This window comes from Pseudonaja textilis, chromosome 3, assembly GCF_049901715.1.
Source record: "Pseudonaja textilis isolate UNSWEBS1 chromosome 3, rPseTex1.2, whole genome shotgun sequence".
Taxonomy (NCBI): domain Eukaryota; kingdom Metazoa; phylum Chordata; class Lepidosauria; order Squamata; family Elapidae; genus Pseudonaja; species Pseudonaja textilis.
Window position 1 is genome coordinate 35,299,154 of NC_141992.1, and position 72,089 is coordinate 35,371,242.

The following is a 72,089-nucleotide window of genomic DNA, read 5'->3' on the forward strand; positions in this document are numbered from 1 at the left end:
ATGTCGCCAAAATACTTCCAATTTTACGCGGGAGAAAACCCGAATAACCGAAGATCCACATTCATAATTTACTAACTACAATGGCTGGATTGACAGGACATACAAATAAAAATCACATTATGGCTTAGCATACTACATGAATCCTCCCATACTTTTTCTGGGGATATCCTTCTAAAGATTTGTGTTTTACTTATTTAGAGAAACATGGAGTGTTAATGCTAATGTTGTTAGCATTAACAACATTAATTAATGTTAATTAACATGGAGTGTTAATGGAGTGGAATTTGGTATTGGGCTTCCCAATCTTTAATCAGTTCCATTGGTTGATTGTTCTCACTGTCAGAAAGTTTCTCCTTATTTCCAGGTTAAATCAGTTTCCATCCATTATTCCTTGTCTGGCATTCAGCTACTTTAGAAAATAGCTTGACCCCCTCCTCCTCTCTGTGGCAGCCCCTCAAATATTGGAACACTGCTATCATGTTTCCCCTGGTCCTTCTCTTCACTAGACTAGCCACTCTTCACTAGATTAGACTAGTCGAGGACTCCCTGTATTGTGGATGCTGTCACAAAGTGATTGCCAGAGGTTGCAAATAGTTAAAAGATTATCAGACACTCTTCTGCTTCTACACCATTGCAGGCTGTTTCCTATCAGCCTTTTCTTTTAACCTATTTTGAGATATTTTAACCTATTTGGAGGGAGGAATGCAACCACACATCATTTTTATGTTCTGAGAATGTTTATGGGAGTCCAGAGGAATCTAAAGGCACTATCAGAAATGAAGATGACATTTCCTTACTATTTATGAGTTGACATATCCAGTATAACTTGCAGCCTCTGGACCTTCATGGCAATCTATTATCCTTCTCTCATTTTCTCTCTTTTATATACTGCCAGAATCCAAGGACTCCTGGCAGTTTGCAACCATAAAAACATAAAGCAGTAGAAATAAGAGCAAAATAAAAATATAATAGGATTCTTTCTTTCGTTACTGATATATAGAATTCTTTATTCTTTATTGGCCAAGTGTGATTGGACACACAAGGAATTTTGTCTTGGTGCATATGTTCCCAGTGTACATAAAAGAAGAGATGCATTCATCACGAGTCAAGATACAAAATCAATTCAAGTTATTACAAGTTCTGACCCCATTTAGCTTTCCAAGGTCAGCTTACTTCAATTTGGCTAGACTGGAAAGAAGAAACAAAGTCCCAGAAGAAACAACATCCTGGAAGACAATGATAATCCACTTCCATGCTATTGCCGGGGGGAGAGGAGGAACCCTATATGGACACGAAATCACCTAGAGTCGCGACTTTGGGGCAGATAACAACAATTGTCAAGTTATTTCCAGGCATAATAGCAGCTTTCAGTGCTCTATTGGAGACCTAGTTGCATAAAGCCCATGAAGTATTCCTGTATAACTGCTTTCAGTACTAATTTGTATATTCTTAAGAGGAAATTCTAGCTATTAATTTAGGCAGTAGCTGGTCCTGTTATCTAACTCTAGACTACACTCAACAACCCATTGCGCCTGTACTTTGTTTGTTTTGAAATGTGGCAGCAACCTATACTTAGTCTGGCTTTGTCCTCTTCTCTATGTTTTTTGGCCAACTGAATATGGCCACCTTATGACACAATCATAAATCATCCTATTTATGCATGTACATGTGTGTGCAACTATATGCATGATGCAAATATATAAAAACATGTTAGAATGAAAGACTGCATGATTTTAAAGTTTGTAGGTAAGAAAAAAACCTAGTATGTGATGGGGCCATGCATTTTGCTAAGTTAATACTTTGCTATGCTAAAGTTGCACAATATGCTAAGCTCTAAACCATAGTTTGAAACCACTTTTGCAATGTTAACTCACCATAGTAAGATATCATGAAACTGGTTTTGGCTTAGCACTTTCCATATGCAAGTAAAGATACCTTTGTCTATTTCCTTGCCCAATTCCAACTCTTCGTTTTCAGATTAAAATTCATTTCTTTAGCATTTCTGACTTTCTTTCACTTCGGTTGATGGATGTTTTAAATGTATACACCGCAATATTAATATCAAATTTTAAATTATGCTAAATAAAAATACATTTGGTCAGGTACTAAGGCTAGTAGTAAGACCTTGTGCCATTGTGTAGCTTAGATTCAATGCGGTGTAACTGGTACAAGTGTTGAATTAAAATTGGGGAGAGCCAAATTAAAGTCCACCTACAGACATGAGCCAGACACTTTGTCACCTTAAATCCACCTCATCATTTTTTTTTTTTTTGTGAGAGTAAACTGAAAATAATTCCCTATTTCATTAATTGTTCTCAATGGTGTAGCTTGCCTTCTGGGGTTGTGGGTGCTTCATCACTGGAAGTTTTCAAAAGATAGACTAGACAACCATTTGACTGGGATAAATCCTGCCTTGAGCAGGGGGTTAAATTAGAAGACCTCTAAGGTCCCGGGTTTTGGTCCCGTGATTCTATAACTTGCCTTGAGTTCCTATAGAACACCATCGGGTAAAACTATATAAATTTGTTGTACCTGTCAAGAGTATATTCATGAACTGGAATAGAGCTTGGTAACAAGGTCAGCCAATGAATAGGCATGTCAACTAAAACAGCCAATGAAGACTGTTTTGGAAACTGAAACTAGAATTAGCCTGGGCTGGAAACTGAAATTAAAAGTAGCCTAGGCGTGGCTCTATGTTAAGCTCTGCAGCTATGTTGAGCTTTGAGTCTGTCTATTGAACTTGCTTGCTTGCTGAAGACTGGAGCTCTACTCTGAACTTGCAACATGTTTTATGTTTGAGTTTTCTCCATGTTGGAGAAATCTACAACTGGTTTGTAAAATCTACTTATGTTTATAAAGATGTTACATGAAGCATCAGCCATTTGTGTTTATTTTCTGGCACTGAATTATCGCTGCAAAACTCTCAATATGGTTTTTTAAAAAATGTATTGCTGCTGTTCTGGAAGGGGTATGGTTTTTATATTGTGGATTTTTAAAGTTGTAAACACCTGTGTGAGAGTTGGGCAGCCGTATAAATTTATCTCATCAATAAATATAACTAGCAAATAATCAATTTTCTTTATTCTACTATAAGAATGACGGATTCGGGAAGGGTCACAAAATGTCTATATCCCAATCTGACGATTTCCCTTTATAACAAAAAGCAACGAGGCAATGTATTCACTAGACTGGCAATATTGGTTGGCAAATTTATTACAAATCATTTACCTGTGTGTCTGTGGCTTGCCTTAAGAAGCAAACAGGTCAGGGATTCCCAATTTTATTTAGCTCCATCGGCCATGCCAGACTCTTGGCAAAGAGCACAAGAGCCAAGCCATTGAGAATGCTAGCAATATTCCAGGTTGCAAGGCTAGGTTGGGAGCTGCAAATATAGGCTGGAGAGAGGGAAAGGCTGAACGTTGCCTAACTCCTTTAGGAGGAATTCTATCTCCCATTTCCTGCCAACACCCCCCCACAACCCCCGGCTCAGATTGCTTGTGCCTTTCCCAGTGTAGACTTCAATTGCTTCTTGTCTTTTCTTCCCTTCTCTTTAATTGTGATGCTCCTGGGAGCCAGACATTATCTGGGGCCTTTGTTACTTGCTTAGAGCAAACTTCCTAGCTTTGATCTCCATTTCAGGGCCTCTTTTTCTTAAGGCCATTCTCCAGGAATGAAACCCAGCAAAGCCAGAAATCTAAGACTCACTCTGAGCAGCGAGTCTTCCGCCCACCTGCTCTGTCTGCAAAGCTTCCCCAGAAGCTAAGGTGTGTGTCTGGTGGCGGTAGCAGGGAAGCATGGCGCATATTCTTGATAGATGTGCCCCCGTGGTACATTCTTGATCATAAATTGCAAGGTGCCTTCGCCAAAACGAGTTTTGTGGCCTAAAGGTGTCACTAAGACAAATTGGGCTTTTCATAGGAACTTTCCAAGGAGTTGGTTGACTGACTGGGTTCTCACACTGCATAAAAGCCTTAATATAGTTTGCTTGTTTGGGCTTAATTGTGATAATTGGGCTTAATTGTGATTTAATTAACAGAAACAAATTGTAAATCTTAAAAAAAAATCATGGCATAGCTCAATATATACACCCCAGTATTCTCTCAAAGTCAAATGCAGCACTAAGATTTGAGATATGGGAAGTTGGACAATAAAAGACTTATACAAAATAGTATTTAAAAATAAAGAAAATAAACCACATAAACAAATGCTAGATAATTAATTTTTCCCCATCAGCTGGCTCATCTGTCTTGCATTTCAGTTGTTCAGGTTTTCAATATTTTCATTCTGATGACTACATTGTACCATGTTTGAAAATATGCTAGCCAGACAATATATAAATAAATGTGGTGTGTAATCAGGTAGCAGACTGATTTAGAAGACGCATAAGAAATTTACAGGTTACAGAATTTTACATAAAACTTTCTGCTATTTTCAGTTTCATTTCCAAAATGAATTTACATGACTAGATTAGGTGGTTTAGAATTTCTCAGAATTGTTATCAGAGAGTCAATCTTTAAAACTCTCATTTTTTTATACTTTTCCTACTTTCCATCCAATTCTACTATTTGCCTACTCTTAAATCTCTTATGCTTCTCAGAATGCTAATGTGACCTTTCTCCAAATTTTTCTCAAAACTTTTTCCAGGCAGTCAACAGAAATTTACCCTCTAGTCAAAATACCACCTTGTACTCTTCTATAATGTGTTCCCTCAATATTTGCTGATTATGACCAAACTTGAGGAGAAAACAAATTAGACAGTGGTTTTTTTTACTCAGGCTTAACTTCCATGTTGTTTTCTTGGCAACAGTTAGTAGTTTGCTGTTCCTTTTATCTGAGATATTTTCTTAATTTCCCATTAATTGAAGTTATATACAGATATAACTCAGTTTACCTTTTGAGCACAGCAGGATCAGTTACGTGCTTCCACCTCTTGAGACAATAAATTATAATCCAATTTACCTTGAATTCTGGGGGTTTATCGATGTGGTTGCTAACAATCAACATTAACTTGGTGGCACATAATCAATCAGTCAGTTAATCAATATTTCAAGTGCAACAGGTTTGGAAAGACTACTTACAATAGTTGACTTATAACAGTAATGAAGCCTGCCTGTTAGGTTGTAAGTCATGACAGAAAAACAAAGTTGGAAGGGACATTGGAGGTCTAGTCCAACCCCTTGCTCAGGCAGGAAACCCTATAGCATTTCAGATAAATGGTTGTCCAATCTCTTCTTTAAAACTTCCAGTATTGGAGCACCCACAAGTACTGGGGGCAAATTGTTCCATTGATTAGTTGTTTTGTCAGGAAAATTCTAGGTTGGTTCTCTTCTTGACGAGTTTTCCATCCATTGCTTCTTGTCCTGCATTCAGGTGCTTTGGAGAATAGCTTGACTCCCTCTTATTTGGAGCAATCCCTTATATATCATGTCATCCTTAGTTCTTCTTTTCATTAACCTAGACATACCCAATTCAGCAACTGTTCTGTTCTAGTTTTAGCCTCCAGTCCCCTAATCATCTTTGTTGCTCTTCTCTGCACACTTTCTAGAGCACTGATGTCTAACTCGCTGTCATGTGATGTTTTGCAATGTTTTTTTCCCCTTCGTGGAGCTGGGGTGGACATGGCCTGCACATGACACATCCGTCCTGTGGGCTGCCATTTTGACACTCTGTTCTAGAGTCTCAACATCTTTTTTTATATTGATGCAAACAAACTGGATGAAATATTTCAAGTATGGTCTTACTAAAAGGTGACATTAATACTTCAAGTGCTTTTTTAGCAGCTGCAGCACACTGCTGCCTCAGGGATTATCCACCAGGACTCTGAGATCCCTCTCACAGGTATTGAGCCAGGTACCATCTATTCTATCTATTCTGCACATTGTTTTTTGTTGCCTAAATACAGGTCACCATGACTAACCAATTTTACCATATTTTTTTGCAGCAGTGGTAAAGTAAACCAATTGTTCATCATAGGCCAGTTTTGCCAAAAATCAGAAGTAAATGCTGTTTTGGGGGGAGAAAACTGATATAAAATACTATCATGTGACCATAGGGATGGGGGTTTATTGTCAGAACTTTGGAACTGGGTTCCAGTGGAGATCCATGTTAACTTCAAATAGTCACTGAGTGACCAATCATAAGTCAAAGACTACCAGTATTTGATCTAAGCTGAATTACATATAGCTGAAAGAATATTGCTGTTCACCCCACCTCCATCTATTTCTCTCCTATTGTTTTACTATGTCTATTTTTAAGGTTGTAAACTCAAGGCATCCTTTTCCATGTTGACAGTCCCAGAAGTATTTGAGTACTCAAGAATCCACAGCTTGCACTGGAAAAAGTTGCTCTAGAAAGTATGGCCCACCAAAGCTATGATCTACAATACACTATCAATTTAACTATCTGCTGAACCATTCAAGCCATAAAATAGTGATTACTGGTTTGTGCTAGCCTACATTTCCTAGATTTATTAATGCATAGTTTATAAAACTCACTGTCTTTTCTTTGCCCTTTGGAAGAAGACTACTAATGATAAATTTGACCACAACTTTGTCATCCAGTGAAACACCATGCACATTTCAAAGTATAATAATTTCTTTTTCTTAGCATAAATGTAAGTGAAGAAAGTAGACAAAACTGAATGCAAAACATTTCATTTTTCATAGAATAATTTATTATTATAAAAACATTTTCCCCAGGAAATTGGGGTAACTCATACCTATCTGTAAAAATGCACTTCTCCCAATGGATAGTTCAATCCCATTTCAAAATTAAAGTTACAACTTTAAAAAATGGAATTAGGGGGGGTAAGTCAAAAAAGAAAAAAGCAAAAAGCAAAACTGGATTTCATGAAACTCAAAAAAAAAAAAAATTCTCAAGCAATGCTTTAGGATAAGAAAAGCCTATCATGGAATCCTGTGAATATTAATTTGAATAATTAAATTCAGTTTAATACGAGTTACTTTTGTGTAAATGAGCATAAGATCGCAAATCAGAACTCGCAAGAAGAAAAGCCCAACTTTCAGTTGTGTCTCCAAAACTTATTATTGCAGTTGTTTTCACCTTGTCTTTGCTATACACTTCGAGATGGAACCAAGTAAGATTCAAGAATCCAGAGTTAAGGTGAAGAATGGAACTCAAGAGAAACAGAGGAAGCTATAAATTTGCAATATGAGTGGGGTTTTTTTAGAGACTGTATATTTTCTAGCTGCTTCTGCATATGGAATATGGATTAAGGGACTTAGGAAAACTTGCCCTATCTGCAACAATAGCTAGGCACAAGTTTTGGAAAAATTCAAAATAAGGCAAAATGGTGTTTGTGTAGTTGGGTATCATCTTTTCCAGACCATTCCATAATTTTAATCTCTCAAAGAACCTATTCTGCATTTAATAAGAACTTATGCAAACACTGTGGAAAATCTCTTTCATACCAAATTATTCATATTCTCTATAAGGACATTCTTTTTGATAATTTCTTTACTAAAATTCATCTGGTAAATTTTTAATCCATTCTTTTCTTTACCTCTAATTTTACATTACTAGATTGGATCTAATAACACATCTCTTTAGAATATTTTTCTCTTTGTAAGAAAGCCAGATTTAGGTTTGGTTTTAAAAAAATATGAGTAATTTTATATATGGAAAATTAACTTTCTGAATAATTTGGCTGTGAATGTGAAAAGAAAATGCACCACTGATTTGGGATTATCCTACTGTTAACATGCCAGTTAACAATAAAGTATTTTTCACAGCCTATTTGTATTGGAAAATGTCAAAACAGGAGGGGAAAAAATGCTGGTATCCAGACCATGCCATTCCGTATGATGGACTTAACTGCCATAATTGGGTAGCTCTGTTGTTATAAGGATCCAACATGCAACATCAGAAATGTAACAGAGAGGGAGAATCACTGGAACTTTATTCCATTCCCTTCTTGCAATTTCTCCAGCTTTGTTTTTGTCACAAAGCGATTATTATCTGAAATTTACTTGCTGTAAATTTGTACAATGATGTCATGAGACATCTTGAACCTACCAACTCTATCCATATTCAACAACATGTTTCGTTGTATTTTAAGGACTGAACAAAACCTGGGAAGGCTCAGGAGGTGGTTTTTCTATCCCACCCCAACAGCAAATGTATCTGTATCCAGAATGAAGAATGAGTTGTTATGGCATGCACAACCCTGTCTTGAGGAACAGAATTCTGCTGTCAGCAGAAATTATCTTCCTGCAACTGGAAGAGTGGAACATCACAGCCAGCATTTTTACAGACTCATTATTTCACCTTCCACACAGATCAAGGTCAGAGCCCCTGGGGTACCTGCACATCTCAGCGCAGGAAAGCACCAGTTCAGTCTATGTCCACAATTCTGCTGCACTCTGAAGTTCTATCCATCATCTAATCAGGAGCAGAGACCAGAGCCTAAACTTGTTTCTGGGTGATGACATCACGAATGCATTCATATAGATAAATATATTTATCCTAGAGGAATGGAAGTGGGGGGAGAGAGGGAGAGAGACACATAATACATGAGATGATGCAGATAAGCATGATTTAAAAAGAAGATTGTACTGATACCATAAAAAGAGAGGGAGGGGAGGGGTAGGAAACATATTACTGAAGGCCATCACACCACACTAGGAAGTACAGGTTCAGGCTAGAACTGCTAATGTAGCATGAAGAGCTTCATATATTAACAGCATGAGCCCTAGCATCTGCTACTGTTTTATGGTTGCAGGGAAAAAAAACCCCAAATAAACCACAGACTGACCACTTTGCTACATATGTGAAAGTTTCCAAGGCTAAACATCTTGGTCATTTCTGCCCTTATCTCTCCATGTTGTATTCTACAAGGCAGAACCAGGGAGTTCTTTGAATAAATAAACTTGCATAAGCGTCACAGAGCTAAGTATAAAATCTATACAGTACATTTTTCACATCAGTATTTTAATTTTCAGTCTGGGAACAGGCTGTATGCAATGCCCTCTGGTGGCACACTGTTGTTTTTCAGCTCCCTGAAAAATTTACTCTTGTAGAAGAAGGCTGAAGGTAGAGCATAAATATAATGAACTGATTTATTTTAATAATACATGACTGAAAGTGTTTACAACATATCATTCAATAAAATAAATATGCATTTGTCCTGTCTTCACAATAAAAAGCCTGTGTTTTATTCACAGTATGGTCCATATATTTTCCTAGTTCTAACTGCAATATTTTGATTTGAGAAGCTGCAATTCTTCTCCAGATTGTATATTTCCTTTTGCATTGAATGTGGAATGGACATGAACTACCAATGGCTGGAGGGTAGTCCAATATATCTGCAAGGTATCAATTGGATAAGGCTGACCTAGAACAATGATCTGTTCCTGCCATGGTGATGAACGAGCCAAAAATGCATCTCAAATGTTCCCGATAAGACTGTTCTGGAGCAGGGGTCTCCAACCTTGGCAATTTTAAGATTTGTGGACTTCAATTCCTTTGCTGGCTGAGGAATTCTGGGAGTTGAAGTCCACAAGTCTTAAAGTTGCCAAGGTTGGAGACCTCTGTTCCGGAGCATATGTAATACATTTTTGTTTCCTTTAGCTTTAATTAAAAACAAGCATATTTGATCATCAGAAAAGATATCCGCACAGTTAAGTGACAGCCTTTACGAACATAGCAATCATGATGAGTCCAGAGGTTGGAACCTTCTAAATCTGATACAGCTCTCGGCTTTACTTACCAATGATGGAGTCATGAGGCAACAGCTCCTCACCAGTCTCAAAACAACACCATACACATCCACATTTTTCTCTCCTTTCAGCTGCTGCAGCAGAGTATCTAAGGCAATGAGTATCCCCATCTGGCCTACGCCTCCCGAACTGGGAAAGAAGTAAGAATTAGTATAGTGCCATATAATAGCTGTATACTGTCATCCCATCCAGACAACAGGGAGTATTTAGTATTTACCAATCCAAGGCTGATATCCAAGAAAAATACCCTTGACCCAGGAAAGGATTTGGGTTCTTACCTGCAATGCAGAACTAAAGGGTTGGTCCTCTTCCGGTATGGCACTAGCTGTCTGACAACAGTGAGAAAGCCCACCAGAACCTCAGGATCTGGCAACTCTTCTCCTTCCCCCAAAGGAAATCGGAATTGTTGCAACAGTCTTTCCTTTGCCTTTTTCTCCTGACAAAACAATGAAGACATCATCAGTGCAAGCACAATACACGGATTAAAAATTCAGTGTAGCTTAGATACATTGCTATAAGCACACTGCGAGTTCAAAAGCAAAGAAATAGAGATAGTGCATGTTCATCCTCTACTATAAAGAGAATCAGGAACAGCAAACAGAAGTTGGACTAACTTAGCAGGATTCCATTTACTTTCACTTTCACTTCACATGAACACAACTGCTCCTGGGGCTTTTACTTCCTTACCTCCAACCAGCATTAAATCAGAACTTAGCTTCGTCTGTTGTATATATATATATATGTGTGTGTGTGTGTGTGTGTGTGCATGTGTGCTTATGCAGTTGCTGGGTGGGCGTGGCCTACCGGTACTACCAGGAGGGCTGTTTTTTGCCTTCCCAAGGGTCTGGAGGCTTCCCTTGGGCCTCTGGGAGGGCAAAAATGGCCTTCCCTGGGCTCTGGAGGCCCTCCAGAAGACAGAAACAGGCCCGTTTTTGGACTTCCGGAAGGCCTGTTTTTCCCCTCCCAGAGCTCCGCACAGACCCAGCACTGACTTGCACTGAAAATGGGCCACATTGGAGACTCTTGGGAGGGAAGGAGAAGGCGGGGCCAGCTGGTTGGTTCAAATACCGGTTTGGTGAACCAGATGTAAATTTAACATCTGGTTCACCCAAACTGGTAGAATCCCACCCCTGCGCATATGCATACATATTCATAAGATAACTGTATAAAAATCACATACAATAAAACCAAATTTCAAGAATATAAGCATGTAAACGCAATAAAAAGAACCCCAAATATAGAATGTAATTGGATCTCGGAGAAGGGGTGTTCTTCATTTAAAACATAGTAATTAGTTTCTTAGCATGAGCAGATCCATTTAATTCCTCTAAGAAAACAAAAACAAAAACCGCTTGAGTTCCTCTAAAGAAAATGTAAATCTCCCACATTATCTTCCTGGTTTGGCTTTGACTGGCAATTCCATATACAATAAAATGCTATCTGAAGAATAAAAAAAAGGTCCATCCACCACCATGAGCCACAAACTGAAAAGAGGGAAGTTGACATCTTCAGCCTCTGAAATTTAGTTAGTTCACAAGCATCTCTAGTCAAGCTCATTTAAACATCCACATGCTGTGCCAGAGAAACATCTCTGTGCATTGATGTTCATGTTTCCACAACAGTTCACTTTCTTCTCCTGACCAACTCACGTACAAATTTTAGTCTGAGCTGAACACAAGGCCACCCTGAAACAATTTTTTCAGGCCCTTGCTGTATGGTGAGCGTCTCTGTGCAGACAGGTTCACCCTCCAATGGCCAGCATGACTTATCTGGAGCCTATGCAAAAAAAAAAGAAGGCATTGCAGTTACAAATCTGTGTTTCCAGCAGGACTAATAGCATAGTTATTGCTGGTTATTCATAGTCTTTGAGCCAATAAAAGATCCATATTATCAACTTCCTATTCCCCACATAAAATTAATAACACCAGAGTACACAGCCAAATCACTGTAGTTGGTATTACTGAAGTAATGCTTCTCACATGAATATTTTGGCAGAGCTCATTCAAAACCCATCCCCTTTCATTAAACAAAGCAAGTGTCCTTCTGTTATCACAGTGATGCTAATAAACAAGGCAGTCTTCAACATACTGCAGTCCTACAGAAGGACTCATAAACATGGCAGCTGGGATAATTATTTAATTCCATAATTTGCATGTTGCCAATTTGAGGCAGCTAATATTAAAAAAAAAGGAAAAAAATGTTCTTAAAGAAAAATAAATGAACCCTTTCATAAAATAAATAGAACATCAACATCATACAAAAAAGAGGAAATATTGAAAATCATGCATCTGCCAAGTTCAAGTCTTGAATCACCATTTGGAACAGTCAGGCCTTAAATGCTTTCCTGGAACCCAGAAGGAAAGGAACAGAATTCCAGTTTGGGAGTGGAACTGGAAATGCCTACTTCTGAGATTACATCTGGTGGTATTCTCATATAGAAAAGATTTATAGAGGGAGTTGGCACTATTCAATTGGCAGATAAATAATGGAGATGCTTGCACAAATAACCAAAACCATATATGGCCTTGAAGGTGACAACTGAATTATATCCAAAGTTATCTCACAGCCACTGCAGTTCCCAGAGCAGTGAGATATACCATCACAATCCAGGCCACTGCATTTTAAAATAGCTGTAGCTTCCAGTGTTTTTCAAGGGCAGCTTTGATGTTACTTAGGCAGGAGATGTCTAAGTCATGAGTGACTGTGAACAGGAGTTTTTCTCATGAGACATCACTAAGAAGGATGGTGTTGCCTATACAGGAATGTCTCAAACATCACAATTCCCAATTTCACAGAAGAACAACTCCTTTGCAGCTAGGACAGTGTATCTTAGTGACAATTTCCACCAATCTTAAGTATAAACTTCTCGTATTACTCTTCATTGCTGAGTCATTTAATACCAAAGGCCTCTCTTTGGGATTCTGTGAAATTATATGATGACTATCTTACCGGACTATTCATCTGCCTAGGTAGCAAAGTGATGATAGTGTGGACACCACGTTCCCAGATTAGTCCCCAGAACTCCTCCAAGGCCAGCTTGTCAGGTCCTTCTATAGCAATATAGTCCTTGGCTGAATTGCAGCCCTATCATATTAAAAAGACATAAGCTAATTAACAACACAAGTATTTTATTTACATAATTTGCTTGTAGAAAAACTGCAGAAAATTATGGAAGCAAATGACACTAGGCAGGTTTAGTCTAACATTGGGATAACCAGGTAAACCTCGTCTAAGTCTGATCTAAGTTTTAGCATGCCATTATAAAACTGCAAGTGAGTTACTCAAATAAGTTGTAAACATACAATATCTGTATCTGCCTCTTTTCCCATGCAACATAACAGAGGCTTGGGGATGGGGTGCCAGGAGTTGATGAAACTAATACTAGAACCAAAATCTTCTGCCTCCAGTATAAGTAGCCTTATGGTTAGGCAGGATGTGTTGGCAAGTGGGAATACAGAAGGATAAGGCTCTACGTATGTGGCATTTAGTTTTCCCCACTTAATCCATAAATTATGGTACAGTACTATTCCGCAGACAAATGAAAGAACTTATATCAGTGATGACATAAGATTTAGTTTCCACACTGAAATATAAATTGTAAGGGAGAAGGGCATCATTTTATCCTTTTGTCAATGGTAGCAAAAAAATATCACGGAAAATTAGAAGAAAAATAGCTTTTTCCACACCAAACATAACTTTATAAACTTTTATCATACCCCCTTTGCTTGATTTTACCTAAAGTATACATATGCACAAATAGTAACTGTCCTCAGATGTTGACTGAATTATGGATTCTTTTGGTGGCCTTTCTGGAATGCTGAAAATTCTTTGCTTTGAGTACATTTCTACCAATGCAACTAAAGTGGCATTTAACACTCTGGCAAAAATAGTATCTTGTTGGACATACAATATTCTTATCTTTTACTTTAATTTAGTTTATAAATTAATATATTTTTACACATGTTTTGCCTCAAGTCTCTAGATCCAACCTGACACCCTTACTCTAGATTATCAAGACACTTTGGATTTCTAAATATGCCTTCAAAAGCTATTCCTGATTTATGTTAATTTGAACGCTTTAATATTGAATTTTCATCAATATACTTGTTTTTAATGGACATATTGAGCTAAGATTTTCTGCATAACCCATTATCTGTTCCCATCTTGACAAGAACTATATTGTGTAATAATAATTGCAAAAGGCACCTTTGCTTGGAACAGCTTACATTCTGTGACAATATCGTTATACTGTGTGTGTGTGTTGTGTGTGTGTGTACAGACAGACAGAGAGTAAGGCCAAGTGGTCCTAGCAGTGGTAAGAACACTCATGACTGTGGCTCCTAAGCTGGAAGAGGGGCTCCAATGGATCTCACGTACAACATCGGAGCTCTCTGTCCAGAAAAGGAACAAGTGCACAGAACCTTCAAACTCCCAGGCCTCAGGTAGAGGATCCAAGATTGGGGAAGACACATGCCAGTCATAGGGGTGAGAATGGGATTTTTAAAGTATATATTAATAGAAGCAATATAGAAAAAAGATCTACCTGAATGTGAATTATTCCTTTTATAAACAAAACAAGGAGCAAAGAAATACTTTTGCAATAACAGAAAGCAGAAAGAAGAAAATATTAAGTATGGTGGACTCACAGGGATAAACCAGACATGTGCAAGATCTGAGAATGGATCTCGATCCAGTGGTAAAAACTTCACTTTAGAGCGATCGTCTGCAAAACAGATTTAGTGTGAAGGACAATGGTTGGAAGACATAGGAATGTTCAGTTGAGTACATACAGCACCGTACCTATCATCACATCTCTTTTATCTCAGCCTAGTTAATTTAGCTCTATTGTTATAGTTCTTGCTATGGACTCTACAAGTGTCAGAGCAATTAGTCTTTTTATATCAAGGATTTTGCTGTGCCCAGCCTAAGCTGAGGAAGCCTGACCGCAGGGAGAGCCACAACTAAAGCAATGACTTCTTACAAATTGCTGGACTATCATAGAATTGACCACAGTATCCTACTCTGTGAGTTGGTGAATGGAGGCATCATTTTACAATGCTTCTCCTTCTTTCTTCCCTTGGTTCTAATTATTTGGAGATCCCTGGGGCCCCCTCTCCCTTTGTGAGGTGCTACACAGTTCTACTCTCCACCCCCTCTTTTTCAATATTTATAGAAAACCACTGACTAACGTTATCAACAGGTTTGGGATTTGGTATTACTAGTATGCTGATGATACCCCATTATATTTTTTGCTCTTGGAATGGCCAAGAGCTCCAGTACATGGAGGCTGGGCAAGTTAGATGGGGAGAAACTGTCTGACTCAATCCTACCAAGTCTGAATAGCTTGGGTGTTTGGGCTACCCTGATCTGGGGATATTTCAGATGAATACTTTAACTTGACACAGGGTTCAGTAAATGGATTTCTCAAACTTCACCTTTCCAACTTGCCTTATCAAATAACCAATCTCAGCTGCACAAATCCAGACAATGGATATATTGTAATTAAGAAAGACAAAGTGTTTAATAGTTGCTAGATTGATGGGGCAAAAGTCCTTTTGAGGAACAAATAATAGAACAAAAAGAGTGATTGGAAATTCCAGACCTTATAAGCACCCCATCATACACACTTATAAAATTAATGGCAAACTTCAATCAAAGAAAAGTTTATATTACTGTCCTTACAGTGTCGTAGGGAAAGGATATAGGGAAGCAGCTCAGCATGATCCCAATTTGGATGTACATGAGAGGCATGCTGTGGGGACAGCACAATTTATGCTGATATGATTACCTCCATATGATTACCTTGGACTCTGGCTTCATAGGAAATCACAGCCAAGTGGCTATGTGGATGAGCCCTTTGTTCTCCTTAAGTACAAATCTAAGATATGTTTTTACGGGCTACAAAACTCTATCACTCACATGGTATCTTGCTGGAGCTGAGGTTGATTTGCTGATTGACAGAAGGTGGTATGGCAGAATTTATTTCCTCTTTTGCAACTTCCAAGAGCATCTGCTGAAGACAAACACAGTAGAAAAGGAAAACCTAAGACTGGAAAATTGTTAGTTCTGTCTTAACTGACATACTTTTCATTCACAAAGAGCTTGGCAAAATCCTGTCCCTGTGGGTGTGGGAAGGATCAACACAGTATCTGTGCTCCTCAGTCTTTCCAAACATTCAGCCAAATGGGTAAAGTCTGTAAGTCACTGGGAGTTGGGCAGCCTATAATTTATAACAAACAACAACAATAACAAAGGCCATATTGATTGGAATGTGCAGCCTACGTGCATTCCTTATGTTTTAAATTAACGTATTGAGGGAGACAAACTCTACTTGAATAACTACATGGAACAACATAGAAAAGTAAATATAGAAAACTGCATTATATACTGAGGTTTCATTTAACCCAGTACTTTAGATACTGATTAACTGGAGTTCTAAGGACTTCAGAAAGGATACTTCTCAGTCCTATCTACTCATGTTGTTACTGAACTTGGGCCCCTGGTGTGGATTTATAGACAGGAAAATGTTTCCTAAACTCAACATCCTTATGCCAAAATCTTACCTCATATTCCTTTAGGAAGCCAGCATTGGACTGAGAACAGTTTTTTGCATGGTGCTGAACAAAACTTTTGAGAGAGACTGGATGGGAGCTTGAAAAGACAATAAATGAATTTATTTAGCTGCCGATTGCAGTAATTTAACATCAGCTGACAATTTTACATAGAAAAACCAGCACCCATAAAGACCTGGTACTATTGGTTGATATTACTGCATAGGTAAGAAGAACAGACATCAGTATGCTGGGCAAAGTACTAATGAAGATTAAGAATAAAACTAGATAATTCTATAATTGTACTAAAAAGGAAGTTGATGTTATTGTAACACAGGGAAAGACAATGTTTACTGTAAGTGTGTTGCATGGACATCTGATTTCCAAAGGTCCTTCTCAATGTGAAATAAAAGTCCCTAGATTTGTTCCCTTAGCCTTTTATTTGCACAAGCTCTGATTGGTTACAATAGATGCTGATCTGCTTGAAGGTAAGACATAGAAAAGTTTCCATGGTTGATAACTTTTGTAGGGCAAGCACTATTAGGCTAAGAATGATAGATAGGATGGGGAACCTAACAAGGATTGCATGTGTGGAAAGAAACTTACATCTCTGACAGGCCAATGAGTGGATCTTCAGAAATCTTCTCTAGGATACAGCTATGCAGGAAAATGTATTGCCCCTGGGAAGCAGAACATGTAGTTTATCTATACAGCACATTTTGAAATAGAAATGCTACATCTGAGGTGCAAAAGTGAACGATTTTTAAAATCCCCTACAGAAAAGTTTAATCCTGGGGATTTAAGTAGGAGACAAGAATAAGCAGGACAAGTTTGAAAGACTGTAATCCAGTTGGTGATACTGTGAATGATATCTAGATTTAATAGATTCTCCCACATCATATCTTCTCACATTTTCTATGTAGCACAATTTCCTACTGAGCCTTCACTTTGTAATACCTGCTTCTTATAACCTCTGGAACATGTCTCTGATCTCTAACATTAGTTTCCTCCTGAAAATTGGTGGGACAGAGTTTTGCAACAGATCTTTAGCACCATCTTAGGAGCTGCAAACAGCCATACAAAAAGGACAGGAAATTTTATGTGGGTCATAGTCTACTCATTTCAGTGTAATAATTCTTTCATCTATTTTAGCTTGGTAATCATCAGTTCTCATTACTGAGGTTTTAAGTTCCTCTTCATAATGAAGGTTTCCTTTCCACTATAATTTCACTACCTCCATTGGTGACCAATATTTCATGGGAAGGAAAAAAAACTTTCTCATATCCTTAAATAATTGGATAGCTACAGATTGAGAGAGAGGTCTAGATTTTCTCACCAGAGTCTCTATCATACAATGCCGATTCATTCGAAGACTGTAAACGGTATTGAAGATATCAACCAGCTTCTCATGCTTTAACTGCTGTAGGAGCCGATCAAGGGCAATGAAGGTGCCTGTGCGGCCCACTCCTGCACTGCAATAGAAGGGAAACCAGGGATTCTCTCAGTGAAAAGTTTCACCGTTTTCTTCATTTTACTCATTTTCACTTCCATTCTTTCAAAATCCAGCATACAAGAGAATTGGACAAGAAGTAACTCCTGATGCTTCAGAAGATGAGTAATTTAGACTTTCTTGTCATCATAGTTAAAAAGCATTCCTTTATTTTTTTAGCAAGGGCAGTATTTTCATAGCCAAGAGTTATACTTAACATTTCTGGGGCTTGGGGATCAATAAGTAAAGTGACGCATCTCTTTATTGAACAAGAATGACTTTGAGGGAGATTTTGGAAATTTATTTCTTGTTTTTAACTGAAATAAATCTTTTTAAAATGGGCATTCATGTGGGTTGATTGCAACTTACCTACCATGTACCAGGATAGGTCCACATTCATTTACACTCTGCATATGTGCTCGTACCAGCTCTATGAAAGTAATCATGGAGATGGTAGACTCAGGAATACCATGATTAGGCCATGCTGTGTAGTGTAAGTGACTCAATCTTCGCTCCAAATTTAGTCCTTTCTGTAATAGGAAAGAATCATGTTAATGTCTATGACAAGAGGCCAGGTAACGGGATCTGGGCCAATAAATGGAATAACAGTCTGGCATTATCAAACAACTGTGTTATCACATGTTATATCACAGACCTGTACCTACTGTTAAAACCGCAGTTGATAGAGCCTTGCCCTGATACTATGTGAGATAATTTTGGTAGATTTCAGCTATTGTAATGAAGAAAACTGATCCAGGAAGAGGCCCTATTACTAAGAATCAATATCACAGCACAATGATTAACAGAACCTATTTGCTGTTTTGATCTGGGAAGATTTGGGAGTACTTTGCCGGGCTTCCACTTACATGCTGCAGTTTAAATTCCCGTGTTGTCCACTCATCAGCAAAATTCTGAGCAAGCAGATGAATGCTAATTTCTCCAGAAGAGACATGAGAGATGTCTGTTGGCCAGTAGTATTCACATAATACCTATAAAAATAGGAGGATTGTTTGGCACATTTTCAAAGGTTTAGAAGAAAGAGTAATTTAAACAATGTTCGTAGAAAATAGCCATGGCAATGCTAAAGCATACTGTTGGTAGCTGTTCTTGCTCAAGATGCTTTGTGTAATATATATACCACACAGTAGGGATAGGATGATTATTCCACCAATTAAAAACAGGTGGAAAACAGGGTATGAGAGATCAGAGTCAGCTACCTGTTGCACCTTATGAACCACACTGCAATTGACACAAATCTACACCTGAGACATTATTAATAGATCAATTATATTCATATTTTACTTGTCAGAATTACAGAGGGTGAAAATGAAACAACAATATAAGACCACAAATAAATAACCGGGCAATGAATACTCCAGATCATCTACCACATATTGCCCAGAAATCTACCTATAAATCCCAATTTCCTTTGTGACCGGCTGCAGTATGTAACACCAATATACGGTAATTCAAACAAATGCTTTTTCTACAACAAATGTTCTCACTAACTTTCTCACTAACTAACTTAGTTAAGCACTAACTCAATATCATAATTTCACAAAGCTACAATCCATCATTTTAAACAAAAATCTTAGGAATATGTTAAGTATCTACATACAAGGTCTAGTCTAACCTTCCTCTAGATCTAAAAAAGCAGAGTTCTAACAATATTCATGAAAATAAGTCTCTCTCCGTCATATTTATTCAGGACCGCTCATTTTAAAGAAGTGTTGATGTGTCAGAGTGAGGAATAATATTTCCTCTGTAGACCTACCCGTCCATTCTCCATGCCCACTGTCAACATCACAATAGTACAGATGTTCTGCTCCCATACCAGTCTCCAAAAATCATCCAGAGTTTTTTTCAAAGGCCCCTGGGTAGCAATGAACTCCTGTGGGGAGTTATAACCCTGCAAAAACAGAAAGACATTTCAATAATAAAACAGTATTTTTATTGGAGATGGAAACATTAGAAAGCAATCCTCCTCCTCCTCATATATAAGAAGACTTTCTTTCTCTCCCATTGTAACTTTAAATCTTAATATAAATATGGATATGAACTAGCGAATATTTGATAAATCTCATTCTCTAATAATTTTGTGTGCATTCTGCGTAGGAAGTCTTTAAAATTTTTATGTAGAATGTTGATGTAATCTGCCCCCTTCAAATGATCTTCTAACCGAGGTTTTATAATTGACGTCCTAATTCTTTAAAATCCTAGTCCTAAAGAATCAACTTTCCAATTAGTCAACAATTACTGAACATTCTTTTAAAATATTTAACAATCAAGTAGCAGCATAACTAAAATGCTCAAAATCCATTATTCCTTCATACTCTATGGAAATGATTTAATGTGCAGTATAGCAAGTAGAGAGATACTAAGAAAGGGAAAATGATCCTTTCTAATAATCATTCCCATGATGAAAGAATGATTGGCTGGCAAGATAAACTGAATGGAAGAAATCCAATGTTATTTGGAGAAGAGGAAGTTCCATATTTATCTATTAGTTGATTTCTTGTAACTTCTATCACTGGAGTTTCTCAGAACTACAGGATGCTTTAGTTGAAGGAATTCTGAACCTATAATAGAAGAGAGTATAATAGGTTCAATCTTTAGTAGAACTTATCTACCAAAAGTCTGCTAAAGGATTTTTTTTCTGTCCAAACTAGACAGGAATCTAGTACATGTGTCCCTAGATATGTATGCATAAGTGCATGGAGCTGGATCATCCTTAGGCAGGAGGCAGACTTGGACTAGATTTCACATTGCTTCCAGCAAGTGGGGACAGCATAGTCCTTCCTGCACAATATGTCAGCTTCACAGTAGACTCTTAATCTAGACATTTCCTCTTTTCCCTTCTTATTTTGCTGTTATTTCCCCGAAGATCAAGATCAAACACAAGATGCCAACAGTTACATAGGCTGTTCACTGGGATTATACTGGAGGACCTCTCAAATGACTTGAGTTGATTACCCCAGGATACTTCAGCCAACGCCATAGCTTATTTATTAAACACTGTCTTCCCCCATTCTATACCCCTCTTTCATCTGGAGACCTTAGCCCCAAAGTTTTGTGCCCAGGCCATCAGAATAAAGGAGAAACACTTGGTAACTACTTTGTATTGCATGTTAATCAGTTACTTTCCTCCAGGACATTGGATGAGGAGGAAGGGAGTTGTTCCTGATTGGGAAGGAGACCAATAACATTTTGCTAAATCCATCAATTTCTTTCAAAAAACAAAGCATTCCTACTATTTTGAAAACTATGCAATACCCTCCATCCTAACCGGGTGGATTTCTTCATGGAACTGCCAGAGACAAAGCTGAAAATCTCCACTCTCCAAATATTACATTATACAGGAGCTAGTATAACTAATTTGTGGAAAAAAGCTCATGAACTTCGTTAGATTTTTTTTATGTATGAAGCCACATTGTACACAGGAATCAACCCTAATATTCTTGACTATGGTTTAAGTTTAAATTCCCCTTTTGCAAATCAGTGGATTGGCTGTTCTCTTGCTGGCTTTGAGAAGCGTTTGATCTATCTTGAGTAAAGGTTTTCCCTAACATTAAAACTGTGAATTCCTGCCCTGGCAGTTTCATTTCTTTCTCTGGGAGAGGTATTCTCAGTAGCCAACATCACATCTTTTCCATTTCACATGATATTTCATAAAATCCTTAAGAACAATAGAGGCTCTAGGGTGGCATTCTCCATAGGCCTTCTAGACCTTCTTAAGACCCCTTCAGTAATTTCTATGACAGCTCTGGATTTGGGGCAGACAATAAAGATATGGAGCACATCTCCAACCCCCTGGGGAACAGCACAAGGGATTTTTGTCTTAGTGACAATGCATAAGACTTTGGCCTTAGCCTAAGAGCCTCCATGTTGCATCCATCTTTGCTAGGGGTCAAAGAACTGTGTCAACTCATCCCACAGAGCAAAGATAGGTCAGGCAGGGTCAAATAAACTAGCCACACCTTCATTTTTATGGTAGTTGCTAATCTGAATAATATTCCATTCTCACCCAGAGTGACTACTGTATGACTAACAGTCTACTAAGAGATATTGACAAAGTTCAAAAATCCCAGAAATTCTGTTAAATCTCAATGAAAAGCTGTCAAGTGGTGCTTCAAGCTCTAGAAGTAATGAAGTATCTTGGCATAAAATTCTGGACACCTATGCCACTTAGGAGGTATCAGAAGGCAGAACCATCCTGCCCACATGGCTGGAAGGTTCTGCAAAAAATAGTCTCTAGCAAGAAGTAGATATATAGTTAATCTCTAGATGTATGATCCCTCCTGCAGGGATACCTAGTATGAGCTACTAGAATGCTCTGCCACCACTGTAGACTTACAATGTTCATTTTCTGTAGCAGAGACTACAGACCCCCTATTTCAGCTTATTGTTTATAGTTTTTGTTTCTCTTTCATATTTCTTACCTTCTCAAAGGTAGGAGATCAAGCCAAACCCTCCCACAGAACAAGCATCCAATCTAATCATAGTCCTGCCTTAGTCCAGAAAAGAGAAGTTAAGAGCCATGGTGGTATAGTTGGTTGGAATGCAGGCTAACTCACTGCTCACTGCCAGGAGTTTGATTCTCATGGGCTCAAAGTTGACACAGCCTTCCATCCTTCTGAGGTCAGTAAAATGAGAACCCAGATTGTTCAGGGTAATATTCTGACTCTGTAAACTGCTTAGAGCGGGCTGTAAAGCATTATGAAGCAGTATATAAGTCTAAGCGCTACTGCTATATGCACTATGTGATGCTTTGTGTCCGCTGTAGAAAATTGTTAAGTCAATGTATTCTCGTCTCACACTCCTAACCAAACTCCCCTGTTGTCCCATGGCTGTTTTCAGGGAACGAAAACCATCATGCCACTAATTCATCTCTCTGCGGTCCCAGATCTCATTATTCTATCTGCTTTGTACATTACATTAAAACTAAGAAAATGCAACCACACATTCAAATAGAAATACAATTGCATAATCTGATTTGTTAGTCTTCCATTCCTCTCCATCTCATCTCATCTCATCTCTAGTTGTGCTGAATAATTTTTTGTTTAATTTTAACAACTTTTAAGATGCATGGACTTCAACTCCCAGAATTCCCCAGAAGGAGCTGAAGTCCATATATCTTAAAGTTGCTGAGGTGGAGAAAAGCTGGTCTAAAGCCTAGTGGCCAGGAATGTAAAATTGCACTGACAATAATGGGGGGGTATTATTTCTACCATGCCTCCCACTTCCTAGAAGAGTCAAGCATAACAATTGTTTGGGTGGACAGAGAAGACCAAGGATCTGTAGGAGATGACAGGACCATGTTCATCTCATAGCTTCCGTCCAGCAGTGGCTAGCCGATTGCTTTAAGCCAATGCAGAATGTAAAGGAGATACAGCTTTACTTCTGCTAAAGAAATTTGATCCTACATGAGAAAGGTAATGTGCAAGTTAAGCACAGTTATTCTAACACAGGCATGCAAACATGACTGCTGTGCAAAGAAATACACTGTCCATGTATAACTAGACAGGCATGTGCATGCAAATATAAATTACTGCATGCACACACATAAATGTGGGGCACGGGGAGGGAAGCCTTTACCTGGATAGATCACCAGAGAGGCATGAGGATACATCCAAGCTTTTTAACATACAGCTGTAATTAGCAAGAAAAAGAGAAGAGAGAAGTAACATGTTTAGAGCAACAGGGCTGCTCCAGGAGAGCCCTTGCTGCATTAAATCCAAACACACCTATTCTTCTCCGGGATTAACCTCTGGTGGAAAAATCCAATTACTGCATGTTTAAGGAAAAAAAAAACGATTTTACGTGACTCTTATTGTCCGAGTGCTGTGATGCTACACACCCCATCCCTCTTACAACCAAAGCTTTACACTTTTAAATTTAAAAAAAGTTAAGAAAAATGTAGGCATTCATTTGCTACTTGAAAGCTCAAACATGAGAATCTTTCTTTGTTACAAAGCCAGTAATATTTGAGGTTGTATTTAACCTTCAAACTTTTTTTTTTAACCTAAGGACTAATTAAAGAGAAAAATCTATCCAGGAAAGAATGTTTATATCTGGAGCTGCCTTCTCAGCAAATTATAAACAGAACATCTGGCACACAAAACTTTATCTTCCTTTTTTTAGCCTCCCTTTCTTTTATTTTACCTTGTTGGGCTTGTGGTATAATCTTTCTATTTATCTCACTGAAGAGAAATACTGGATCTTCTATAACTACATAACAGATAAAGATACTTAACAACAGGGATGTAATTAGAATTAGAAAAAAACTAGATAGTGAACTATGTGATAAATATGTCCTTTAATTTTAAATCCCTTCTTTTAGGTATGCTTTGATTATTGCCATTATTATATACTATTGACATTATATGGACATGGGCACCACAGATGTTGTAATGTATTGTGTATGATTTTTGTCTCCCAATTTTATACTGTCTGCCCTACTACTGCTTGTCAGCCTCATCTCTCTCAATTTATTTTTGTAAATTCAATCTTCTCAGTTCTAATGCAATTACTAGTAGTATATCCTACTCCCTGGAGCTTTCTATCACATAGCCAATTCTACTAAATGGTTACATTCATTTATAAAATTTCACATGAAGTTCTTATTACAGGGACACTAAGAAGCAGCCTTTGAAACAGCCCTCTTTTCTTGTTTTTTTAACTGCAGCTGTGCCTCGTTCGGCAGCTGAAGTTGAAAAATCAGGAAATAAAGATCAGGTAAGAGCCCAGGTGGGCGGGTGGGCAAAAACACCGGTTCTATGTCTGCTGATCTTCAGAGCTACCGGTTCTACAGAGGTGGACAGAACCGGTAGAAACCCACCCCTGATGCTAACATAATGTTCTTAATATAAAATGAGAGATAATGTACAGGAACTCACTGGCACAAAGTTGGCATTGATATAATCAGAATGGGGTTGTCCATCCAGCAGGCTCAGCTTCACTCGAGAATAGTCATCTATAATAAAAACAGAGTTAAGAGTTGTTTTAGAAGAACTACACAATGTACAACATAGATAGCTGCAGTTAATATACTGTAGCTCTTTTCAGGTTTATGTGCACAACTGTAAATATATAAGAACCAACATAGTCAAGTTATTAAAACAATGAAACCCAAGTTCAAAATCTGGAAATGCCATATGTATGCATGCATGCTATATTCTTTTCCTAGGAGCCTAAAGCAATATACAAAGCCCTCTCTTCCAAACTTCCACAGTAACAACCTTGTGAAGTGGGTTGGCTGAGAGACACTGACTGACCATGAGCCTCCCATCCAGGCAGCCTCTATGGCTGAAAATGGACTTAAACCTGGATGTCTTCAATCCTAGTTCAATACCTTAATATACTAATTAATCTATTTTCTACTGTATGATCTTGTGCCTCTTTAAAAAAAACCAGATTTTCACTGAAGAGTAGCATCAAAATACAGGTAGTCCTCAATTTATAGTCACAATTGAGCCTAACATTACTATTGTTAAGTGAAACATTTATTAAGTGAGTTTTCCCCCTTTTATGACATTTCTTGCCACGGATGTTAAGTGAATTTCTGAAATTGTTAAGTTAGCAATACAGTTGTTAAGTAAATCTGGCTTCTTCCCTGACTTCGCTTGTCAGAAGGTCACAGAAGGTGATCACGTGACAGCAGGGCATGCAACCATCATAAATATGAACCCGTTGCCAAGCATCTGAATGATACCATCAAGGTTTTTTTGTCTTGATTAGAAATTTTCTTATATTATTTAATATTTACTATATAGGTGATATGCTCAGATATTTCATAATATTTTTTTCTTTTTTCCTTGTTTTGTGTGTGATGTTCTTTTGTCACCCTTATTCAGAGTTTGTTTATAGTTATTTGGCTTTCTGTTTTTGTACTTGTAATTTTAAAAACTTGTAACGAAACAAAAACAAATGTTAAAAATATGATTGTGTTGCGATCTTACATGGTAGGACATGAGGATATCGATTCTTGATGGCGTTGGCTGGAACTTCAGCTTCTGTCTTTGGCTGTTCCTTTCCAACTTCTTTCAGCTCCTGTACAATGCAAAAGGAGAAAACATCCTTCGTAGTATAGTCAAATATTCTCACGATCCTTTTCCCAGTTTGTTTTGAGCCAAGCTTCAGTCTGAAAAAGGCATCATTTAGATATCTTACAATTCCCATAAGCTAGCACAGCCAATATCCATGCTTCTTGGGATAATGGGAATTGCATTCCAAGGGATCTAAAGATGTGGAATGAATTTGGAAAGGTATGCATTCAACCTTTTCCACAATCTCTGCTAAATGTCTAAAGGTGTATGTTGTAGAACTGGAAAATGAGTTTAAATTTAAAGTCTCTCTGCTATTTGATACTGTATCATAGAACATTTTCCTCATAATTCTTACCACCTACAGAGAAGTAATTTACAGTACTCATTTAGAACAAAACTTGTTTGTGAAGGAATATTCTTGGTGAGCTGGTCTATAAAAAATGAAGACTCCATCAGAGACAAACAAGCATCCATCCTCCATAGCTTTTATCTTATAAATCTCAAACTGCTAAAATTCTTAAATAGTTACTCTTCTGGAGTCAACGATACATCAACTGTATTACAATCCTTCATCCCTGTATACTGTTTATAACAGAGAATACATTAATGATTATAGGCTCCATGAAATACAGTGTTCTTTAGGGTGCAATTAATAGATTGTGGCAGAGTTAGTGACTATCAAAGAAAGGCCGTTCCTTACAGATTAAATTACCAGCTATGAGTAGCAAGAAGAAAGGAGACAGTGTACATAGTTTAATATATGCAGTAGCTTGTATTAATTATTTGGCTTGCCTGTGATAGACCAGCCTTCTCCAATCTACTATTTTTTAGACATGTTGGAACTTCAATTTTTAGAATTCCTTGCTTGTAAGGCCAACTGGCCCATGGCCTGATGTAATAAGCATTTTTTAATGTGCTTTTTTTTATAAAGCTAACAGGGAAGGATTCTTTAGAAAAAAAAATAGTCCAGAGAACATCAAATTGAAGAAGAGGCAGTTTGGTTAACTCTTTCCTCCATTCTAGCATTATATATGCTAGAAAGAATAAAGCTGTTTAATTATGGTCATAGTTAAGCCTGGATAGAATTTTACCTAGAATCATTACCTCAAAATCCTGAAAGAACCCATTATTTGAGTTTGCTGTCCTTGTTTCATAATATTGTCTAAAACTTTGCAGAGGGATTGGCCGATGGGTATTCCTGCAAGGAATTAAAAAATGCTCAGAGAGCAATGAAACAGGAGATGTGCTATGCAGACATCTTAGATGTCACAAGACTGACATAACCAACATATACAATAAGCTAGATAGAATTCATGTTTCTTTTAGTTAAGTCCTAAGCTAGCAATATACACTACTTGTTTTGCAGTAGAAGCAAAATCAACTGGATTTTATTGCAATGCCAGAGAGTTTAGTTCCCTAGATGCTCACAACTTACTTATACGTGGAATTTACTACAGCAATGGACTTCAATATCCAGTTATATTTTTTATGATACTATTTGTTATTATCTCAAAGCTTTAGCTAGGCTAGAAAAGAATGGTTAGGTATTGACTGCTTATTCCTGTTTTAAGCAGATAGTTTAAAAATCCTCTTGTAGGATTTTCCTTTCTTTCAAGAATCCTCTTGAAAGAAAATCAAATGTTGCTTCTAACTTCCTGAGGTTGACATGCAGATATTTTTTATAGAAAATAAAATCTATGCCATAATTGTTTCTTTCATACAAACATTGGAGTATCCATCCTATCACATTTAATACCTGTCTTAAGTGAATAGAAAGATGAGCATTGCTTCACCTACCTGAGACTGTAGACGGTCATTTCTTGAGGTATATTACCCTTTTCTATTCTGAAATCAAAACATGGACATTGCTATTGTTTTGGTGAGGAGGTATGCCTTTTCCAAATGTACTTCAACTCTCTCTCTCCCTCCCTCCCCCTCTCTCTGCAACAGTTCATAACTGCATTTTGATAGTCTCTTGTTGAGCCATTTTTCTTACCTTATGGTACCATTCAACTAACTCATATATCATGGATCAGAACATGCACATTTAGAAACTGTAAATCAGCTATCTAAAAAAAATCTAAGCTAGGACCATTTATATACTAATTCCATTCACTCCCCATGCCTAGCTCCAAAACAGACAGTCCTATGTTTTGTTTTGTTTTGTTTTGTTTTATTGTTTTATTTTATTTTATTACCTTCTTGTTCTTAAATGTTTCCAATAAACCCATATAGAAATGGCTGTGACTGTCACAAGGAATCCCATAATGATTCCAGCCACAACCGGGGGAGGCAGAGTTGCAGAATCTGCAGAAGCAGCTGCTGCTAGATATCAAAACAAGAAAAAATGCATTTGTATAAGGTAACTTTCTCTCAGGCCCACAAAAAAATATTGTCAAAATAATTTGTAGCATAATTTAATTAGAAAGTACTAATATAGCATTATCATTACAGTACTGTTGTATAAGAAAAGACAAATGATTGGACATAAGAACAATTCTATAACCCATATGGTAGAATAGAATAACAGTAGTATTCAGATATCAATCAATCAGTCAACTATTATTATGATCAAAGACCAACATGGTGTAGTCTGATGTAGTTTGATTGGATGGGGTGCTGGAAGATACTGTGAGAACTGAAGAATGTGTACTTGGTACAGGATGGGTACAGAGAAGGAGTGGTGGGTTGTACATGTACATATGCAGTCTGGAATGTCACTGAGTGAACTGTGTGGTCACAGAGCAAAAGGATTTCACAGCAATATTGTTCTTACAAGGCCTGTTCAGAAGAGATACCTACAACAACATTCAAGACAAGTAAGAGCCCCATATGGGGATTGTATCAGGGCTGCAAAACATAGTTATTTCTCCAGTCTTATCACACCCATAGATAGCCACCTCGCAGCCTTCCAGCAAGAATAAATATATTATTCTGTGTTGGAGGGATGATCCACACAATTATCTGGACAGCTACTGTGAGGAATATTTTAGGCATCTGGCAGATAAAGTCACCTGGCACTTAGAGTTTGGACTCGAACTGGGCAAGTCATGTTGAAGTGATGGAAGCAAGCCTTATTTGGTTAATAGTAGCTCCACTGTACATCCCTTCTATATTAGGAGATTAGGCTGGAGCCTGAGGGCGGAGTCAAATGCATAATCATTTTGGAGTTGTTGTGTTCCCACAAGAGACCCAAGTCCAGCCCCCATGAATTCTGTTCACCCCTATCTAGCACTAATTTGGTTTGACCATTAGTAGATGAAATTCTTGTGTATAGGTAGCATATAATAAACTTTTAGTGCTTTGAACTCAATTCCTGTTCCTAGTTACTTGCACCTGATACTATATGTCCTACATGGCAGTATGATGGAAACTTATTTTTGGATAGACATGCAAAAGATTGGACAATTGGTAACTTAATGAGATAATTTAATATATTCCTTTGAATATTTGGGACAAGCAGAAGAAATCTTAATGAAATTAAATAGAAACTAGACATCTATTTAATCTGGAATCTAAACAAAAAATACAACTTACCTGAGAATGCTGTGAAGGACACTTTTGGAGTCTGTCGGCTGTATCTAGTAAATGCAGCAATGCTGAATCTATAGGAAGAATGAAATAAAACTTGTGATGATTCTATTTACTGACTTACGCTTTCAGTAATTTGTTGCATTTATATCCTCCCAGCTCTCCAAAGAGTTCAGCTATTGGACATGCTTCTCTCATATCCATTCTTTTACTCTCAAAAATTCTAGGAGATGGATGGGACTAGTATGATTGTTAAATACTTTTAGTAAGGAAATACTAGGTGCTAGTTGCAAACTCCCTCAAAGTTCCTAGGTAATAACCAATGAAAATCAAATGAACGGTAGTATTTTACAGCAGGATTTTTCTTACATTCCTACCTGTACTGTGTATTTGTTTTCAGCTTTCCATTGCAAATTGTTCGGGAGTAGCTGCAATCTTCTGCACCCACAGACACTGGCCAAGCCTTGAGGCTGGTGCTGTCATTAAAATGAAATGGGTTTGGCAGCAGCATAGCCAAATATGAGTCTTCCTGCCCATAATAGTGGTCATACCATGTGTGGGAAATGATTTCTTGAGTAGGCCTTAGCACTGGAAAGATAGGAACAAGCACTGCAATGTTAAGATCCCAGGTAAATTAGGAAAGCTTTCCTACTAAGCAAAGCACACAGAGAGCTAAATACTTACAAGACTCATTGGTGGTGGCAACAATTCCATAATACTCTATGAGACCATTTTCTTCACTGAACATATCTGGAGAAATAATGATTCTGGAACTGGCATCAAACTGTGGGAGGTCCATTCTCACAGGAGGTGGAAGAACTGCAGCAGAAAATAAGAAATGTTGCTTGAAACTGATATGTGCAGCACGAAGTCTAACTCTTGGTACAATCAATGGTGAGATTAGAATCAATACCTTCCACAGATGTGTTGCACACTATTGTCACAGGTGGGCCCTTTATGTCATTCCTGCCAACAGCATTAACTTGGATTTGATAGGAGGTATTTGTAGTCAGCTCTACCAGAGTAACGTTAGTTTGGGACACAACCAAAGCTAGTATAGGTTGTTGGAGGATTCTCTTTGGAAATTTATTCACAATCAGCTCATAAGATTTAATGTCATTCTCAATGATGGTCCAGTTTAGAAACATACTGGTGGTATCAGGTAAACACTGCAGGTTCTTCACATGACTGGGTTCTAGAGAGACAGGACACAATTCACTGAGCAAGTCAAACTTATCTGTCTCTATGACAGTTAATAAATATCTATAAGGCAGGAAAAAAATGGGATAGAACAAATTCTGCCTAATTCACACTATTTTATTCACAACTTTAGTGGAAATAGAAAGGCATTGAAATCACAGGTGCTTTGTACCACATATGTATGAAAATCTGATTATGATAATTGGAATTTGGAATATATGCAGGCTTGCTTCTGAAAATTCTTATGCTGATCCATCTGGGCAAGATGCTTGCACAATTTGATGGATATGGATTCTTATATCCATATGAATGCCAGAGCCACGTTCTTCATTCTATTTCAAAGCATAGAATAATTTGTCTCTTGAATTCATTTGGGTTTGAATTTTATCACTTAGCATACTGTGCTTGACAATTTGACCTAAAGTTCTCTTTCTGCTTCTTGACCGTCAACCGATTTTATGATGTCTTACCAGTAATCAGAATAATCCAACTGAAAGGATAAGTCTGGGGATGAAGATGGAAATATGAATGTCCTGGAAAGAACACATACCCACCTATTGGCATTACTATCATTTCAGAACTGTTCTTATATGGTCCAGCAACACAGATGAGGGATATGGAATAATTTCTCCCTGGAACTAGTCCCTGAAAAATATGACGGACTTGCCACTGAGTCAAGGTGTGATGCTGTAACAAGGTGCTATTTTCTGGATGCCGCAGCTGCAGCTGGCAGCGCTCAGGTTTGCTGACAGGTTTTGCCCAGGCCACAGACAACACAGGATTTCCCTTCTCAGCCTTTACAGAGAGTTTCCTGGGAACCAATGGGTCTGGTATGTACAAAAGAAAAACGGAATACAGAGTGAACAAGCTGCAAAAATGATAATGCTGATGTAACATTCTACAATGAAGCCATGAACAATCAATAATCTCCTACTTGTTTGTAACAGAGATTGGTCTGGCTGTCTTGATGCACATTCATTCATCTGTAATTATGCACACAACTCAACTGAACTGCATCATCTGCAAACTCATAACGGGAACACTGCCCAAGAATACTTTGTTCACAAAAGACTGTTCAGAAACTATTCAGTCCAATAGGTTAAAGGAAGAAGCGTGGTGGCGCAGTGGTTAGAATGCAAAATTGCAGGCTAACTCACAGCTCACTGTCAGGAGTTTGGTTCTGACCGGCTCTAGATTGATTCTGACCAGCTCTAGATTGACTCAGCTTCCATCTTTCTTGAGTAAGAAAAATGAGGACCCAGGTTGTTGGGGGCAAGATCCTGACTCCGTAAACCACTTAGAGAGGGCAGTAAAGTACTATGAAGTGGTATAAAGGGTAAATGCTATTGTTATTGCTATTACTATTTTTTTAAAAAAGGTTTTACTACAACCATTTTTATGGTATCAGGCTTTAAAGAGGTTCACACCATCTTTAAAGAAAGATTTAAGTCAGTTCTTTTGACTTAATTTAATGAGAATTTCATGAAAAACAATGGGATATGTTGCTGTTTTACACAATATTACATTCTGCAAAAGTCTCTTTGACTAAACCTATTTTTACAAATCTATTGGTAGTTATTCTTTAAAAATGTTATTCAGTTAAAATTTCTCTTTGCAGAAATGATTAGGGCTGTTCTTTCAAAAAGACCCCCACACACATCTTGTGCAGAAGCCAGAAAAAAAACGACTCAGATACTCATTGCCTGCAAAAATTCTTCCAAATCATTTTGGATTCATTGATATCAATCCTATAAACTACTAGAGCTGAATCTAACTTCAGCTGATAATCAACCATCATTACAGCATAGATGGACAATTATTTTAGCTTTGAGGATCATAGATGTTGGCATGTTGTGAGTTAGGGGCTCATACATCTCCATCATTCATATATTCATGTCTATCTCTTTTGTCTTATTCTATCCTGATCTCTCAAGCAATTTTGAACCAAATTTCTAATTGAAATGGGTAAAAGAAAATTTAAAAAAAACCCTCCTTTGTCCTAATCACTCACTACTAAATACCAATCTTCTGTGAGGGAGCTAATGACTTTGTCAATAGGAAAACTAGACTAAATTTAGAACCAATGTAAATTGCCAAGAAGAGTAAAGACACTTCTATCATATTAGGGTTTCCATTCCTCATTCTTCAAAAGCACTTTAGGGCTGATTGTCTTCTTTCTTCCACCTTCAAAATGGAGTACAGATGACAACAAGGGAGGAATTGCAGGGAAGGAAGGTGAAAGAATCTGGGTTGCCTATAAATTATAGAGACATAATGCTTGGGGGGAGGGGAGAGCCCTGCTTTGCTAAAATTTGAAATATTCCACAGCAAAGCCAGTAATAAATTGACGGAGCTTCAGCTACAACTAACATTGGGAGGTTCAGGACCTCTGAAGTGGATTTTGAATTGGTTTAAAGTTCCTATCTGGAAATGTCCAAATGTGGACAATGAAGAAACTCAGACTCACATGTCCAGTCACTGGTGTTCCCTGATGATATCCGATACGGCCCTGCTATGGAAGCAACTTCCAGCAAGTATTTACTTCCTGGGATGAGGCTTCCAAAGGTGAAATTAGTAATGTCCTTTTCTACAGATACCTTGGCTACCACAATGCCCAATGCAGCATTATAGAGTGTAAGTACATAGCCACTTTGATCTCCTGCAGGATGGTCCCAGGTAGCACTCAGCTTGTCAGTGTGTCCTTTATTTGACAAAAGCACCATGCGAGGAGGTAGAGGACCTAGGCGGAAGAGAAATGGAAGTTATGTGTATCAATAGGAGATACTAATTTAACAAACAAATTGTTATTAATTTATATCTTTTACATGATGGATATTGCCAGCAAAGAATTACTGACACTATTATGTAAGTGTTAAATCCTCCTTCTAGTATAATGTTAGCAGCAGATCAGATCTGAGATGTAGACTCTGACACGGTATTCTTTTCGACAAGTCAAATGTATTTGCTAGTGAACTAATGGATCCTAAACACCTGTTCTTAGATACAGTTCTTAATTATTGATTGTATTGTAAAGTGCTATGATTATTGGTGTAATAGATTTACATTTCATTGGGAAAGACCCTATTGGGTAAGACTGAAGGCAAAAGAAGGGGACAGCAGAGGATGAGATGGATAGTGTCATCAACACAATGACATGATTTTAGGCAAACTGGGAGACAGTGGAGGACAGGGGAAGGGAGTTGGCATTCTATAGTCCATGAAGAGTAAGACACAACTTAGTGACTGAACAAGAAGATTATGGTATATAATACTTCCCTTGTGCCTAGTTCAGCCATTATTTGAAGTGACTGTGTCCCACTAAGAGCTTATTTCGGGATCAGATCCCGCATTGCCAAAAGAACAGGATCAGATGTTTTCTAGTTGAAATCAAGAAGAATTTCAAGGCTCCATTTCTAAATCGACCAATTTAGTCAATTGACCCTGGACTACTTTGGGAGCAGAAGCTAATCTTCTGTATTAATATTGTTACTGGGTTTATGAAATCTTGGATATACTTGGCTCCTTGATTCTAATATTTACTGATGGAAAGAGTTTCCCATGAAACAAGCAATAGAGTTCAATATTATTCCTGATTTGACCTGAGTGAGGGAAGTGTCATCCATTTCAAGTGAAATTCAGGACATACTGTGTTGCTTGGAATGAAACTGCAAATAAAACTTGTTTATTAAATTAACAAGTTTTTGGCCATACAGTATGTACAGTTTTTGGCCTATGTTTAAATCAATTTCTAGATCCTATGTTTGTTCTGGATCACAAGACCAAGAGTAGTAAGGGGGTTTATCATTTTCAAAATTACAAGTCCAATGAAAGAATCAGGAACTCACTTGTGCTGGTTTCTTTTATTCATGACAATTCTACTCTGGAATGCATTGCTAAGACATAGTTTGATTACTGTGGTTTAACTATTTCTTCTCTGATGAAGGAATTTTCTAACATTATTTGTCTAATAATCCATTATCGTAGAGGAAGAAATGTATTTTGGGGAGGGAGTCTACCGAAATGGAAGGGGATTCTCAAAAGACCAGCTTTGGAAGAAAAATATGTAGTTGGATATTTCTAAAGAGTGTAGAGATTATCAAACCCTCAAGAATGAAGTAAGAGAAAATATTAGGATAACTTATTTTCTCATTAAGATGAAGACCGTGGTAGTCCAAGTTATTTGTCTAACTTATCTGTTTTATCCTTTAAATTTATTTTATTTTCATGTAAGAGTATAAATTGCTTTGGGCAAAACCCTATTGTCTACAATGAAATTACACATATGAGAAGCCAATCATTATAACAAGGGGCAGCATTTTAGAATCACTTATGGTAGTAATAGAGGAGCACAATCTTATCATCATTTACTCACTTGTCCAAGCACTAAAATTCCCTGCTGAAGTTCTATGAGGTCCCGCCTTTGAGAGAATCTCAGATAAATAATTGATTCCAGGTGTCAGACCCAAGTAAGTAAAATTAGTGGCATCCTTTCCAAGATGTGCTTGTGTTGCTAAAGTGCTGGATCCTGTGTAGTACAGTTTCAGTTCATAGCCGTCCAGTCTTCCTGAAGCTGGTGCCCAAGCCACATGCAGCCTGTTTGGGTGCCCTCCATTCCAGATTTGCACAGAGGAAGCTGGTAGAGGAGCTGTAAAGTAATTAAGAATTTGTCTGATTAAGTGAGTAACAGTAATTGACATAAATGGCAGCACATGGTAGCTACAGGGCATGGGAAGATGGTAACTATACAATGGATTCTATAGGGTATATAGTACTATTATGTTTCTCTGTATGTATATAAATACAAATATTTATTAGATGTATAAGTTGTACTTCACATAAAAAGGAACAGTTTACAAAACAAGATCAAAAACACAAAATTATAAAGATTTAAATCAGCAGACAAGAACAATATCTTAAATCTATCAAATAACAAACATAACTAGCCCTCTTATCCCGAGCAAACAGGAGAGCCTTGGACAATGGGCAGAACTACAAAGTTGAGAAGGATAGGTGTATATCCTGCTTACGGTACTCAACTATCAATAAACCAAACAAATTAATAGAAAATATAATAAAGACTGATCAAAGTCAGCATCAGAAAGTTGATCTACACTAAATCAAACCACTGAACCTTCCCATTCACTATTTTACTGTCAGCAACTCTCTAGCTTTAACCTGAATCAGGTAGACTTAATCTTGAATGCATACTGTAGATACATTTATTAAGCTTTATCCATTCTTCTTAAGAGCTCATTTTCCTTTTTCCCACAGGAAAATCACCCTACTTTTCTCAAAATAGTATCTCCCAGATATGTTAAACGTCAACACTTATATTTACTAACCATGCTGTCTGAAGGTTATAGGAGTGGAAGTCCAATACAAGGCACCAAGCTGAGAAAGTGAAAGTGAAATTAACCTAATGATTGGAAGAAGTAAGAACCTGCTGTAGGTATCATTCTATGTGAATAAATCACCATCTTATTTCCATCACTGCAAACAGCTGAAAGGGTGTTGGCCAAATCAATACATTAATATGTAAACTTGCCTATCTTGTCTCTGACATAATACACATGAGGATTTAATGTATATCAACGTTGATAGGATTTTTGAATCTAACTGAGCATTTACAGATTAGTACTTCCTGTTATTAAGACCTACACTTCCCTTCCTCTAATTACATACAGAAGAGAGGCCAAATCAGTTGTGAATAATACAAACTTTGTCAACTTATCCAATTGTTTGATTTAGTAGACTTCAGGAAAGGAAATGTGATCTAATGATCAGTAGTCAAGCATGTGGAAAAACAGTGAGGAAAAGTTGAATATAGAAAATGGAAAAACAGTGAGGAAAAGTTGAATATAGAAAATGGAAAAACACTGAGGAAAAGTTGGATAAAGAAAATGGAAAATGGAAAAAACACTGAGGAAGAGATGGATAAAGAAAATAATATTGAGAATAGAGTTGTTCAAATAATGTTACAATCTTATATCTATGGGTAACAGTACAGCCTAGACTGTCAGACTCACATGTCCACTCAGCAGCAATGGTGGAGGAGGCCTCAGCGTGTCCTTTTACTGAAATAACCTGCACAGCAAAATGGCTTCCTGCTGGCAAATCTGTCCAAAGGAAATCCTGGACACCTGGGCCAATGACACGAACTCTTTTCATGCCTGGAGGATCCAGGCTATACAGGATCATCCTGTAGTGGTCCCGTCCTCCTGGAGGCTCAGTCCAAGATGTGTATAGCACAGATGAATTGCCCATATTGTTCAGAGTCAGGTTCACAGGAGCAGCAGGAGCTGCAGTCAGAAAGAAGTTTCAGTCAGAAATTCTCTTCATGGTATAATAATATACATGGTGACACTATAAAATTTAAGTGTTATCTTCCAATGTGAACAAGACTGAAGAGTAAGCAAGTCCATGCAATCTAGGGTCCGTCAATATGAGAAACGTAAGAAATCTTTTTGCATCAGAATTCATTCACTGCACCATATTAACAGATTCAGAGACCAAGATACTGCACTTACCTGTGCAAGCTGAGCTGTTCCGGGAAGCAGAACTGTAGGGTCCAGCCAGTGACCACACTGCAATCAGATAGCAGGTCCCAGGGGCTAGACCCACAATTGTAACATTGGTGTTGGTTTTCCCCACAAACATGTGATTACTGGTATCTGTAGATCCCTCTTTCGATACAGAAACCATATAACTGTCTCTCTGCCCAGCTGGGGGCTTCCATTGCACAGATAACACTGAAGAACTGTGACTGGTCACCTTCAGAGAGAGTGGCAACAGGGGCACTAGAAGAAGTAGCACAGGTGGTATCAGAAAATGTTTGCTGAACCAAAATAATCAGACAAGTGCAAAGTCTCATTGATGTCCCTTTAAAATAATTAAGTAAGATATAATTATAGTGTAAGAAAAAGGAAGTATTAAATAATAATGAATACAATATGGAATATGAACATTAACACTAGAAAAGACAAAAATCTCATTTATTGACAGAGTGGAACTAAACGCCAATTCCACTTCAAGTATTGTCTCTTATAATGACTCTGGGTCATTGTACAGTGCTCTGAGTGTTTATATAATCAAGAAGAAGAAGTTGTAAATTTAATAATAAATAATAAACACATAATGTATCCCAAAAGTGCTTTTTTTCAAGAGGCAACTGGACTTTCTGGTTTTTTTCTTAGACGCCTCTTTTAAACCAGTGACTCCTCTCTGTCCAAGATATGGACTTTGATAAGTGCACATTTCAATCCCAAAAATACACTAAGGCAGAAACTTGTCCACCCCAAGGATTAAACAGAAACTGAGCAACCTGGTATATGCAGTACAATGCAGTGAACCTTGTGCATTGGGGAAATGAAACAACCGCTTCATAAATGCATGGCACAACATAGGAAGACAAACACATCATGACTAGATTCAGCAGTCCATCTGCATTTAAAAGGCATAGGCTACTCTTCGGAAGACAACAAAGTCCATATCTTGGACAGAGAGGATTGCTGGTTTGAAAGAGGGGTTGAAGAAGCCACCTATGTAAAAATTGAACAGCCCTCTCTCAACAGAGGTGGAGAGAAACAACTACAACACAGACCTTTCAACAGTTCCAAGAAGACTCCACACCAATTTGCACCACTCAGGTGACCCTGATGACACAGATAAAGCTCCAGATGACTTTAACGATCTGTTAAAAGAATACAAATGACCAGCTGTCTGCAAGGAGTAGAAATCCATCCATTCCCCACCATCCAGTCAGAGCTAAAGAAGCTTCTTGGATGAGAAGTGAAACGTCTTCAAAAAAAACCCCAGAAAGTCCAGTTGCCCCTTGAAAAAAAAAGCACCTTGGGACAAATAAATAAATTATATAAATAAATAAATCAACAAATAAATGCTCTGTCTTACATATTGGCAAAAAAACCCCAAACAGAAAATAAAAACAGATTGAATAGTCAAGACCTTGTTGATGATCCAAACTCTGTCAAGGATCTTGGAGTACTCATCTCAAATGACCTAAGTGCTAGAGCCCACTGTAACTACATAGTCAAAAAGGCGTTAAGAGTTGTTAACCTAATCTTACGTAGCTTTTTCTCTGGTAATGTTACACTAATAACCAGAGCAACCAAAACATTTGCTAGACCAATACTCAAATACAGCTCATCAGTCTGGAACCCACATTACGTATCTGATATCAACACAGTTGAGAAAGTCCAGAAATATTTCACAAGAAGAGTTCTCCACTCCTCTACTCGTTGCAGAATACCTTATGCCCCAGACTAGAAATTCCAGTCCTAGAAAACCTAGAACTATGCCGCCTTTGGTCTGATCTAAGTATAGTATATAAAATCATACATTGCTATGTCCTACCTGTCAATGAATACTTCAGCGTCAACCATAACAACACAAGAGCAAACAATAGATACAAACTCAAGGTTAATCGCACCAAACTTGATTGCAGGAAATACGACTTCAGCAACAGAGTGGTCAATGTCTGGAATACTCTACCTGACTCTATGATTTTTTCCCCAAACCCCAAAAACTTTAACCTTAGACTGTCTACTATTGACCTCACCCCTTTCCTAAGAGGGGGCATGCATAAGCGCACCAACGTGCCTACCGTCCCTGTCCTATTGTTTCTTTTATATATATTTTTCATTTTTCTTATATGTATCCATGTATTCATAACTATGTTTTACTTATACCTATTATCTTGTAAGCAATTGACAAATAAAAAAATAAAATAAATAAGATAATAAAAAATAAAATAAAATAAAAAATAAAGTAAAATAAAATAAACAAACCATGAACTGGATGACTGAGAATCTCCATAGACACATTATAATATAGCATTCTAACAATGCTACAAAAAGTAAGTACAGGTAGTCCTCAACTTACGACCACAATTGCACCCAGAATTTATGTTGCTAAGTGAGAAATTGGTTAAGTGAGTTTTCTCCCATTTTATGACTTTTCTTGCCACAGCTGTTAAGTGAATCACTGCAGTTGTTAAATGAATAACAATTGTTAGGTGAATCTAGTTTCCCAATTAACTTTGCTTGCCAAAAGGTCACAAAAGACATGACCAGGGACATTGCAACTGTCATAAATATGAACCAATTGTCAAGGATCTTGAGTGTAAATCATATGACCATGGGGATGCTGCAAGGGTCTAAGTGTGAAAAATGGTCATAAGTCATTTTTTTCAGTGCCGTTGTAACTTTGACTAGTCACTAAACCAAGGGTCTTCAAACTTGGCAAGTTTAAGACTTGTGGACTTCAACTCCTAGAGGTCCTGAACTAACATGACTGGAGGAGGAATTCTGGGAGTTGAAGTCCACAAGTCTTAAAGCTGTCAAGTTTGAAGACCCCTGAGTTTAGCTCTTCATATCTTACTCATAACCATAACCCACCAATATGTGGTACTGCAAGAAACCATAGCAGCTGTACTCCTTCTGTCAAACCCAACAGTGGGAGATAGACCTCTTTAAAAATTTGTAGTCCCAAACTATTTCCTTAATTTACAAGAGTTCATTTAGTAATTGCTTGAAGTTATAACAGTGTGATGACCCAGAGTGTAACAGAAATGTAACAAAATCCAAAACTTAAGTAAATGTCCTTCAATGCCTCCAATTTGGCCCCACTGTTCAATAATTCTTAATTGGAGATAAAACGTACTCAAAAATAGTATTCAAAAGAAAGCAATACAGTCCGAACTTGATGAGCAGATAAAGGTGAAATAAAAAACCAAACAAACTACAATGATGAAATTTCCACAACGGAGCAGGATAAGTAATTACCAAATTCAAGGAGATAACAAGGCACAGTCTGTTGGAAGGACGCCAACCAAGATAACTTCAGCCCAAAATAAAACATGCTTTGCTTCTGGAAATGCTGTGTTGTAATCATCTCTCTTATATAATCTCCCCAGCTGCAACCACTGAGAAGGATCATGGCTGCTTCCTCTCGCATAAATCAAGCTGTTGCCTTCTCCGTTCCTCCCTGCGTGTCATAGGATGCAGAGGGGATGGGCCTGGTTCTTCCTCTGACTGCCCAGCCAGCCTCTGCCCTTCCCCAGCCTCCTCCAGAGGCATACCTCCACTCCTCTGGAGTCACACCTCCACTCCCTGTCAGCTGTTCCTCCTCCCTCTCAGAGTCCGACTCTACAAACAACATTAAAAAGTCCGACTCTACAAACAGCATTAAAAAGTGACATGACTATTTTTCGCTTATGACCTCCACAGAATCACCCTGGGACATGGGATTTACATTCAGATGCTTGACAACTGACTTTCATTTATGATGGGTTGCAGTGTCCCAGGGTATATGATTCCCTTTTGCAACCTTCTGACAAGCAAGGTCAATGGGAAAGCAAGACTGACTTAACAACTGTGTTACTAATTTAACAACTGCAGTGATTCACTTAACAAGTGTGGCCAGAATAGTAGTAAAATGGAGCAAAACTCACTTAATAAATGTCTCATTTAACAACATAAATTCTGGGCTCCGTTGTGGTCGTAAATCGATTACCACCTGTCAACAGAATGGGGGGAAAAAGGAAGGAGGAGCCCTACATTATACCTGTGTAGCCAATGGCTGTTTGGGAAGAAATGTAGTGAGGCCCAGCTCTGGAGACAATTTCGACACGATACCGAGTCCCTGGCACCAGATTATCCAAAGTCACCTGTGTGGTTCCATGTGGTACAGACACATTCTGTATAATGGACAGGGATTCCTCTGAATAGAGCTGTACCCAATACCCTCGTCCTCTTCCCGATTCAATCCAGCTCACAATCAGTTGCTGGGGATTCTGACTGCCTTTCACACTGACATTTGCCAGAGATAGAGGATCTATAGTGATAAAAAGGTTCGCACAACAGAGTCAGATTTTAGAAAAAGGCAGGCATAATGCATTAACCTCACAACAGCTGATTCACAGAACACTTTGGAACCTTGATATTCACCAGCTCTGGGGGCAATTAGTTTAGGGGGGAGGATGCTGCCTGAAAATGACCAGACCTTAATCAGTTTTACACTAAAGAATTTTGTTATCAAAGGCAGGAAATTTGGTTGCAAATGAACATGAATTTTTTACAATTATATCGGTCATATTTGTGAATGGTTGTTAAATGAGGTTTTGGCACTTCTGGTTTCGGCACTTCCAGTATTTCCAGAAGGCCCATTTTTCAGCCTCCAAAGGCTGCAGAGGTTTCCTTCAAGCCCCCGGCGGCTGGGGGTGAAAAAGGCCTCAAATGGGCTGAAAATTAGCTGGGAGGCACGCGCATGCGTAGTGCAGGTAAATCGGGCTGGGGTTCACGTGCCCGCGCAAATGGCTCTGCGTGCCACCTGTGGCACGTGTGCCATAGGTTCGCCGTCATGGCACTATACATTCTTAACCTTACTGAGATGTTAATCTGCAATAAAAACTGTGTGTTCAGGAAAGCCTCAGCCACAGGGTCTCATTATACACATTGAATACTCACATGTCCATGCAGAAACCACCTGAGATGAAGCTCGGTAAGGTCCTGCCATTGCTGTAACCTCCAGTAAGTACTGACTGCCAGGTTGAAGACCTTCAAATGTAAAATTTAGCATGCTTGGCCCAATTGTGATGTTCCTATGCAAAGGATGTTCCAGACTGTAGAACTGCAGGAAGAACTGATCTCTGTCACCTAGAGGCTGGTCCCAAGAGGCAAAAAGGCTGCTGGCCCAACTGCTACTGGCCAGCATCACTCCTGATGGTGCCAAAGGATCTGAATGAAACAAAAAGGTTTATCTATTACCAAGCTGTGCCATTTCAGGATGAAGAATTCAGGCAATGAACAGATGTTTATTTGGAAGGAAAGATTTCTAAGTAAAAAAAAATGACTTATCTTGTAACACTCAATAGAAGTAGTAAAGGTCCCATCTACAAAAGTCATTTAATCAATATATTGTTTCTGGGCTATAAACATCCAGATACCACTAGATAACAGCAAAGAGATACAAAAACTCATCCAGATACAGGAACCTTAGATTTATTCTTGCCTTGTAAATGTCTACAAAGATTCTCAATCATCCAAGTCATGGTTGTCCCAAAGGTGCTTTTTTCAAGAGGCAACTGGACTTTCAGGTTTTCTTTGAAGACACTTCACTTTTCATTCAATAAGCATCTTCAGCTCTGACTGGATGGTATAAACCCTTCCATTTCCCACCATCCAGAAAGTCAGTTGCCTCTTGAAAAAACATCTTTGGGACTTGCCTGGTAAACTATTAATTGTAAACTACTGATGTGAATTAGAATACAATTAACCTATTAATATGAATTATGGTGATACAATTACTTTTTGAACAAATTGCAAAAACAAAACTCAAAGGTAATATCTGAAATCTTGGGCAATCTGTTGAATTTGGATAAAATACTGTTACCTTTCTAAATCACATCAAGCCCTTACCAGGCTGGGTCCTTACAAAATTCAAACTCACAAATATTCTCTCATTTCTACCTCTGCTTTTCCTCTTCCTGTCTTTATTTGCAATGAGATATTTATGTTTGCTAATACCTTTTCTACTTGTGGGTATATAACTCACTGAAAGTCAAACAAGGAGAAATCCTCTGCTGCAACTTTTCATCAGTGCAATAATTTGATGTGTGGCACTGCAACCTCCCAGAATGGTAAATGGGGGGATTGGGATCAGTGGTGGTATTCTACTGATTTGGCCCGGTTCTGACAAGCGGGTAGCACTGATGAGCAGTGGAGTTCAAACCGGTTCTCTCCGCCACTCTCCTGTTGGGCCTGGCCACCTGCCCAGGCTTCCATGCTCACCTTTATTCCCTGCTTTTGAAGCGCAGCTGCTTTCTGCGGCACGGCACAGTGCTGTGTGGCAGCTGCTGAAATGACCGGGAGAGTGCAGGCTTGCAGGAGGTGAGTTGGAATGCCTCTGTGCCTGCGCAAAGTGCACATTTGCTGCACGCATTCATGCAAAGTGTATGCACGTGTGCAAAGTGCACCCACCAAGCCACGCCCACCGAACCGGTAAAAATCTTTGAATCCCACCACTGGTTGGGGTGATGGGATTGTAGTTGAGCACACTGAAAAGGGTCACATTGGAGAAGGATGCTTGTTTTACATACTACTGAGAATGATGGCATACTCACATGTCCAGTCACTAACTATTTGAACATGAGACTGAAATGGTCCAGCCACTCTTGCCAGCTTCAGAGTGTACTGACGTCCTGGGACTAGCATTTCAAAGGTGATATTAGGCTCTGCCAGGGTCAAATTTTTTATCACTAATTGGGATTTGGTTTCCAGAAGAGCTCCTACATAGGAGCCTCCGCTTTTGAAGGGATTCTGCCAAGAAGCAGTGAGTGACTTCATTCTATGACCATCATTGCTGAGTTTCAGGTGCTCTGGAGATAAAGGATCTGAAGGTAGGAGAAAGGAACCAATAACAGACATATTATATACTATAAGCAAATACTTACAATTGACCAAAGTTATTTCTTGGACAGTTGTCTAGAAATTTCCTAGCCAGTTGCCTAATAACATCTGTCCTAAAGGAAACATGGAATCCTAAATCAAGACTGGATGATTCTCAGGCAAGTCTTGATCACAAAGCTCTGAACAACTGGATCTTACTTGTCACTGGAGCAGATTGCACATGAAAACAACCTGCTAATGGTTGCATGTTCTCCCTATAGCTGCGTTATCTATCTAACCTAAAATTAACAGAATAAAACCTTGGTGGTTTTCTAGTCCAAGCAGGAAACCTTATGGCTTTCCAGATGGCTATCCAGTCTCTTCTTAAAAGCCTCCAAAGATGGAGTACCCACAACTTCTGAAGTAATCCATGCCTAAAGTAGGCATAATAATTATGGAATTATATGCAATTTTCTTCATCCTCTACAGCATGGGTCGAAGCGTCACGTTGCCATCATGTGATGTTTCACATTTTTCCCTTCATAGAGCTGGGGTGGGTGTGGCCTGCATGTGACACATCTGGCCCACGGGCCGCCAGTTTGACATCCCTGCTCTACGGTATAATATGAAATCGTGTACAGCAAGGAATGCTAAAGCCAGATCCTATGTGGGCTCCTGTGCTCATTAGAATTTTAAAAAAATCAAATCAGCTTTTAGTTTAGTTTACTTTACTTGTCATTGCACCTCATACAACGAAATCAAACATAGTGCACATCATGATCATGAAAATAAACACAAACACACATCCTTCACACTCCACACATTGAACCGAAACCCCCCGACACCGCACCAACACTGCACTATATAGTAGACTTCAACAGAGCTATTCCCCTGGGATAGAAGCTTTTTGTGTGTGTGCTGCAATATTAGCAATATCATTATTGCTAGAACAAAAATGCACAATTCTTTCAGCAAAAGTGAAATCAAGGGGCACATTTTACTCTGGACCATTTAAAGGGATGAAGGAGAACTTTCTGCAAGAGTTGAGACATTCTTTTTGCCTCACCCAAAATCCTTACTTTAAAAAATGAAACACTGAATATTTTGGCCTCTCCCACTTGGGGTGGGAAGGAAGCTCCCTCATGTTTTGTAAAATGATAGCTTGCTCTTAAATAGAGAGGCTCCATTCTCAAAGGCAAAGGCATAGGAGAAGCTTCTCTTAATCAGCAGGACAGTTGTGCATGAGCTTTGCCAAGTACCTTTGGTGGGTCCTATTGCTCTTTTAGAATTTCCACCCTTTTGCATTAAGGCTGTCATAGTTGCAAGCTCTTGCATAAGGATTAAGGTTGAGAAGTTGTGCTGATTTTAACTTTCCTATTCAAGCCAAGAGGATAGGTTAGTTTTATTGTGTTCATACATATACACAGATACAATGTCTATACTTATTTTTCTGATGTTATTTGGAAGAAAGACTATTAAGCTAAACTACCAATACTATATTCATTTCATTATCTAGCTAGGTAACCTCAGTGTTGGTACTTAGTTTGGATAAAGTAATGTCTGCAAGTAAACAACCAAGTTGAGAATGCACAAAACTTTGCAATAAAAAAGGATACGGGATAACTGCATTTTTGCATCTCTGATGTATTCTCCTTCCCCCCACCCCCATGTTTGCACTTTCTATGCCCCTTCTTGGAAACTCTCTGCATAACAGAACAATGTTGCTCTCCTGACACTCACATGTCCAGTTGCTGAGATGGAGGGGTAGAGAAATGTGGGGGCCTGCAACGGTGCAGATCTCCAAGGCATATTGAGTGCCTGGTCTTAACCCTTCATAAAGTTGGCTGGAGGACTGCTTAGGCAATGAACTGTTTTGCAACATTACGAGGGGCTTCATGGTATATAACGTTGTCACATAACCAGTCCCAGCTGCCTCTTGCCATTGAGCCCGAAGCATGTAAGCACTGCCTTGATTCAATAAATTCCCACTAGATGGAGTCATGGGATCTGAAAGGGAGGGGAAAACAAAAAAAAGAATCAGAATGTTGCATGCAGGTTTCCTTATAAAAGACCTGGAACAATCCAAGATGGGAAACTATGATCTGAGGAATGGCAGAGTACAACAAAAAAAGGCCTCCTGACAAAGCCTATAATGGTTGTCTGTTCTGGCATCCTGCTATTCAAATCACATGTTCATTCTCTTTCTCCTTACTAGAATCCCGGGGAGATTATTTGGTCCCATACCAAATTGTAATTTCAAATTAGACAGAGGTTATCAGGCACATTGTGTTCACCATCACCATAGCAAGTGATTGGAATCTAATCTAGGTGGGTCACCTTTGGTTGCAATCTCTTGCATCTTCTCCTCCTTTAACTGCCCAAAATCAAGACCACTTTTTTTCCATTTTGATTTTGAAAACACTACAAAACTGTAGAATATTTTCTAAAATAGACAAAGACCATTTTTTAAAATTCAAGAATATCTATGTATGCATGCATGCATGTATGTATGTATTTTGGGCAAACCCATTTTATGTCACTCCTTTTGCTGGCTCTTGCCTCCCATTCCACAATGTCCTAAGTGCTGCCCCCAGGAACCAAATGCAAATATACACAAATGCACCCCCACATTCCCGGAGGACAATCTCTGTGTGGAGGATAATCTATCTTTACTTCTCTCAGTTAGTGTCCCCCTCAAATCAAACCATTTGCAGGCAGGTATTTTAGAGGTTACTTTGCAACACCCCCCCTCCATTTTTCCTCTGTAACCTTAGACTGTTTACTGTTGACCTCACCCCATTCCTAAGAGGTCTGTAAGGGGCATGCATAAGCGCACCAACACGCCTACCATCCCTGGCTAAAGTCCCCTTTTATTTGTACCCATTTCGTGTAATCATAATCATGTTCTAATTATATCTGTTATCTAATACATGTTTGACAAATAAATAAAATAAAAATAAATAAATAAATCTGAAATTCAGCTCTTACTTACAAGTCCAGGCAGATATGCTTTTTGCTGTTGCTTTATGGGGCCCAGCAATAGCTGTAACCCAAGCAGTATAGTGGCTTCCAGGGGCCAGGTCATTAAAGATGACGTGTGTGCTGTTCCTTCCCATGGACACATTTCTGACCGTAATGCTACTGTCTCCTTTCTGCAGAATCACCAAATAGGATTCTCTTTCACCAGCTGCTGAGTTCCATGAAACTTTCAAAGTGCTATCACTGCCATCGTTGCTCAAATTTACATTGTCTGGTTTCAGAGGGTCTATAAAAAGATGAAAGGAAGAACCAACATTCTGAATAGTCAAGATACCCTCAAGACGTGTTGGGTTATAACTTACATAAACCCATCAAACAATCAATGGTTGGTACTAATAAAAGATAGGCTGTACTTTAACACAAGCCATGTGTTAAACCCCTTGTAGTTTGCCTACTGAGCCAATAGATCGGCAGATGATGCTGTCAATATGTCATTACATCACATTCGGCAACAACTTGAATTTATTCACTGGTCCCTTTCGTGGGTTTCAACTCAGTGTTCAATACCATCATTCCAGAAATTCTCTACTTTAAATTGATTCAGCTCACTGTAGCTACTCATACTGGTAGATGATTAATCGGTTTTATGACAGATAGGAAGTATTGTTATTTTTCTTACTCCCCATTATTAGTATTATTATGATTATTATTCTGTTGCTATGCATGTACACAGAGCTTCTACACCAGAGACAATTTCCTCCTGTGTATAATCATCCTTGGTTAGATAACATATTCAATTCAACAGATGTGGAGACCGTTAAATAGGGCAATTTTGAGTAGAATGCATTTCCTTTATTTCACACAATTCATCTCCCTAATTTCAAACAAAGAAGAAACTACTTTTAAATAAACATTCTAAAGATCTATCAATCAATCATAGCCCTTCAAATTCTCAACTGCTCACATACATTCTGATTCTATATTTCATCCTTGAAAATATACTAAAATCTACTTAGCACAATAGACTCTGTAATGGGATATAGAAGTATCAAAACAGGAATATTTTTCCAGACCACATCCAACTGAATACTCAATCAGAATGGATCTTTACTGCTCTGGATTGCTCAAATAGAAAAGGATATAATTATAACATGAATCCAATATGCAGGAAAATGTGAAATAGTTTTAATTAAAAATATAATGGCTATAGGGGAAACAAAGACTGCAAAGAAGGAACAGAACACAATCCTTTCGAACATAAACAGTGAAAGGGGAATAAAAGACTCAATTTGCATCATGTTGATTTTCAGAAAGAACTGAGTTTCAGAAAGTAAAACAATAATAAAAACTTTCACAACAATGACAATAATAATTTCCCCTTGGAACACATTCTCTCTCTTCAGTGAGGCTGAGAGCTATAAGGGCAATTGGCTTGCTATCAGAAGCTTCTAACAAACTGCCAGATGTCAGCTGAGAAGGCAGACATCTCCAGTGTCCATTAATAGTAATGCAAACAAACAATTATGAAAAAAATCACAAATAATTTCAGTAAAGTGAAAAAGTACAGACTAACTGAAAAAATACAGATACAGTACCTGAAACACAACATACCAGACAATAATTATTGAAAAGTGGGGGGAAGTGTGTTTCATAGATGTAGCAATACCAGGAGACAAAAAATGAATAGAAAAAGTAACAAAATATCAGGGTTCGACGAACACAATACAGAAGCCTGATGATGGCAGATAAGATTCTGCCGAAACGTTGCTACAACTTTAAAAGCCCAACTACAATGACGTGGGAAAATACCCGAGCAAAGCTGAATACCATACATGTAAGTACCCGCGAAAACTTAAGAAAACAAATATGTATGTATGTATGTATGTATGTATGTATGTATGTTTTTGTAGATTGTCATGGGTACAGGTAGGTCTAGGTGTGTTCGGGTCTTTTCCCATGCAAGATTAAGAGTATCTTGGCGACGTTTCGGTGAGGTCCCACTCGCCATCCTCAGGCTGGTGCTTTCGGCTTTGTGCCAGTGCAAGCAGTGTGTGATCGGAGCTGCCGTCTCTAGAGAAAAGACCCGAACACACCTAGACCTACATATCTGTACCCGTGAAAATCTACAAAAACAAATATATATCTGCCGAAACGTTGCTACAACTTTAAAAGCACAACTACAATGAGGTGGGAAAATACCTGAACAAAGCTGAATATATATATATCACACACGCATACACACACACACACACACACACATATACATAGATACATATACATAGATACATATACCCTGTTTCTCCAACAATATGGCCTCCCCCAATAGGAAGTCCCAGCATGTTTTATAGGCATGAAATGAAATTAAGCCCCTCCCCCCAAATTAAGGCCTATATTAAAACATGCGAAATGGGGGGGAATGGTGGGGGGCTTGCCATTAGGAAGTACTTTTGTTGTATACCTGGATATGGTGCTGCCCGCGTTGACCCCAATATGAAGTGCCCCACCAACGCCGAGGTCAACATCCAAGCCATCGCTGCCAGCCTGCCCGAAGATGCAAGGGGGGGAAATAAGTTACCCCCGAAAAGACGGCCTAGCCATTTTTTCGGGGCTCAAAAAAAAAAAAAAGACCCGGCCTTATTATATGAGAAACACGGTACATACATATACATACATTCATTCGTACGTACGTACATACATACATACATACATACAGTTTACCTATTCAAAAGGACAATTCTGAAGAAACTCCTATACTAGAGAAACATAAGTAGAGAAATAAAACCTTAAGTCTGTCTTGATAACCAGCCTTAAAAATTCCATCTATTCATACAGAGTATCCTTATAAAGCAATAATAGATAACGCTTTTGGCTTCTTAGAACAGAAACTCTCTGTTCTCACATAGGTAAACCTCTTCTGAAATTCATCTGATTCATAGGGTCTGCCCACTTCCAAGTATTGTAAGCAAATAGATTGCTGCATACTTACATGTATAAACAGTGATATTGGGACCTTTAACTAGATAAGGCCCAGACAAAGCTTTAACCTCCAGGTGATAGGATGTTCCAGGCTCCAAATACTGGAAGGTGTAGCTAGTTAGGCCTCTCTTAAGTGACACAGTCCTACTGTCAGCAGGGGTGTGCAGGTTCTGCAGAGTGAGATACAGCCATTCTGCTCCCTCTGAGTTAGTCCATGAGGCAGTCAAACTGGAGCTGGAATTGTTGTTCTGGAATGTCAGGGCCTTGGGAAGACTGGGAGCTGTTGGGATAAAAGATAGCTGGAGAAAGTCATCACTCTAAGGAGGAATCCATCTTTCTCACAAATCTATGGAAACAACTGACCTGCAATGATTGTCTTAGGGACAGGGAACTGCAAGACCTTACAAATACGTTCAAAAGCCACCTGAATCTGAAAGTGGTTTTTTTTTAATTCAATCTACTGACATATACTTTTTCTAGACCAAAATGGCCTTTGAGTGGTTTGTTTGACTTGAACAAATATGAAAGTTGGCTTAATTATGTTGACATCTAAACTAAACTGTAAAATTAATGAAATGAAATATATTTCACTTATATTTCATTAGAGGGAATTGTTTATTTCTTGTACCATTTAATACTACGATTTGAAATAACTTTTGGAGGGGTTTTGCACCCAAGTCTTTCAGATATATTTCAAACTGTGCTGCTTTGCTTCAAAAGAAAAGAAATCCTATCTTGATTTTTGCCTGAAGATGATACAGATACTTGTCTCTTGCATGAGCTTCTTATGGGTTTATCAAGTCTGTCTCAATAATGCTGACTTAATTTATATAGCCCTACCCTACAAACTATTGATGAAACATACATGAACAATCAGGTGACAGGAGCCTATTGGTACAGCTGGGTGGATTCTGCTAATACTTTCACTTGCACAATTGATTTTATTCTCTAGCCTGCTGGTTAATCTATTCATTTCCCAATACCTGTCCATCCTCGTGCATTGGTGCTTGCTTTGTAATATCCAGCACATGTGGTGATACGGAGGGCATATTCACTGCCTGGCAAAAGCTTCTCAAAGCGGAAAGTGGTGATTCCTCTAGCAATGGTTGCATTCTTGACAAGAGCCTGTGAATCTATGTGGTAGAGAACCAGCTGGTAGACATCTTTCCTGCCTGGGGGTTCACTCCAGGAGGCCAATAATACTGAGGGACCTTCATGACTCAAGATAACATCCCGCACAGGTAATGGGTCTTAAATAAAACATAAGTCCAAAAAAAATAGTTGTCAATGAGAGAAGCATCCATACCAAGAGGCTACACTTTCACTGACCATACCTGAAGCCCTCCTATTAACATACTCCCAAAAGTTACCACAGTGTTGACTTTGCAGTTTGGCAATAAATAAAAAGGTGGACAATGGAAGTTTAAGAATAATTATTGAGAAATGTGATTCTTTTGGTACATTTGGGATTGGATATGGAAATTCTCAACCTACTGTTTGTGCAAATAGCCACATGCAAGGAATCTATATGCAAATAGGCAGCTTATTTTTCATTTGTTGCCATTTTCTTGAAACTATCTGCAACTTGACAATGAAAGTTCTGAATTGCACTAAAATTCCCCCCCCAAAAAAAACCCACTGAGCAGGTTTCTGCTGATGAGCACATGCACCTTTCTAAAACTATTATAAGCCTGGAAAACTTTTTCTATGCAAAACATTGTTGTATATAGTTGAACATAATCACTCACATCAGATGGGCCAACAGCAAATTATAAACTACCTCTGCAATAAGTGGCTTCTGAGGTTCCTATGTCCACAAAGACAATGTCAGAATGTTGCAGTGCTTATGGCACTGCCATAGCAAGAACAGCCTGTTGCAAAATAACGCTGAGTTGACATTGCTGCCAACATACTGCAGATTCTGGCATTATTGTCACACAATTACATCTCTCTTCTGTGCAAGTCACATGGATAGACTACATATCAGAGTGCCTTTGTTTATTTTCATATGCACTTGAAAATACAAATTACAGGCTATAAAGAAAAAACAACTAGCATTTTGTTGTGTAAGATGTCAGTCTATTCAGATTTGGAGGAATGCATTCATTATTACCTACATGAAAAATAATGTAACAGGCAGTAAAAAGAAACAAACTTGTATGTGACATTTATTCCAATGTATTTAACTATTTTGAAGTACAGTATTTTTTAAAAAGAATGAGGTCTTAATGAACACAGTGTTATAACACAAAAACAACCTATTGTTTTTGTCTTCCAAATTCAGATTTTTTAAAATGAAATCTAACAGTTGAGAATGGAGTATGGAATAATGACCTTTCCTGTACACATACTATATATCTTGAAGTTTTGAACTACCGTTTAAGTAGCTGTAATGAATTTTGACTTAGTTGCAAGGATGTGCCCAGAACTTGTATGGTTTTATTTTGTGAGATTAGTTTTGGGCACTGTGTCTTAAAGACATGACAAAACATTGAATGTATGAATCAACGTGCAAGAAGACAATCACTATATATCAAAATACAAATTTGCTGAAAATGATTCCAAGATATGAACTTACTCTTACCTGTCTGCCCAGTGATTCTTCTACTGGAATTCTGTGCACATGCAAGCAATGCAGTGATTTCAATCATATATTGTGTCCCAGGAAGCAAACCATGGAAGCTGAAGCTGGTGGTATTGAGTGCAGCTGATCCATTCTTTAGTAAAGTATTTGTGTCCAGGTCATAAAGAGCTAATGAGAAGCTCTGGGCACCTCCCAAGAGATATTCCCAGGTTAGAAAGAGAGCATTTGAATAACCCCAATTGTTTATAGTCACATTCAATGGGTATCCTGCATAAGACAGAACATATCATGCTTAGCAAATGTATTGCTTTCTAGCATTTGGTGCTTTTAATTTTATTCTCAATATTTTTTGTCTACCTGACATATACCTGATATTCAATATGTTGAACTGAGGAATTTGAGAAATTTCACCAAGATATCATCAATATGTACTTCAGTATCAACATGAACCTGACTTACAGCACATATAATTTGAAGTTATGATGGATTCTCAGAGCTACTTAGAACCTAGACTCAAAGTTTTGAAGCCATCCCTGATCACATTTTGAGTGCTTGGTAACCAGTTCATATTGATGGCTGTTTGCAGCATTTCACATTTTTGCTGGAAACTGATATTTACTTCCAATTTCCCCCTGGATTTGCTAAATGATCACCATATTAACTTAATAACCATCCTAATCTCTTTATGATTGCCACAATCACCTAACAACCAGTACAAAAAAGATTGTAAAAATACGTCCAGTCATACGTTGACCTACTTAACAACCATCATGATTTACAACAGTAATTTCTGACTCAATTACGATGTGCTACCTACCGTTCAATGTCTGAACTCTAACTCATATACCTGGGTCATGTAATTGACAGACAACATCTTATACAAGAAATTGACTGATCACTGTATCTGTCTGAATCTAGATGCAAAGCTCAGCCTATAATTAAGAGACTAAAGATGAATATCACATTTATTCCGGCTCTTCATGCTAAACATACATTCACATTCTTAAATTAGGAAATGTAAAACAGGTTTCCACATTTCCAGATGTGGCCACCTACAGGTTGTGCATTTATAGACAGAATCATAAAAATTAAAATGTTCAACAAATCTGAATGCCTGTTTTATCCTCATATCAGCTCATTGCTGTAATATATTAGACCTTATAACATCATTCATATTATTATTGTTCACCATTTCTACTTTTATATCTACATATAGCTCCTAACTGAAATTAATATTTCATGCTTCTGAATAAGTGAGTTCTAATCAATGACAGTTTATGCTATACTAAATCTGCAGAAAGAAAGTAATGGAGGCATCTTGGGTGCTTAAAACCCAGTTTATGGAGTGGTTTTATTAACAGTTCAAGGAAGAACTTTGTTACTAATCCATGGTAAGAAATACTCTTGAGAGTTTATAATTAGAAAGATTTGTGTTTATTTTATAGTAGAAATACTGTATTTGGTTCCTAACATTCCCCAAAAAAGAAAAGTACAAATCTATTTGCTTGCAAAACCTGTTTTGCAGTCTATGCTAGTCTTATCCTTCACAATTCTCTCTGGTAATTGCTATGTATGTGGCATGTGCTGAATTGACCTATTTGAGATTCCTGCATGCTACAATTAATGGTTGAGCAAGCATGTGGCCTGATTTAATTAACACTGACAAAAAAACTCAAGAAAATGTCAGCTCTCTACAGTCTGTATTTGATTTCATTGCTATTGGAAAAGAAAGAATGAACTCAAGTTTAAAAACTAGTCGCCTGCTATTGCCCCTCTCAAGCACATATGCCACATGGCATCTTAGTGCTAGCAAAATACATTTTTTGCTTGTTCAGAAAAGGGCACCCAGGGTTTGGTGAGTGCAGTATCCACTGCAGCAGAGCTGAACCTGAGGATTGGAAGATTCTTTGAAAACTGGTTACAGCCATTGATTGCCTTAAATCCTATTACGATATACATCATTGAAAAAACAGACATTGAGATCTGTAGCCTGTACTTAATGACTCAATGTGTGTGCAACATGATGTTAATATGCACAGCCCATGGACACCTTCTTTTGTGCCTCACCTAATATTTTTTAAAACAACTTAATTAGTACAAAGTACTACAAAGGAAAGCACAAACTCCTAAGCATAACCTGTATTTCCAACAAAACCTTTGCCCCCCACCCCCATCCCAGAGGCATTTCTAGAACATAATTGTGAATTTCTGAGGCCCAGTGCTTTATTTTGAAGCCTGCTCAGAAAAAAAATGAAAATAATCTAAAATAATAGAGAACACCCCAAAGATTAAGGGACTAGAGTTCTCAACTGTAGTTTTTTGACTGGACATACCCATAGTGGAAACCATTTACTGAGATTACTAATAACATGCTCTCAAATTCTGAAGAATCCATTAAAAAGGTTGACATAATACTTTATATGAATCAAAACAAAACAGAAAATTATTTTTGACATGAAGAAATAGAGGAAGTTCCATGATTTGCTTTAGGCCAACAGGCATAAATATATTCCACAAGCACAAACTTGCAATTTGATGTAATCTAATGCCAGGATCATTTTAACTATAACTGAATGACACAGTATATTTCAAATCCGACAGCTATAGCTTATCTTGGTATGTTGTATGAATCCAGCCTCTAGGCTTCAGTGTAAATCCAGGCAACTGGATTCAGTAAACCATAGTTCAGTTAACCATAGTCTAGTGCATTTTGCAACAACAATATTTGTGAATCTTTGACTTAAAGAGGGTTTTTTTTTTCAGATTTAGGTTTCTACAGATGCTAAACTGAGTGGAAGGAGAGGAAATCTTACATTCCCCAAGTCAAGCCCCTTTTCTGCACCTCTCTGGGAAATTAAGGCAAGAAAGACAAGAAAAACCTTACTGACTCCCTTCAATTTCTATCCCATTCTTCCTTGGAGTTGTCTCCAGGGAAATTACTGTGGCTTTAAAAACATGTGGACACATTATCATTTTGATGGCCCAGGGTACAAAGTGATTATTCCTGAATTGTTCTATCCGGCAATCCCCAGTGACAATGGGTAAAAATATGCCCAGAGTCACTTGACAGGGAAATGGGTAAAAAGGCCTTACCTTTCTCATCTCCTCCACCTAAAGGTTTTTGCCATTCTGTTTGATTGCATCTGTCATCCTGTATGATTAAAACACATACAATTATTTCCTCACTATTTTTTACTTAATTTCATGATTCAGAGAGGCAAAAGTGAATAAAGTACAACTGATGAGAAATTCTTAAAGACTTCTTGATGAAAGAAACCCCACACTATCAAAATTGCATCTGTATTGCAGAGTGAAATTTCCAACGTAATGAGATCTTTTCCCCATCATTCTTTTTTTTCTGTATGTAATGTAAGATGTTGACAACTCCTGGCTGGACATCTTATGCAGAACTCCATGGCACTCTGAAATCTCACTGACATTGCAGAAAATAGGAGGAGGAAGGTGTGCTGGATATGTTTGCTGCCTAAAAATAATAAAGGCTAAATATAAATAATTCTTTCAAATTGTGGTGTTGGAAAAGACACTTGAGAGTCTCTTGGACTACAAAGAGATCAAATCAGTCAATCCTAAAGGAAATAAACTCTTACTATTCTTTAGGAGGACAGACACTGAAGCTGAAGCTCAAATACTTTGGCCACCAAATCAGAAGAGGGGACTCCTTGGAAAAGTCCCTGATGTTGGGAAAGATTGAAGGTAAAAGGAGAAGGGGCTCAGCAGAGGATGAGATGATTAAATGGTGTCATCAAGGCTATGAACATGAATTTGGGCAAACTCCAGGAGACAATGGAGGATGGAAGCCCTGGCGTGCTATGGCCCATGGGCTTACATAGACTTAGATGCAACTTAGTGACTAAACAATACCATAAATAAATACAAATGTAACAAAGAGGAAAAATGCATGATACCAAACTGCACAAGATTTATACAAGAGAGCTACTCATTTTTTCTTTTTTTGTCTGTACTTGCCTGTGAAACTCTGGTTTGGTGTTTCAAACCACATAGATTACTACAGTGCAGCTTGCACTTATCGGAATTATGCCTGCCTCATATTTCGGGGTTGAATAGAAACTTCTCACAGCCTAGTATTACCCTTTGCTGATCAGAAAGAATTCTGCTGAACATCTTCAGAATCACAGAACTATTTAAAGGACAGATACTGCTTTCTTCTTAGTAGAAAGCCACTATCATTGTTTTGATTCTACGTAAGCTGATCACACAATGCCAAGGTCTCATCACCTGAATCCAAGCTGTGCTTTCTGGAAACCAAACTCATCAGTAGATACTGTTCCTTGTTTAAAGGAACTGAATTGGCTTTATTCTGTAGTGTGCTGCAGGTTTGTTCACTTGAACTCCTTTGGTTCAAAGGTCAAGTTATTACACTACAGCTGTAGGGATCCCCTTACATAAAATTTGTTTGGTGCCCAGGAAAGGGATATGTCTGAGGGAAGGAGAACATAGGGTCAAGCCAGATATTAAAATGCAATCCCCTTTAAGCTTTTGTGGTTGATGTACAACATGGAAATTTAAGTATCAAAATAGTGGTAGAAGGGCTTGTTACACTTGTTCTTTATTGACTGTTTCTATCATCTGGGGGAAAGCTACCAGTGGAAGGAAAAGAGAAAAGACCATAATTCTAAATAAAAAATGGATAGCAAAGAAAGAATCAACCCCTCATCCCATTTGCCATTTTTCAAGTAATATCTGTAACTTTCTGAATTTGCTTTTACTTTTAAACTATGAAAAGGAAACCCAGATACATATGTATAACTGATTTCTATATTTAGTCATTCCACTGGTACTTTTCAAAAGGCAACTGGACTTTCTTGGTTTTTCCCTTGAAAACATTTCACTTCTCATCCAAGAAGCCTTCTAGGAAAAAAACCCAAGAAAGTCCAGTTGCCTCTTGAAAAGCATCTTTGGAACAATCATGATCTGGATGTATATATGTATGACATATATTTAGTTGTTGGCTCCAATAATATCCTACTGGCCAAATTGTGGCAACTATGCCCTAACCATTATCAACAAGGAATACTGCATGATGCACAGGCAGACTAAAATGGGTTATCTAGTTTATGCTATCTTACTAAAAATTATTATGGTAAACTTTAATGGACCAAAACATGATTGGGACAGAAGTCAGTATTTATGGGCCATACTGTTAGGACCACTGCACATAGGAAATTGCTGCTTAGAATGTAAGAGAGATATATGATAAAAAGTATGGGAAAGGAAAGGAAAATTGTATGTTTTTGAAAGTAAGAGAAAGGGATGGATATCATGGAGCCTAATAAAGATGGCCCGATTGTATGAACTAGATATGACAAATACATGCAGGGAAATAAAAGCATTTATGAATGAAAATGATAAAATGTATGTCAGAAAGAATGACATTCTCATGTGACTGCATAAGAAAATAGAAATCCATAGATTGCCTATAGAAATACTTTGGCTAAGGATGTAAATGCATAAAAATTTGCATTGCATATCTGTACAGATAATGCCATGTTGTTGACTGAGAATCTAAATAATTTGCACAGAATGTTTAGATAAATTGAATGATGCACCAGGGATTATGGGTCTGAAAATTAATGCATCAAAGACTTACAGTGGTCATACTTTGGCAAGGAAAATGGAGCAAATGATTGCAAGTCAGACATTAATTGTATAAACTAGAGCAAGCAGACAAATTTATGTATCTTTAACATAGGAACATGGATGCAGACATTTTAATATGTCCAAATAATGGTAGAAAGGCAGTAGTGGTCTGTTAAGAGGTATCCATTGAAAGAAGTGAAATTGTGTTTAAAAATGTGTTTGTGCCTATTTTGATACACGAAGTGAGAATGGGGTGTGTTAAAAGCTACATAATTAAATAGAGCAGGAATGAGAGATTAGTGTCAGTGGTAAAACTAGAAGACATAGAACCAAGAATGAATGCTAAATAAATATGGATTGAATACAAAGTATTGAAGTGGTTTGGTCACATAAAATGGGAATTATGACTGAATAGCAGAACAAACAAACATATGAAGATAAAATAGGTCAGTTGAGAGAAAGAAGAAAATGAAGAAAGCCACACTAGGATAAAATACTGAGATTTTCAAAAACAGAAAGAAGAGAAGCTTAAAGAAAAACAGCATTGTCTAAAATGATGTGGTTGAAACAAGGATAATTTCTAAAAACAGGAAGAAAATAGTGTGGTGTAATTTTTTTTATGCTTGCTTTTATTTTCTAATCTCATTAGTACATTGTTTTGTTTTACTCTTTTCTTGGACTCTGCATAAGGTGTTACCCCAAAAGAAAACAGCACGAGAAGTCCTCTCTGTAACAAAGCCAGAGTTGTGCCTCTATTGGTTTACAGTTTATCAACTTTAGATAGAAACATTAAGGAATCCACATAAGGTGGCAAGACAATTCTCAGATAAAGTAAGAGCGAGAAATTGTGAAGTGTAATAATATTACTCATGGTAGTTATCTTCCTAAAATTCAGCAGGCAGCTCACCAGTTTTGACCAAAATATCTGAGCTCACTCGCTGCAGTGTGCTAAATGAAAAACCATAGTTTTCAATTCAAACCATACCAAAGCAGCCATGTGAATCTTTGAATAAGGAAAGCATGTTTTCTGAGGAAAATCTGTGAGCAAGGGTAATGCAGAACTTTATACCAGCTCCCTTCAACAACTTAAGAGCTTTCCAGAGGATGGTGGGTTGCAGTTTGCAGTTCTCAGTGCCCCCAAGTAGAATGCCCAGAAACTGGACCAGCTGGATTAATACCACCCTCCAGTCCTTTGGAGGGCACCGCGTTGGGGAAGGTTTGCTCAGGAACTTGACTTCAGCCTTTCTCCCCGTCTCTTTTTGCAGCCTTGCGTTAACACCGAATTGGGTGCATATTTGCACACGCATTTAACCAGGTCAATACCGTCTTAGGGCTTGCACGCATCCGTTGGTCTCGTTTGTTTTGTCACAAATTAATTCCTTGCCGCTATTCACTCCACCCCACCCCGCCCCGCCCCGCCCCACGCGGAGAAGCCCACCCGCTTCCCGCGAGGAAAGCCTCCGGTGAGGGATGTGCTTACCTCCCAAACGTGGGCCAGTGCGGGGGCCCAAACGAAGGGCAGGACCAGCAGCAGCAGCAGCATTGGGTGCCCAGACGAACTCCCGAGAGGAAGAGGCACCGCGGGACCCCCTCAGGTCCCTTTTCCCGGAGGCTCTCCAGCTGTAGCTGCCTCTGCGGCAACAGGCTTCCCCGCTTACGAGGGTGACCTCAAAGGCTTGGCATGCAGGATGCCGGCGACGCCAGCACAGCCGCTGCCTGCGGCCGGCGGGTTTAGGGCAAAAGCTTCCTCGCGAGTGGCGGGTATACGTGCCGGAGCCGACACGGAAACGCTCCTCTCTCTCCGGGTGGTGGGGCGGGAGGGTGAGGGAGAAGGCTCGGCGGCTGCCTGGCTCTATGTACGCCTCTCTGTGCGTGCGCGCCGGCGCGCTCCCGTGAATGAGAAAGAAAGAACGGCTGCGAGCCTCGCCGGCGGCGGCGGCGGCGTTCCTCGGTGTGGGCGTGCCTGCGTCTTCTGAGTCTGTCGGAGGGGGCTGCCTTTGGCTCCTGGTCGCTCGGAGTCGGGGTAAAAGACCGAGGGCGGTGAAAGCCGAGCAGAATTTTTGCGGGGCGGGGGAGGCTCGGTGACTCCTTCCTCGCCTTTTCTCTTGCTCTCGCTCCTTCCGCAGGGACGAAGCCGCCAGGCGTTCTGCTCTTCTCCCGGAAACGCCGAAGTGGATAGGAAAGCACGTTTGAGCTGAGTTCAAGGATAACGAAACCCAAATTGGAACCTGTAATAGAAAAGGCTGCTCATATGTCAAAACCTGAAGTGAAAAGTAAATGGCAGTGCCCGTAGTTTCTTTTTTTCACCCCACCCAATGGAGAATTTCATTAGGACGACTTGCAGCCACGGGTGATTTTCTGGACCTGAATTATTAGGTCACTGAATGTTTTCCAGCCTGTTTTCACTGTCAGGGTAACCTGCTGGCAAGCTTTGCCTTTCAAAGAAGTTGTGCTTGTGTTTAGTTTGATAATCTGGGGGGAAAAAAACAACATCTTAAGATACTTAGATACTTTGGGAAAGTGTAAGCATGATCTAGACTTGAAATGTCTGAATCAACATTGCATCCACATAGTATAGATGTGTTGTTCTAAGTTTTGAATCATGCACACTAATAATCAGCTTTCACAACTTGTTTGCGTGAGAGAATGTTTGAAAGCACACACATGTACACCACAAACTCTCACTCTCTATAAAAGGAGATTTTCAAGTTGACATATTCTGGGTTTCAACATCCCAGCCAGCCTGCTGTAATATCCATCTCTTCTCCCACTATGATTATGAACTGCATGCATTAAAGTCATAGAAGTTCAAACTGCCCTATTAATCCCCCGGAAAGCAATTGGGGCACCCCAGAAACAAGTTGCTATTATAGGACATTGTGCCAACTACCTGATACTGCCTACCCACTCTACCCTGCTATTCCCCAGTAGAGGAAACGTAACTGGACCAGCTAAAGCAGGGGTGTCCAACCTTGGCAACTTTAAGACTTGTGGACTTCAACTCCCAGAATTCCTCAGGCTGGCTGAGGAATTCTGGGAATTGAAGTCCACAAGTCTTAAAGTTGCCAAGGTTCTGGACACCCCTGAACTAAAGCTTGGAGAAGCTAATCCACCTCATAGGGAAAGATCTCAGATAAAGGCTGCTCAGCTCAAGTGGATGTGGATTACAGATTTACAGAGTTGGAAGGGACCTTGGAGGTCATCTAGTCCAACTCCCGCCCAAGCAGGAGACCCTACATCATTTCTGACAAATGGCAGCCCAATCTCTCCTAGAAAGCTTGTGCCATCTTGGCTGGCCAAAGAGTCGGTACTAGAGAAACACACAAGTTGAGAGAGGAAGAAACAGCATAAAAGAGGGTAATCCTTGGTTTATGACAATTTGCTTAGTGACCGTTTGAAGTTACAACAGGATCTTCAAGTGATTTATGACCATTTTTTCACACTTATGACTGCTGGAGCATCCCCATGGTCACGTGATTTACATTCAGATGGTTGACAACAGACTCTCATTTATGACAGTTTCAGTGTCTCACAGTCCTGTAATTCCCTTTTGCGACCTTCTGACAAAGTCAGTGGGGAAGCCAGATTCAGTTAACAACAGTATTTCTAATTTAACAACTGCAGTGATTCACTTAACAAATGTGGCAAGGAAAGTCATAAGGTGGGGCAAAACTCACTTAACAAATCTCTCACTTAGCAACAAACATTTTGTGTTCAATTGTGGTCATAAGTTGTGGATTATCTGTAGTTATTTTCTCCCAGAAACATCACCAGGAACCAGCCAAGAAAAAGGAATATACAATTTTTCCAGTCCTAGGCACTGATTCCAGATCTTCTCAGACAACGGTTTCCATTGATTTCGTCTTTGCAAGGTATTTCTGGAGTGTTTTAAGCCTCTCTGATATACTTCTGATTCTGAGGAAGGGAAGGTCTGCTTGTCAGAGGTGGAGAACATGCCTGCAAGGAAGCTGTGTGTTTCTCCATTCATGCCTGACTGAAATATAATTCCTGTTTATAGTTTCCTGGGACAATGAGAGATTACCGGGCATGCATTATGCATTAGATTTTATGGGAAAGAAAGCTTCTGTGACAGGAAAGAGTCGGAGATGAAGAAATACATTAATATGCCTCAACATGAAGAGAGAGAGGCACAAGCTTTTGTGCTATTATTAATAGACATATTAATACGATTTAGGAGGTGACGATCCCTCAGAAGTGATTTACTTATTTTGAAAGAATCTCTCATGCTTTGAAGCAAGTAGGGCTAATATTTGGAAAATTGTTGCAAATATTTAAAAATTTTCTTTTTTTAGATATGGGATCTGCCTTCAATAGTTTGGAATTGATTTCTTTAGATTTTACTACATCTCAGTAGGTTTAATGTATCTTGTGTCACAGTGGTGGGATTGCACTTTTTTTCCTACCAGTTCTATGAGAGCATGCTTTGCGCGCGTGAAGCACTCACAAACTGCCCTCTGTCAGCGCTAGTGAAATGAGCTGTTTTTTAGCTCAGCTGAGGCGTGGCAATCCGCTCTGCCGTGAGAATCAGCTGAGCTAAAAAACAAGGGAATATAGGCTAGGAAAGGGCGGGGATGGGTGGGTGGGGCCAACCAAAGGTGGTATTTGCCAGTTCTCTGACCTGAAAATTTCTGTTACTGACACGCCAGAACCGGTCCAAACTGGCTGAATAACACCCCTGTTGTTTCAGCTCCTTATAGTTAAGAGCAACCTAGGGAAAGGAAACTTTCAATGGGAAAAAATGTTGACTGAGTAGAACATGTTCTAAATGACTCCCTTGCTCTCTGTTGTGTGCTTAACAAGGAGAGAAATTAATTTGCCACCAATTTGAGTGGTGATATGTTTGCAGTCATAAACAAAATAAAAAGTAGTTGTTTTATTGATGAAATCTTTGATCTGTAGTGGAGGACCTTTGGGTTTACCTTGCTAAAGGAGCTGCTTGTGATGACCCAGAGTGTAACACAAACGTAACAAAATCCAAAACGTAAATAAATGTCCTTTAATGCCTCCAACTTGGCCCCACTGTTCAATAATACTCAGTTGGAGATATATAAACATACTCAAAAATAGTCTTCAAAAGAAAGCAATACAGTCCTAACTTAATGAGCAGATAGAGGTGAAATAAAAAACCAAACTAACTACAATGATGAAATTTCCACACGGAACAAGAGAAGTATTTACCAAATTCAAGGAGATAACAAGGCACAGTCTGTTGGAAGGACTCCAACCAAGATAACTTCAGACCAAAATAAAACACGCTTTGTTTCCAGTGTTTGCCAGTACGCAGATCCAAACTCTTATGCAGTTCTCACACCTGCAGCTCATGCAGAGGATCAAGGCCCTCTCCTCCTGAGTAGGCCACGTCTCTCCCTTATCCTCTCCTTCCTGCGTGCCCCAGGATGGATAGGGGATGGGCCTGGGTCCTCCTCTGACTGCTCAGCCAGCCTCTGCCCTTCCCCAGCCTCCTCCACAACCTCTGGACTTCCACTCCCTGTCGGCTGTTCCTTTTCTCCCTCAGAGTCAGTCTCCACCAGGGGCATGACACTGCTCAAATTTGCACACCCAAATGTGATCATGGGTGATTCCCAATGTCCCTATGTTGGAGTAGGGCTTTATAAGTTGATCAGGCTAAAGCTATATGACCTAAAACCATACTTCTCTCTTACTTCTATTTGCAAGAAATAATTACCTGCCTAACAGATGCAAATTCTGAGATGGTCATTAAATGTTTATGCTCATGTTATGAAGAATTTGTTCCACATCACCACGGAATCAGCTGTTCTCCCCTCCCAGTGATGGAATTTAGGTTAACTTCCGGGTGAATTTTTAAATCCTAATTGACAATCAAAAACCACTATCTGATATTTCTGTGATTACATTTTTGGGAATTTCCTTCATGTTACAGACTGCAACCCAACAGTTATAATCAGGGGTGTGATGCAAATAGTTTTACTATTGTTTCTGTGGCATGGCTAGGTGGGCATGGCCATGTGACTGGGTAGGTGTGGCTTTTTAGTGCAGCAGCACCCCCACGCTCCTTTTTTTTTTTTGCCTCGTGAGCCTCAGGGAAGCCTCCTGGGGGGGGGGGGCATTTTTGCTCCCAGGAGGCTCCCAGGAGGCCCAGGAAGGCAAAAAGCAGACTGCGGGGGGACCGCACAGCACCGCCCCATGCTCCATTTTTTTTTGCCTCCTGGGCCTCAGGGAAGCCTCCTGGGTGAAGCAGTAAGGCAGTGAGGGGGATCAAGTCACAGCTGATCGTCGGAACGGCTGATTGTTGGGAGGAAAAAAATATCAGTTCAGTTGAACCGGTAGCTGCTTTTTACTACTGGTTCGGCCAAATGGTAGCATTTTTTACTACTGGTTTACTTGAACTGGACCAAACCGGTAGAATCCTACCACAGGTTATAGTTCTTATCAATCATTTGTATAAATGTATAAATCCAATCTATAAAGAATATAAACAGAACAATGGTTGGATTCATAACAAAGCAGCTGCATATATTCTTTGTAATTTTCTTGGTTAAAATGTAATTTTCTTGGTTAAAAAAGAAGATCCTGCCTCTTGCACACAGTTGCTCTTCTGATGTTATGCTAGTTCCATGGGCTGACAACTTGCTTGAGCAATAATTACAGGTTTAGTGAGCTATTTTAAATCAGTAATGGCTTTTAGAAACATTCCACAGTGAGTAGGAAGCAGCAGCAGTCCCTTTGTGAATTAGCGGTCTGCTTTCCATTATTTTGGATATTTAATAAAGGGGGAACTGAAATACCTACCTTATTTAGAAGTGCAAATGTTCCTGATGGAATTGTAGAAATTTCCTTAAAACCATAGAGAGCTCTGTTGGAAGAGGCTAATATTCTATTAAATCTGCATTCTGTTTCTAACTATGCTTCGTCAGATTCTTCTGGAAACTCTTAAGAACCTAAGAGTGATAATATCTACAAGCTGATAGGTAGAAATTTCAGATCCAATAAAAATAAACAGATTTCTACATGGTATTCTGTTAAATTATGGAGCTCGCATACAAAAGATATAATTACAGTTATTAATCAGAATGAGAGGATAGCTTCTAGAAATGATGGGTGTAACTCACTTCCAGAATGAGAAGAAGTATGCTTCTGAATGTTAGTTACTGGAGAATGCAAGTGGAATTGTTCTATTGCATTCTATCTTGTTTGAGGGCATATTTTTACCACTGAATATTAGGTGATGTAGAACTTTGGTCTGATATAGCAAAATTGATCATATATGTTATATTTAAAGGCAAAAAAATATGATTAACTCTGCTAGATTAGAGTTTTTAAAACTTCGTTTTAAAAGTGGTGATGGTTGAATATCAAACTTTTTTTAAAGCCAGCAAACTATTATAAAGCCAGCAATAAATACATAATCATTTGCATACTTTTTAAAATCCATTGCAACAGAGAAACAATTGCAGCTGTGCTCTTTCACACCAATTACCACAAAATAAAAGCATTATACAACCTCATTTGCCTTCCTGACTTTCCCACAATTTAATTTGACGATATAACTTTATAATCATATCACTAAAATTTCCTCAGGAAATGTGGCTCATAATAATGCACTACAGCTGGGCACGGGGTGGCGGAGAACCAGAAACAGAATATCTGATGTCATTCTAGATCAGGGTTGTCAAACTCACGATGACACGTCATCACATGATGTATCACAACTCCCCCCCGCTTGCTAAATTGGGGTTGGGCGTGGCCAGCGCCTGAAACATGACCAAAAGGCAGTACTGATGGTAGCATATAAATATTTTCAATAGTCAAAGTTACCAAAGCCTTCTAATATGTGAGTATAAATTCCACAAATTAATCGTTAGATGCACAACAGATGCCCAGGGTTGGGAAAGAACTTTCTAGACTTAGGTATTCAATTATATGGACTAACGGCATACCTGATACTAAAATAACTTCAAACGTTTGCTCCAAGTACTTAACTTTATCTGGGCACAAGCCTACAGCAAAACAGCATCACTGGAAGAGAAAAGGATTAGTCTCACAAGAGAAGGGGGAAGGTTTATAACACCTAAAAGCAATTTTCCTAAAATGATACCCTACAATGTGTTGGGCATCTCCCATAATTCTCATATTCTATATGTTTAATTGGTATTATAGTACTTGCAGTGTAAATTGTTGCTATGTGCTCTACATGAAGCTGTCCTCGAAGACCCACTTGGAAGCTACAGCACCACAAACAGTGGCGGACTCATTAAGCTCATATTATAGCACCTCTTGGATAAGATTCATTAGTTAGCAATGTCCTCCTGGGTGTAATTTCATGTGTTAGTTGTCCCCTTTAAAGGATGATTTTGTTCTACCGATGTTTTCGTTTTTATGGAATTGTTCTTTTAATTTCGTGAAAATTCTCAGAATAATTTGGAGTTTGCCTACAAATTAAATATTTAAATAAATAATTCATATTATAGATATTTTATCTAAACCTACAGCATAGGAAGGATTCCATGTTGAGGACAGGTGCCAAGCAGCTTAGAAAGAAACCGTATGAATCATATCCTGTTCTGGGGTCTTAATAATAATAGCAAAACTACCATACTTAAATCTATGTCTGAATATATCTTGAAAGGGCTCTCTTTATTTGGGTATATATATTGTATGCATCAATAGTACACAGACATTTCATCTCTATTAGGTTTTCACCCACCCCACCCCCAATGATTAGGTCTATTTGGCTACATCTCAAAAGGACTCTCTTTGTGAGAAGAAGCTCAGTGGCAATTGACAAAGGACCTGGAGGCTGTGGCTGGCTTTGCCTTGGGATTTTTCCCCATTCAGGTGGCTTTTTCTGCTGGATAATGAGAAACAGTGAGGGAAGGGGAGTGGGTGGAGCTTCTTGCCATTACCCAAAGCAGAAGAGGAGCCAGCTGGCTTCCGGATGGGACACTGTTTGGAAAGGCTGATTTCCAGGACTCTGTGGTTGCAAAGAACCCAGCTCAGGCTTTACATTTCTCTTGGAACTGGAATTCCTGCCAGCTTTAATCCTTCAACTAGGCAGATCTCAGTCAGCATAGTATATAATAAGATAACTTCTGCAGCAGAGCTAAGTAGAAGGAACCAGAGGTGGTTTTTTTAAACAGACATGATTACCAAAAGTGAGGGTAGAGGAAAATGGAAGAAGTATTAACTAGTTTGTAGTTAGATTTATTCTTCTCAGGGTTTCATGTGCTTATGAAAAAAAGAGAAGAACCTGTTGGACTCCAAGATGCTCCAGCCTAGTTCCACGAACACAAACCAAAATTGGATTGTGTGAAGATGATGTCAATCTTTTTGGATTTTAGCTATGACTATAATGTGTTGGAATTTCAATTTCCACTCCCAGGAGGATGGCAACACATCAGGAGGATGCTGCACTGGAAAAAGCTGAGCTGTAAAGTACAAGATTCTTGCAGCAGTAAATATAGTTTAAAGCTTTGAATATGCAGCAACTTATTTTTGAAAAGTCAATTGTTATATATAAATATCTAAAAGAAATACTCATATCATGTAAAACAAATTAGAAATAATTTTAAAACAACCAAAGCATCTTACAGAGTATGACAGAATTGTTTGAATGAAACAGTTTGGCTGCCAACTAATCACTAAAACCTGGACCTCTTCCATTTTAATACTCATCATCTAAAGTAGCTTATCCAGATATGGAATTTCATGAAATGGCCTCTGTTTAGCAAAAAGTTAAAAATTAAAGAGTGAGGCTTCTGAGGAAAGTCAGAAGAATAATTTTAAATTATAAAGAACTGACCATTAAGCTCTCTAACTAAGGAAAGGAAGGTTTTGAGGGAAATATTGTCAGTGACTTGCAATGTGAGCCAATATTAAAATGACAGAAAGATTAATTGCAATATCTAATGCCACAAAAAAAGGAAAAAGCACCTTGCAGAAGAACATTAATACATCTGAACTGCAACAAATGAGACCATGAGATAGATAGATAGATAGATAGATAGATAGATAGATAGATAGGTAGGTAGGTAGGTAGGTAGATAGATAGATAGATAGATAGATAGATAGATAAAGTTTTCGCGGGTACTTACATGTATGGCATTCAGCTTTGTTCGGGTATTTTCCCACGTCATTATAGTTGTGCTTTTAAAGTTGTAGCAACGTTTCGGCAGAATCTCATCTGCCATCATCAGGCTTCTGTATTGTGTTTGTGAGTCAGACTTTTACAGTTGTTTCAGTTTTAAATTTGGGGCTAGCCTACTGCTGTGCCAGAATGGTTTTTTCTTCATCCTGATTGGTTGGGAGTCTTGGTCTGTGTTTATTGGTCTTGGAGTTTGCTGTGTTCTGCTTGATTGGTGTTTCTAATATGTTCTGTCTGTTTTGTGGCTTTTTTTGTCTTGATTGGCTGGCAACATTGTGTTTATATATTATATTGTGTGTGTGTGTGTGTGTGTGTGTGTGTGTGTGTGTGTGTGTATATATATATATATATATATATATATATATATATATATATATATATATATATATATATATTAATATAATATAATATAAATATACTGTAGTATTTCAATATACTCCAGGTAAAAAATAGTTAAAGAACATCCATATAATGGCCATGTATTTTGCCTATCTGCTCTCATTTCACCCACATATTGCCATTTGTTAGCTTGGACACAGACACTGTCAAAATGCTATACCTGAGCTAAATGTCTCCCTTGACCTTTGTTGACTGCTAACTCATGATAATAAGTTTAATTCAGAATACATCCAAATCCCTTCACTTCAGCCACTCATTAGAAAATATGATAATACTATCAACCTTATCTTGCAAGAAGGCAAGATATATGTCTGTGGAACATTTCCTGTGCAAATTCTGCAAGCAGGTCTCGTCAATCCCTCCGTATAAGGAGAGTTCAGCCAATCAGGATCAGCAACACCTTAGCTGCTTAAATTCCTAAAAGAGAGCTTCTGCTTTAATCCCTGAGAAAGGATGACAAACCAATGGAGGGGCAATTAAAGACCTGGAGAAGCCAAGTTCTTCTCCTTCTGCCCTCTACTTTTGACTTCAGGAAGAGCTGGACTCAAAGCAAGAGATTCCTCACCCAGTGGCTGGCTAGAACAGGGTTGTTGAGTCACCACATTTTCCATCAAGCAGTGGAAGCCACTGCTGGGATTAGGTTATGTGCACAGGGGTGGATTGAGAATGGGAGGTGAAGATGTAGAATTAAGACACACTGTAATTAAAAACAGAATAGCCAGATGGCAGATTGGCAGAGAAATTGGAACCCTGCAATCTTTTTTAGGGACCTACAAATTTTCATTGCAGAAACTGTTGTGAGTTGTTTGATGGGGGGGCGGGGTAACATATGAAGGGTTCATGATATGTTTCCAAACTTTGTCACCTCTAAATATGCTGGATTCATATTTCCTGGCCAGAATTATCAAAAGAGAGTAAGGGAAGAGCAACATGTAATAGAGACAAGGGGGAAATTAGTTCTACATTTTGAAATTCTCCAGAATGACTGGTGACCAAATGCCAAGAAAATTAATGACTCAGAAAAGAAAATCTGCAATTTGCTGAGATTCTTCCTTTTTAACATCAGAGATGCAGTGACTTTGTCCATTTTGCACTAGTCATCACTTTTAAAAACCATTTGTCAGACTGACTGCTCCCAATTCCTGTGCCAAGGCAATAGACAGCATTATACCAGTACAGAAAAGTTAGCAAGTCTATTTAGCTTTTCTCAACCTTTGTTGATTCTCAATGCCAGCACCTGCTGTATATACATAGAACAGGTTATGCCAGTTTTCAGGAGGTTGGACAATACCAGATCAATCTGTTATTGGCTATGTCCTGTGTTCTCAGCCACACTGGAATCAAGTTTCTCTCCAAGCCAAATAGCATATATTGTGAAAAAACCACATGCCCAAGTCCAGCTATTACAATTAGAGTTTGGATTCTGTTAGCCTATGGAATCCTTAGTCCATTTTCTGCCAAAGTTTACAGGATTGTAAAACCCAACAATGGTGAAATGTTCTAAAATCAGCAAGTCATCCTTCTCACAATCTGCCTCCCCCCACCCCCCTGCACCAATTATGCTGGTTGGGAATGATGGAGATTCATTAGGAGGTTGCCATGTTGAAGAAGTATATACATTTTTCCTTCTGTGTTTTCTAATCCAAGAATATTAAATTATATCAGCAGAAAGTTGCACTTTGTTCCTCTTTCTCTAAGAATAGGAATCTAGTTTTCCTGAAGCTCTGCATGACAAGCAAAGTTAGCAAACTTACCTGGTGCCAATCTTTACATACCACAATTTTCAGAGTTTGGGTTTATGTTGTATCAGTCCTTTAGGGTAGACCAGACAGGGACACCATGTGCGCCTAAAGCTACTTTTATTAAAACAGTAATAGTAACAAAATCTTGCAAGCAAGCCTGAAACAACTTCTCGTCCTGCTGTTAGCTTCATGAGAATTAAAAGGGGCCTGACTGAAGCATTTTTGTAAAACCACTTTATTGGCCTGAGCTCAAGCCATGTTTATCTGATGTTGCCCTGGCAATGGATCTTTCCTCTGTCCTTCGAGGCCCTCCTCTATACACCCTACAATATGTCCCATTTAACCATTGTTGGTTATTCAGGCATGTTAAGCCATAAATTTAGATATATTTATTCAAAAAAAATCCCATATGCATTATAACACATGCACAAAGGAGGCATTAATGCCAAATGTTTTTCCAGCAGCATTGCAAGCTAACTTCCAAATGGGCTATCCTAGAAGGGAAAGTAATTTTCCAGTACAGTAGGGAGGAATGCAGGTATAATGTTACTCCCTACACCTATAGGCAGAGGTTAAAGAGCTACACCTATGACAAACATTAATTCACCATTTATATTTTTCTTTTTCCTCACCACCCAGCCCCAAACTGGAAAAAATTTCCTCCTGGAAATTTCTGCTTTGGGAGCGCCTACCTGTTTTGTTCTATATTCCAATATCCACTTGGCAAAATCTTTCTTGGCTGTACAGTGAACAAACAGTGATGTTGGCCTCCCAGCTTTCTTCTACAGTTGCACAACATAGCTAACAAGTCCCAGCTGGCCATTTGGATAGCTTGCTTGGGCTTGTCCCAAACACCTTTCCAAAAGAAAGGAAGCACTGGGGGAATCAAAAGCCTGCTCTAAAATGGTTTGCTCTATACCATCTCCTGCTGGCGCATATTTCTTCTTTGCTTCCCAGTCACATGTCTCTGGAGTGGAAAGCATCTTCTTTCACCTTCTGGCTTCATTCTGCCTTTGTCTCAACACCTCAGTTCCCATTCTAGGATTGCTTTCTATTCTTGCCAGTCTTATCTCTTGCCAAACCTTAGACTAGACATTGCCAACCAAAGTCAATAATACTTTGCAAAATAATGCTACATTTATCATAAGGTTATAGTAACAGAATCTTGAATGTTTGAATATTTCCTCTTCTCCCTCCCTTTATCTTTGAGAGAACTAGGGATGGTCCTATCGAGGGCACTTACTTAGATTACGATTCTACCCAGAACTCCCATTTCTTTTATCTGACTGTTGTTTTGGTGGCATCTGTTCCTCCTGTTCCTCGAGGGCTATTCCATTTTCCCATTATATCATTTGGCTTTGGATTTGCCATAAAACTGACACAGAGTTTTCATGGATTATAATTTTTTTTAACTGAAATTCTAATAATGATTACAATTTACAACAATCAAATCTAATGCAAACTAAAAAGAAGAAAAAAGAAGAAATAGAAAACACAAAAGGAAGAAAAAATAGAATATGGCAGCAAAAAAGAAAAGCTTTATATAAAGAAATGACTTCCTTGTTCATTACAACAAATTTAATCAATTATAATAACTTACCATTTTCTCCTAGAATATAGCAAATGATCTTTTCTCACTGTACAGAACACATCTCTTCTCTATCAACAAATCCATTTCAGTCCTAAGACT

General features: G+C 38.5%; 1 protein-coding gene across 3 annotated transcripts; it reads right to left on the minus strand.

The window, feature by feature from the left end:
* Positions 1–6,650: 6,650 nt before the first annotated feature.
* Positions 6,651–60,012, minus strand: LOC113444312 (receptor-type tyrosine-protein phosphatase V-like). Of its 3 annotated transcripts, none has more exons than XM_087929267.1 (37): positions 59,595–60,012; positions 55,589–55,646; positions 52,496–52,762; positions 50,895–51,161; positions 49,922–50,191; positions 46,949–47,221; positions 45,697–45,963; positions 43,692–43,961; positions 42,037–42,306; positions 41,135–41,404; positions 37,081–37,350; positions 36,580–36,852; positions 34,926–35,198; positions 33,021–33,293; positions 31,108–31,380; positions 30,267–30,548; positions 30,038–30,172; positions 29,731–29,941; positions 29,360–29,427; positions 28,021–28,144; positions 27,620–27,667; positions 26,927–27,020; positions 25,736–25,826; positions 24,674–24,750; positions 19,552–19,686; positions 18,644–18,766; positions 18,147–18,307; positions 17,625–17,760; positions 16,895–16,968; positions 16,301–16,388; positions 15,657–15,750; positions 14,384–14,460; positions 12,687–12,821; positions 11,391–11,513; positions 10,016–10,173; positions 9,728–9,866; positions 6,651–8,484 (listed from the first exon to the last, which is right to left on the minus strand). In XM_087929267.1, the coding sequence occupies exons 1-37, from the start codon at positions 59,655–59,657 to the stop codon at positions 8,425–8,427; spliced, it is 6,270 nt and encodes a 2,089-aa protein (XP_087785393.1). In that variant the 5' UTR covers positions 59,658–60,012; the 3' UTR covers positions 6,651–8,424. The 3 variants fall into 3 exon arrangements, with proteins under 3 accessions (XP_087785393.1, XP_087785392.1, XP_026568780.2); XM_087929266.1 differs by having other exon boundaries at positions 15,657–15,747; positions 28,021–28,147; XM_026712995.2 differs by having other exon boundaries at positions 28,021–28,147.
* Positions 60,013–72,089: the final 12,077 nt, after the last annotated feature.

What these genes read in the sequence shown, in the direction of transcription:
- LOC113444312 (XM_026712995.2), bottom strand. Translation starts at nt 59,657, where the DNA reads ATGCTGCTGCTGCTGCTGGTCCTGCCCTTCGTTTGGGCCCCCGCACTG. An exon ending in TGCCACCACCAATGAGTCTT is followed by an intron (nt 29,942 to 30,037) that starts GTAAGTATTTAG and finishes CTATCTTTCCAG; the next exon opens with TGCTAAGGCCTACTCAAGAA. An exon ending in GGGAATTTAAACTGCAGCAT is followed by an intron (nt 18,308 to 18,643) that starts GTAAGTGGAAGC and finishes TTCCTATTACAG; the next exon opens with AAAGGACTAAATTTGGAGCG.